A 72,089-nucleotide genomic window follows, 5' to 3' on the forward strand; every position below is an offset into this window, starting at 1 on the left:
TTATTTAGCTCATTCTGTAAGGAAGGTAGTTGTCACGGGTCCGCGTCACAATTCTGCAACAGGAGTGTTAGGAACTGGGACCAGCCGGAAACAAATACAACTCCCAGTAAGGCGCGGAGTCTTAACAAGGAGGAGGTATTGACCAGGGACCAGCCGCAAGGCGGTTTGGACTTAGCTGCACCTCCTTGCAGGTCGCGGCCCTTACTGGAAGCGACCAGTCGAGATAATAGTGAGACAAGCCAAAAGAGTAAGTAAGTTACTCATGAATAGAAGTGATGTGTTGCAGAGTGTAGCCAGCAGGTTATGCAGGAACAAAGAAGTGCTGAAGTGTGTCAGTTCTGCGGACGACTGGTTACCACTAGGATGGCGGCTGGAATACAGTTCAGCAGTCAGCAGGTTCACTGGAATTGAAGAGAAGCAATACAGCGAGTAGAGAGTCAGCTCTTTGGACGAGGAATAGAACAGGAGCTAGGAACCCATGGAAGGTACATGAAGATCAGGCACTGAGAACAGGGAGGAGGTGGCTTTTAAACTTTGGAGCCAAAACTCCAACCAATAGGGAGAGGGACAGAGGACTTGACAGATCCCGCAGACCCAGAGAGATGGCGGCGCCCAGCCCGGGCCGACCGGACAGCAGGAGAAGGTAAGTAAGCCGGGATCGGGTATATGGCCCGATCCCCCAGCGCGTGATAGTAGTGAAGTGAGAGGATTGGTAATTGTAAGTAGAATATCGTCCGCATACATGGAAATTTTCTAGTCAGTTTTCAAGCGCTTGAATCCCTTTGATCGTTGGGTTATTGTGAATTTGAGATGCCAGTGGTTCTGTTGTTAGTGCAAACCACAAAAGGGAGAGTGAGCAGCTTTGTTGAGTGCCATTCGTTATTTGGAATGAGGGCGAAGCAGCGCCATTAACCCAAACAGTAGCCAATGGGTTTTAACATAGAGAGGCTAGTCCACTCAAAAATTGAGCTTCAAATCCCATTGCTTTAAGGGTAGCTCTCATAAATGGCCATGAGACACTATCGAAAGCCTTTTCTGCATCAAGAGACACCACCAGAGCAGAGGTCTGAGCCCAGTTAGCCGCTTCGATTAGGTCGATTGCTCGCCTTGTGTTATCTGTCCCTTGGCGGACAGGGATGAAGCCCACTTGGTCAGGGTGGACCAGGGCAGGAATCACTCGGGCTAGTCTGTTCGCTAGCAATTTAGCAAATAGTTTTAAATCTACGTTCAGTAGTGAGATAGGTCTGTAGCTCTCACAGATACTAGGTTTTCGCCCCCTCCTTGGCGAGAAACATCTTTTCTGGTAGTGTCCCTTTCGAATTTTTTCCGTTCAGACTCTCTTTAAAGACTTAAAAGAGCATAAGTGCATATAGTACAGTGCTGTAAGGCCATCTGGGCCCGGTGATGCTGAATTTCTGAGGGTCTTAATGGTCACGTTAATCTCCTTTAACGTAACCTCAGCATTCAGAATTGATAGTTGTGTTTCTGTGAGGCAAAAAAAAGAGAACACGTTTGGAGGTATTCATATATTTTGGTGTGCATGACACCTGGGAGGTCTGGAGGGGGGAAAAGGTTATATAATGAATTGTAGTAAGTTAGAAATCTATTTGCTATAGCCTGTGGGTCGTATAGTAATTGTTGTCTGATCTCTGATGGCCACAATGCAGTTGTGGGCGCGTTTGTTTTGAAGCCTACATGCCAGTAGCATGTCAGCTTTGTCCTCTTTTTCATAGTAGCGCTGTTGTAGCCACTGGAGGGTCTTAGCTGCCTTTGGGGAGAGGAGCTTACCGAGTTGACCTCTTAGGTCTAGTAATTTAAGATAGGTTGTGCGTTTAAGGCATTTCGGTGTCGGGCAGTAAGGGTTTGTATTTGGGATTCTAAATTGGTAATTGCCTGTTTGGGTATTTTTTTCTCGTGTGAGGCAAGGCTGATCAAACGGCCTCTAATAGTTGCTTTATGGGCTTCCCATCTAATAGTGGGAGTGGTTTCATCTTGACCATTGTCTATCTGAAAATCAAGTATGTCTTGTCGTATTGTGCTGATATTTTCCTGTTTTAGGAACAAATGGTAATTTAATCTCCATCTATAATGGTGGTGTGCAAGATGTCAAGTCGCAAAGTCATAGCCAAGTGGTCAGACCAAGGAACTGGTGCTATGGTAGCTGATTTCAGGTTCTGTGTCATCTGAGCGTTTACAAAGAGCATATCTATTCTAGCATAGGTGACATGTGGCATTGAGTAGTGTGTATAGGTTCTATCATTGGAGTATAATACTCTCCATGTATCATATAGATTAGCATGAGTGAGCAGGGATTGTAATATAGAACCTTCACAAGTAGTTCGACTGCCACCAAGTGTTGGCTGTGATCGGTTTAGTTGTGCATTTAAGATGGTATTAAATTCCCCTCTTAGCATTACTCTCGCAACCAAAAATTGTGAGAGTCTGGCAAAGAAATGAGAGAAGAAACTATTTTGGGAGGCACTGGGAGCATATAGCGTGGCCAGGGTGATGGGTGGGTGCGAAAGGGAGCCTGTTAGGATAATGAATCATCCCTGGGGATCCGTATAAGTTGATTCAACTGTCAGTGGGAGAGTATGAAGAATACCTTTGCCTTTGACCTTCTGGTAAGAGGTTGAGTAGAATACCTGGGGGTATTGCTTACAGTGTAAGTTTGGGTGAGTATGCTTAAAATGTGTTTCTTGAAGCATTACAAGTGTTGTTTCAGATCCTGTATCAATATTGTACATTTTTGCAGAGTATTGAGACCATTAACATTAATGGTCATAACCAAAAATGTCATGGTTGATACCAGTGGTAGTCAGACCAAAATCGGTAACAATGTGTGAGTTGGAGGGACAGGACGCCAGGCTGAGGCCTAAAAGTTAGAAGGTAAGAGGTAAGGAAGAGAGGGAATTTGGGAGTGTGGTCAAAGTAGAGAAGAGAGCTTAACTTGCAAGATCTGTCTTTCAAGAATCGAAACCAGTACATCCTGCGAATTAGGTAGGTATAACCATGTGCATTTTGAAAAACATTCTAATGTTCAAATGGGAGAGAGTAATATGTAAGGGGAACGGTTTTTTTTTACAGAAAAATAAAACATTAAGTCAGGTAAAGACTTGAATTCAACATGCAAAATTAACTGACAACTATCAAATTATATTAATAACATTGCCAGACAAGGCACGTTCGACTTATGCGTTGTCAGACAATCATCTTATAGCTAGTCTAGAAGTCTGTTCACATCCTGCTCTGGAGAACGGCTCTTAAATTGCTAGTAGCTTCAAGTGATAAGTCATTCCCCAGAACACGAGGCCGAACTCTCCTACCAACTTGGTACATATCTTAGTCCACAATGACGCTCAATTATTCAATCAGTCTAGGATCTGAGACTATCTATCAGCATTGCTAACACTGAATCATATAAACAAATAAAGAGTACTTGTCTCCTGAGGCATTTTCGAAATTGAAGCGGGACATGGTTGCCTGCATCTGTGAAACTAAGAATGCTTTTCCTGGTGTCATTTATTGATGTCCTGGTTGGCTTTCTCTAATTGTTTCAAATGATTTGCATACATTTGTTGGTAGTAGTCAGTATAGATATGATCTTGTATCAGACTTCTTTATGCTTTTGTCTGCTGTGCTGTACTGTCGGAATAGAGGATGTCGCTATTCCTAGGAATGCAGTTCCTTGATCCAGCGTCTTAATTTTGTGAGACTGGCCCTCATGTCCTATCAAGATCTGGAATGGGAAACCCCATCGGTAATGGATTTTGTGGTCATGCAGGAGTTTGGAAATTGGAGCAAGAGCCCGTCGTTTTTGTAGTGTGGTGGGGGCCAAGTCTTGATATACTTGGAGGTCCACTCCTTCGAAGGTAAGCGATGTGGCAGCTCGGGTGGCCATGACAAATTGCTCTTTATATTTATAGTAGTGGAATAGTACAAACTCCTGGAAGTGACAGACCTAATCTACTTTTTGCTCTAAATCCGTCGTTATATATGGAATATATACTTGACTGTATTAACTGGCATTGGATAGGCGATATATTAATAAGATCTGAATGAGGGGATGGTGCAGTTTAGAAAATGTCGCTCTGTGTACAATTTTTTACCTGAAAATGGAATATGTATTAGATGATAGGCTAATATATCTATCAATCAGAAATTAACTCCTAGATTGGCTGATCCTATTCAAGAGTGTGATTGGCGGCTGTGACTTTCAATCTCATTGGAAATTTGTTTATATATTATATATGCGCAACATTGTTGCATAGGATCGGCTTCCATTGATGAAGCTGTTATTGCTGAAACGTACATCCAGTAACTGACATCGCTCTTGACATCAAAACATGGAAGTGGGGCTGGCGGACGGGGGTGTCACAGAGCTCCCATATTTAGTACATAAAGGAAATATATTTACAAGGAATTATTTATTTAAATGCAAACAAAGATGTGAAAGATGTTTCACATCTTAATACTAATACACATCTTTATACTCTGAGATATATGAATGTGTAGTGAAGAAAATAAGGAATACACACAAATATTGGATCATTTCAACACTTTATTATTCCAATTTGCTGTCCGTAAAATAAAGGAAATAATTATTACAATTTAACACTGCTGAAGCTGGCTCCACCTAAGGGTCGAAAAAATTATTTTAATTCACTTATTTCTCGCTATTTATCCCTTGTCTATATATTTTAACAATATTTCACCACTGCAAAAATAAATATTCAAAATGGTCACAGATATCCGTCCCGATATTTTATACTTTTAATTGACATTTAATAAAGATTACGTTTTTAATATTATTTCCCTCATACAGAACTGGATTGCTTTCCCATGGTACTATTTCTTTTTTTCCTGTTATTCTAGCGACAGGATTGGGCAAGAGATTGAATGCGAGGGGTGAGGGGTGAAGGAGAAGGAGGATTCAAGAATGACACCCAGGCAGTGGAGTTGAGAAACAGAGGAGATAGTGGTTTTGTCAAGAGTGAGAAAGGTCAGGAAGGAAGGAGATTCTTGATTGAGGGAGGACAAGGAGTTCAGTTCTGGTCACATTAAGTTTGAGAAAGCATAAAGACATCTAGGAGGAGATGGTGGAGAAGCAACTGGACATCCGAGAGAGGAGAGAAGGGGAGAAATCAGGAAATGAGCATTAGAGTTGAGAGACATCTGCATTGAGGTGGTACTGGAGGCCAAAGGAACTGATGAGTTCACACAGTGAGGAGGTGTAAAGAGAAAAAAAAAAGCTGAGGGCCAAGGATAGAACCTTGTGGGATGGTAAGGATGAATGGGGGATAGCAGGAATCAAAGGTAGAAACATAGAAAGAGCAGTTGTCAAGGTAGGACGTGAACTTCGAAAGGACGGTGAAAGAAAGGCCAATGGTGTGAAGGATGTGGAGGGTGATCCAGTGTGTCAAAGGCTGCAGAGAGGTTGATTTATTAGGCTGTTCTTAATGTCTACTGTACATAAAATACCTGATTACAGTTGATCCAGATTGCCAACATGTTCTAGCATGCATACACAACTGTCATCACTAGTAATCGGCAGTTAGACTAGATTGTAGCTGCATCAAGAGCTATGGCTGAGAAACAAATAATTTTAAGATGCCCAGAGCTTGAATCGGACACTGTGCTAATTTTGACCACACGCAGCACTCTTACTGTACATTGACTACGGGGAAACACCCCTTCTGGCCTTTCCCTCCCTGAAATTGTAGTAAGTGTCCTTTGTGCTCGGCGATGAATTGAACGTTGCTGCATTCTGTGGTGTAGTAGCCAGTTATGGGTATGTGCAGAGTAATTTTGCAGATTCTATGCATAAAATCACTGTTTACATCCCTTAATGAATCAAGCCCTACATGTTCTGAATGGAGTGCAAGGAGGGGGGGGGGGGGATTACCCACATTGTATAAACAAAGAAAGAGACACTCTGCATTCACCTAATGCACAATTAATGCTGTACTAACTGCTTTTCTATATTAAAAAATAAGGAATATTAATTCCACATATTGCAATATATGTTAAGCGGACCAACTCACACCAAAATCTTCCCATTCTGTCTAGTCCTAACATGATCACTTTTTATCAGGATTAAAGCTTACCTGCAGTTGCCCGATATAGTGACTTTGGTTGAAAAGCTTAGTCAGGAATTTGGGGAGTGGCATACTGTAAAAGGACCTGTATTTACGCCATCATTGCGCATGCTATCTTCTATTTCTGGATACACTCGTTACATTACCACACGCATTTACGCTTTCCCTCGTATGACATGCCTACTTCAGACCTTTAAATCTAATTTACTGTATCACACAAATTTATATATATAATATATCCTGTATCAAGACATTATAAATTCATAACCACAACGCAGATATATATGTATGAAATAGAATCTTTACTTGTATAATAATGTAATAATATAATTTCAATAATCTTACACACGGTACACATAATAGATAGTGATTAAGAGTACATAAATAATCTATTATTTATGTTTCATTTTATAATATATGAACATAATATACGGACAGATTCAGCCACAATGGAATTAGATAAGTGACTGTGCACATGGAAATCCTCCCCCATTGCAAACATTTGGGTTGTAAATACTTGTAAAACCAGTCATTTGGTCAGTAATTAACATATGAAAGACTGTAGACAGGTTCTAAACTCCGCCCACAAGAAAGGTTTTATCATACAGCTACACAAGGAAAGACCTTCTCTTTTGGAAGCTGCTGCTAGACTGTCCAGACATGCCGTGATACAGGGAATTGATATGCAGGTCATGGCCTACATAGGCCCTGACTAGTATGGAGTTTGAATGGAATGAAAAGTGAGTGAGTGAGTCTGAATACATGAGAATGAATGATTATTTGTTGTAAGTGAGAATGAAAGTTTGAATACAGATGGTAAATGTGATGGAAAGATTTTGGTTTGGTATAGACAGTATTACATAAATGCATGCCTTGTTGGGATAGATTGTTGGTTTAAATGAAAGCATTTATGTTTGGAATTCCTGTTGTGTTTGGGATAGATTGTTGATATAAATGGAGACGTTTGTGTTATACATGGTTCTTTGTTGGTTAAGTTTTGGTCATGGAAACATTGGTGCTTTATGTGAAATACCATGTGTTAAAATTGACCAGTGGACATTGTGTGATAACTGCTAAATAGAGAGATATTTGTGGTGGACTGGCTAATACTGCTTGTAATGAGTTTTGGGTCTGTCCTGACTTTACATTGTTAGTAAGTGAGGCCTTGTGAGCCAACATGAGTTTGTAACAAAGCATGGCAAGTCAGACATTTTGAATGGTGACTACATTATAAGAAGAAGTTTCATTATGGACTTTAAGTGAGATGAATGGAGTGAGTATCTGTGTAGATTCCCTTCTCCTTCACTACACAATGCATTCACATACATATAGCTTAATACATACACACACTACACCTTTAGATAAGAGTTAAGTCAACACACACACAATTACATATATATGTATATTACAGGCAATAAGTGTGATATATATATCACTAAAAACTATTTTGTGTAAAATATTGTTAAGCTGTTTATTGTTCTATAATATAATACAACACACTTTAAAGGAAGTTATATCTTGTTGTGGTTATTCTTGAAGCTTGTCGATTTAAGGGAAAGAATGATGTTTCTTGGGTTAATTTAGAAATACCTTTGTGAGGAGTTGGTTGACGGTAAGACATATATAAAACGGTATTAAATGGTCATACATACATTTGTTATTAATATTAAGGAGATTGAAACCCATAAGGAGGTAAAATCCTTTAACAGATAGCATTCTGTGTGTAGGTACAATATCTTATTAATTTCTTGGTAATTATGCATGTGTGTATGTGACTGTGTGTATGTATCTCAGACCATAATGAAACTTCTTCTTACAATGTAAAGTCACCATCCAAAATGGCTGACTTGCAATGCTTTGTTACAAATACATGTTGGCTCACAAAGCCTCACACTTACAATATAAAGTCAGGACAGACCCTTAACTCTTTACAAGCAGTATTAGCCAGTCCACCACAAATAGCTCTCTATTCAGCAGTTCAATGTCCACTAGTATTTCTTGTCTAACAGGGGAGGAGATATCTACAAACTTCCCAGCAACATCCAAAGAAGTCTTTCCATCTTATCACACATCTGTTTAACTAAGAGCAATTTTACACATAGGGAGGAGGGGATGAGTGCACACACCAGTTAGACAAGCTACCAAATACAGTCAGTATCAAAATCAACAAGCAGAACTTCAATATATATTTAGTGTACACAATACAGTATGAATCTTTATCTAGTAGACATTCACAGAGAAGCCACACTATTGCTAGGGATGTGCACCGGCCACTTTTGGTGTCTCGTGTTTTGTGTTTTGGGTTCGGATTTGTTTCACAAAACACCTGACGAAAGGTTTTGGATTCGGATTTATTTTGAAAAAAGCATAAAAAAAGTGTTAAAATCAAGTTTTTTGGGTTTATTTTCACTCCTACACTATTATTAACCTTAATAACATTCAATAACAATCATTTCCACTAATTTCCAGTCTATTCTGAACACCTCACAATATTGTTTTTAGTCCAAAACGTTTCACCGAGGTAGCTTTCTGGACTGCATAGTGGAGTGGTCCCGGTACCCAATTTGGTACCGGGGCCACAATACCTCCTCCGACTTTCAAGTGTAGTGTTTCTAAGTTATAAACCCTACAGTAGTTCGAGCACGTCAATACCTCTTGTTTTAGACGACCATGGTACTGAGCATTCATCATTGAGATCCCATCAAGTATGTGAAAGACAGACAGGGTCGAAGTGTTATTTGTTGACTTTGTTAACCAAAAAACTGTCCCTGTTGCAAATATTCGTGCAATGAAGAGTGACTTTTTCATTTAAAGGCTCAAGCTTTCAAGTGTAGTGTTTCTAAGTTATAAACAGTACAGTAGTTCAAGGACGTCAATACCTCTTTTTTTTTTTATTATGACTAGGCATTTAACTTTTGGTTTAATTTGTTTAATTGGTTTTAATTTTGTTTTACTTTGTGCTCATGGCAAACGACTGTTGAACGGTCACATAATGCCAAAAAATGAGTTGCAAGATGGAATTGTCCTTCATCCACAAGAGCTACATGCTTTGTGGAATCGCAATGGTGTACCAGCTCCTCCCTCACTTTCTCCAGCTGCTTCTGCAAAAGCCTGATCAGGGGAATCACCTGACTCAAGCTGGCAGTGTCGGAACTGACTTCTCGTGTGGCAAGTTCAAATGGCTGCAGAACCTTGCACAACACGGAAATCAGTCTCCAGTGCGCTTGACTCAGGTGCATCCCCACTCCTTTGCCTATGTCGTAGGTGGCTGTGTAGGCTTGAATGGCCTTTTGCTGCTCCTCCATCCTCTGCAGCATATAGAGGGTGGAGTTCCAGCGCGTTACAACCTCTTGTTTGAGATGATGGCAGGGCAGTTTCAGACTTTTTTGATGGTGCTCCAGTCTGCGGTAGGCACTGGCAGAATGCTGAAAGTGTCCAGCAATTTTGCGCGCCACCGCAAGCATCTCCTGCACACCCCTGTCACACTTGATGTAATGCTGCACCACCAAATTAAGTGTGTGCAAAACATGGGACGTGCTGGAAATTGCCCATATTTAATGCCCGCACAATGTTACTGGCATTGTCTGACACCACAAATCCCCATGAGAGTCTAAGTGGGGTAAGCCACTGGGAGATAATTTCCCTCAGTTTCTCTAGTATGTTGTCAGCGTTGTGCCTCTTATTAAAGCCTGTAATACACAATGTTGCCTGCCTTTGCACGAGCAGCCGTTGTGTAGATGCTGCTACTGATGCAGGATGCTGCTGCTGTTGCTGCGGAAGGTGATGCATCTACCCAGTGGGCTGTCACAGTCATATAGTCCTTAGTTTGCCCTGAACCACTTGTCCACATGTCCATGGTTAAGTGGACAGTGGGTACAACCGCATTTTTAAGAGCACTGAGGACACTTGCTCATACTTCTCTGTACATCTTTGGTATCGCCTGCCTAGTGAAGTGGAATCTCGACGGGATTTGGTACCGGGGACACAATACCTCCATCAACCCTCTAAATCCCACTCCACTGATGGCGCACACCGGGCGCACGTCTAACACCAACATTGCAGTTACAGCCGCAGTTATACGCTTTGCAATAGGGTGACTACTATCGTATTTTGTGGTCATGGCAAATGACTGTTGGACGGTCAATTGTTTTGTGAAAGACGTAGCGGTCTTACGACTTCCCCTCTTGGAAGATGACCGACTAACAGCAGCAACAGCAGCAGTGGCAGTAGTAGGCATACCGCTGCAGGATTCCTCGGATGAATCCCTTATTGAAGAGGACTCGGTCTGTCTGGTGACTTTGGCTGCAGGACTGAATCTGATGAAGATCGTGGAGGAAGTTGACGAGGAGGGTGTTGCTGGTGTGTATCCAACAGGACCAAGGGATTTAGGTGTCCCTGTACTGATGACGGTCCTAGCCCCAGTTCCTGAACTAACCACTGAACTATGAAGGTTATTCAGGTGTTGTATAAGGGAGGATGTCCCTAGGTGGGCAAGATCCTTACCCTTGATTTGAGCTTTACATAAGCTACATATGGCCATACATTGGTTGGCCGGATTTGGATAAAAATAACTCCAGACCGAAGAGGTGCATTTTTTGGTCTTTTGACCAGGCATGACAATGGGCTTTTTAATCCCATGGACATCAGCTGTTTCCCCCCCTGGTGCCTCATTTACAATAACCACATCAGCATCCTCATCATCAAGTTCCTCCACAGCGCCAGCTACATCAATAGCCTCCTCCCGAGCCACCTCTTCCCGTACAGTGATGGGAAGGTCAGGCTTGACAACCACCAACACCCTTGGACTCGCCTTGGGGATTTGTGATAATTTCTCTTTAGAAGGCAGAGTTGTTTGCGGTTTTGTTGCTGACAGCATAATTCTCTTCAATTTTTTGTAGGGGGGGGAGGAGGAGGAGGAGGAGGAGGGCTAAGATCCTTGGGTGAAGATGAACCACTAGTCATGAACACGGGCCAGGGCCTAAGCCGTTCCTTGCCACTACGTGTCGTAAATGGCATATTGGCAACTTTACGTTTCTCCTCAGATGATTTTAAGTTTCTCTTTTTGCTACTTTTACTGAACTTGGGCTTTTTGGATTTTACATGCCCTGTACTAGGAGATTGGGCATCGGGCTTGCCAGACGACGTTGATGGCATTTCATCGTCTATGTCATGACTAGTGGCAGCAGCTTCAGCATTAGGAGGAAGTGGGTCTTGATCTTTCCCTACTTTATCCTCCAAATTTTTGTTCTGCATTATATGTAGCACAAGAGAGTGTACCCCTAAGCCACACACACTCGGCAAAGCCTTTAAAAATTATATGCGGCACAGGAGAGTACCACTGGACTGGAGTTATACAGCAGTTCCACTGGGCTTATACTGCTGAATCAGTGAACTTTGTAATATTGCAGTACCACTGGACTTATACTGCAGAATCAGTGAAATTTTTAATATGGCAGTAACAATGGACTTATACTGCAAAATCCGTGAACTTTGTAATATTGCAGTACCACTGGACTTATACTGCAAAATGAGTGAACTTTGTAATATTGCAGTACCAATGGACTTATACTGCAGAATGAGTGAACTTTGTAATATAGCAGTACCAATGGACTTATACTGCAGGATTGTTTTGGGATATTTTTTTTTTTTTTTTTATAATTTTTTTTGTAATTTTTTTTAATTTGGGAATAATGGGGAAATAACAATGCCCTTAGAAGGACAGAGCACAGGACACAGCACCACTGGACTGAACAGGACACAGCACAGGACCCAGCAGCACCACTGAACTCAGAAGGACAGAGCACAGGACACAGCAACACTGGACTGAGCAGAACACAGAGCACAGCACAGAACTGAACAGCACGAGATATAGCAGTACAGAGGACCACCTAACACACCCTCCCTCTACCCTGATCAATGCCTGAGTGAAGATGGCGGCGACTAACGGGGAATTTATAGGATCCGAGTATCGCGAGATCCGACAGCGGGATTATGACTCAGAGCCTCGCTTTCAGTTTTGCAATTGGTGGGAATACCCGGATCTGTCTCGGATCCGCAACGTTCGGGTGGGCTCGGATTTCTGAAATCCGAGTGCGCTCATCTCTAACTATTGCTACATCAAATCAGAGCTGTAACTAGGGAGGTGCGGGCGGTGCCGTCGCCCAGGGCGCAAGGCCAAGGGGGCGCAGCAGCCGGCCGCTACCTGCCTCTATGTACAGGCTTTTACTTACCCACAGTGGAACGCATCGTTCCACTAACAGGAAGTTCGGCATTTGGAATGCAAACTTGCGTTCCAAATGCCAAACTTCCTGTTGGTGGAACGCATGTGCGTTCCACTGCGGGTAAGTAAAAGAGTCTCTCTCCCCCTCTCTCCCATATATCAATAGCTGCATAAAAGTGGCCACCACAGACCTGTAAAAATGTGTTAAAATACCAGGTTTACATCTCTCCACCCACAGGTACCTTAAATGCCACATGCTGCAATCCCTAAAAGTGACTGTGTATTATCTCACTCAGGCAACAACAGTTAGAAAGTATATTTGTTGTGCAAAATAACACTGGAAATACAGTACTACATAAATGCCAGGCATTAAAAAGAGTGAACACATCAGGAGTATATTTACTAAAACTTAAAAAAAAAAAAAAAAAAAGGAATAGTGGAAGCGTTACCCATAGCAACAAGATTCTACCTATTTTCTAACATGTACTAAATAAATGATAGTTATAATCTGAGGGGAGGTGTCTCTCTCGTAAAATTAATGACACTTAATGGAACAAACCCCTTCTTTAGGAATATTTATTCAATGCTAGTTATTTAAATTAGATTTTACTGCTCTCTATTGCCCAAAGCACCTTTTTACATATCGCAGTGTTTTGAAGGGCAAAGGAAGCTGCTTCGCAGTATTTTCAGGGGCAAAGGAAGGCTACACGGTACAGTGTGATGAAGAGAGCCATTACTATGGCATAATATGAACTGGGGACAGTTTAAATGTTTAATGTATTTGCAAATATGTGTAACAGAATTCTTTCAATAAAGTGCTAGCCACACCCACACATTAGGTTGGCCACATCCACTTGACAAATGTCACTCCCACTTAGATGGGGGGCGCCGGTGCCCTGTCTCGCCCAGGGCACTAAAATGTCTAGTTATGGCACTGCATCAAATAGAATACTATTCAAGTATGAGGTCTATTGTATTGGTACAATCAAACTCCTAAGGTATTACTAATTTCAAAACCTTAAACTGCATCACTTCTTAAGCACACTAACATTTACTACAATAACAACATCTAATTCTATGACTCTCCAGTGCAACTTCACTTTCTATGCTTACAGTGTTACCTTAAACAAAACCCTTCTTAACAGTTACACCACATGGTCTCTGACTTTATAACAAAGTTTACTACACAGCCTATTGTAGCTCCTATAGTCTATAGATAAACCATTTAAAGCACTATCAATACACAGTGTACATTTTACTCATATTTAAGTCTATTTAAGTCTATTTACTCATGTTCACAATGTTAGCAGAGCCCTATTAAAGGGCACATATATACTTTACTATTTTTCAATCCAAACAGGGTGAGAAATCCTTGGTGTGTGTCTGCGTAATCCGTCTGATCCCAAAAGACACTTTTGTCTTCAGAAGGTAATTACAAAACTTATGTGGGATGGGCTGATGTATCTGATTAGAGGTCAATTCTTTTGATATGTAAATATACCTAGCCTCACCGTTCTCTTCAGACAAAAGCTATGTACTTTGATATAGTGGGAGATGAGACAATAGTTATTTAAGGAATGAAAATGAGTGTGTGTATATATATATATATATATATATATATATATATATATCTATCTCTTCTATTCATACTGTTAGAGGGAGTGTGATCAGTCATGGAGGACATGGCTAGCACTATAATATAGTATAGTATACTATATAAAGAATTCAGTGTGTTCAGAGGGTGGCAGGTTTGCATTTTTTTCTCCACCAAGGGACATGATGGTCATTTAATACTGCCAAGATCTCAATAACATTGATTTAAAATGGTGGATGATTACATCCGGCCGAGTACTATCAACCTTGGTTGCTATGGTGCAACCAAGGAAGCTGTCATTAGAAGGGAGGGCTCTCCACTTTAAAAAGCTCCTCAGCCCTATTCTCGGCTTGCCTAAGTGAAAGCTAATAGCGAAACGCGCGTCGGCGGACGCTGCGCTCGCTGCTCTGAATTTGTTATCCCCTAATAATCATTCAATAGCCAGGAAATTAGAACCTAGAGCGGTTCATTCCGCTATAGATAGATAGAGTGTTACTAGGAGGAGATAGTGGGGCACGAAGTGCAGACAGTCTTGCACCTCACAGTCAAAGAGGTCTGGTTTAGCAGACAGGATTGGTTTAACAATACAAATATATACACATGCCTGCCACTGAATTTACAGCCTAAGAGGACCTATTGAGGGTAAATATTTTCCCTGTGGATGTATGAGGGAATGCCCTAACTGTAGCCAGACAATTACAACCTAGAGCGGTCCATTCCGCCATAGATAGGTAGTGGAGTGTTACAAGGAGGAGATAGTGGGGCACGAAGTGCAGATAGTCTTGCACCTCACAGTTACAGAGGTCAGTTTTAGCAGACAGGATTGGTTAATCAATATAAATATATACACATGTCTGCCACGGAGTTCACAGCTTAAGAGGACCTATTGAGGGTTAACATTTTTCCTGTGGCTCTATGAGGGAATGCCCTAAACTGTAGCAAAATTACAATAGATACATTGTAATTATTGGAAGGTAACACTGAATCTGCCACCTACAAGGAGATATACCTTTGGCTGAGAGCAAGGGAGAAAATAAGTTAAAACAAGGGCTGGTGATACAATTAAATATATTTGCTAATAATTAATAAACCAGTTAATCAGAGCAGGATTGCAGCAGGACAAGGGTTACTTGTCTTCTTAACAGTTTATGTTTCAATTCACATGATATGTCATTACAAGTTTTAATATTACGCTACTAGGACAATTTTATCAATGTACTAATAAAGATTTATCTAAAGATTTTAACTTCGAAATCAATATACATTTATATTTCTCTATACTCATTTCAGAGTGCCCCATAAGATCATCCTTTTCTTTCCCCTCAATTTGTATAAATGATCTTGGAGGTGGTGGAAATCAGGCATTATCCTATACCAATGTGGTGCTATTTGCATTTTCCAGCTATACTTTATGAACACATTTAACAACATCACAAATACATTCAAACACACACATAAAGTACATGTTATACAGTCCTAATGTCTCCTTGTTTAATTTCAAGTTTAAATCTGTATTTTATGAGGAAAACAGCAAAGTTTTGCTTTGGACAAGGCCAAATAGATAATATGTATACACAATAAGCTAGGATCCATACAACTCATCCTGGATGTTACTGTTAGAGGACATTCATGTCCTAGTGTTTGTGAGAAATTGGACTGAACAAAGGGGAGAGAAAATAGCAATGCAGCCCAGCTGAAAGTACACCCCATTAGAAAAACATTTTTTTGTACACCCCATTAGAAAAACATTTTTTTGTACACCCCATTAGAAAAACATTTATTTGTACGCATATACAGCCTTCAGACATCTGGAAAACAGCAAGAGACTACCAAAGACTGTGAGAACTGACCTACCAATTGCTGGGTGGGCCAGAAATAAAGGACTGACGACATGTACCAGTGTAGCACAAAAACAGACTCTTATAACATGGAAGTGGTACTTACAAGAGAGGACAAGACCCTCAAACAGTATCAAAGCAATTTGCAGTACTCGTTACATTTGAATCAATATTACCAGAGGTACCAATACTGATTGAGTCTGAGACCCCTGTAAGTGAAGCTCCATTGTGGGAGGTCTTATCTGATCAAAAATAGCAGTAGTAAGTTTACCGATGGTTCCGCCACACTAATATCTAAAGGATGAGTTTGCGCTACTGCAGTTATTCATCCAGTTTTACATACAGCAAGCAGAAGTGGGGAGATCCAGTGAATTCGCTGAACTTACGGCAGTTTTCTAAGTTATTGAAGCAACAGATCCTCTAATTCTCTAAACTGATATTTGGGCCTTGTTTTAATTTCTGACTGTATGCCCTCCTGGAAACATGACAACTGGATAAACATCAAAACTATTTAGGGAATGCCAGCATGTGAGAAAAAATATGGACTGACGCCTATAAATTGAAAGATTCATATGGGACATGTCAATGCACACATTGTCAATTTGTATAATGACCAAGCAAATTAACTAAAGTACACATTCTGCAAATTAATTCAAATGAGGAAGCACTGATGGTGGAAGGACGCTGAAAATATTGGAGTACAGGCCACAGAGGAGCTGAAGCTACATTCCAACATGCACAGAAAAAAAGAAATTCCTATGACCCAAATTATAGGCAGAGAAATTGTAAAAAATTGCATACCATGTCAACAACTGAAATCAGAAGAGTGCAATATTGTTCAACTGCAGTGGACAGTTACTCAGGAGATATGCTAGTACAACCAGGAATTCATGCAAGCCAAAAGACTACTTTGAAGTTGCTACAAAAACTTGTATTACATAATGGGATGCCTAATGAAATTCAAACAGACCATGCCACCCACTTTGAGCATTTGAATGGTTGGTTTATAGAGCAGATACGTAAGCTCACTCCTGCACAGACACACTGAAGGGATGGCATGAGGTACTTAAACAGGCTCTGATATTACGGGACAATAGGCTATTAGCTGGTAGCCCTCAATCACAGAAAGTAACAACAGCAATAAGTTGAAAAATCCAGTCATAACTCTCATAAATCCCTTTATGAATATTGGAATATAAAAGAGAAGAGCTTCCCCTGTATATCAGGTGGTGAAAGAACTTATTCTTAAGGAATGGGCACAGGTGGAGAAGTATTAGTCTAATTTAAAGAGATTGGAATGTATGTATCCGTTCAGTGATGAAGAAGTTCAGAAGTGGAGCTTGGTCCCAAAAGTGGATGCATCTGTTGCTAGAGGTCATCCACACCTACTATCCCTGTTGAAGATGGAGGTCCCCTGATGGATCCTATAGATAGGAAGATGGAGAGTTGTTTTAAGAATCTTTAGAATTCATCTGGAATCACTTTGACATCAAGCGTGTCTATGGCCTCAGTGGTCAGGGCACTTAGAATTTAGGGAGACTTTATACAGATGTCCAAGAAAATGTGAGGTGAAAAGCAATGAGCTTATGCAGAGAGGCATAGAGTTTTTATGTGAAGCATCTTTAGATACTTGTCAGGTTGCTGGTATCTCCCAGGAAAGAACCACTTGGCTGGGCTAGCTATCAGAGACACACCTTGTCCCACCAAACTGCTTCGTCTTGAGAGGAGTGGTAGTGAAGTATAAGCTGAAGTCAAAGGACTGTAGCAGTTAGAATGGTGATGTACAAAGTCAAGGGATTGGAGAAGGTAGAATCATGATGTATAGGGCAAAAAAAAGTCTTCTTTAAAGCACAGAGAAATGCAAAACAAAACTTTCCTACTGCAAAGGTGTAGTAGAAGTGGCTACAAACAGGTGAGATGAATTCTCCTGATTTACTTGACCTTTTCAGCAAAGGGCTGATTGCTGTTACAGCTACCATCAATTACTATAAGCTTGCAGAACTATAGCAGAGGTCTTCACCTATAGCAGTCGCCTTTCCCATAGAGCTTGATATGCTCACAGGTACTCAGATGTCCCCAAGTCTTTAACTCAATGTAGTGCAAACTTATGATTAATGCCACAGCATGGAATTAGGAGGTGATGACAGAAGTTAGGAACAGGCCAGGGTCCAAGAGCAAAAGAAGTCAGCGGGGTCAGGTTCAGTCAAAGATCAGGGCCTGTAGCACATGAAAGTATCCGAGTCACAAGCAAAGGTCAGGGTACAACCAAATATCTGAAGTCCAGGAAACAAGCCTAAGGTCAAACACAAAAAACAATCCAGGGATAAGCACAACAGGACAGTAGCAGATCAGAACCAGGGACTGAACACTATAACTGGCAGGGAGGCTAAGCCCTCCCTACCTTATATACATCAATGGGCAAATCAGGAATAGAGAAACACAGCAGGGTAAATCAGCTCATAAGGCTGTTAATTAATAGTAGTTGCGCACGTGCCTGGCTGCCCCTATTACTGGGACACGGCATCTGAGCACAGAGGCGTTGCGACCGTTGCCCTAGCAACGGCTGGGCGAAAACTGGAAATTACATGCTTATCATCATCGAGACGGCCAGGACGCGTCAGCCAGGCAGGAGTCGTGGCAGCTTGAGCACCACGGCTCGTGACAATTGTAAAGAAAGTTGTGCAGTAGTCCAGATTAGGTTAGGTAAGTAGCTAAATTGGTGTTCTTAGCAGAGTGCTAATTAAAGGAATTGAGAGGCACTTGTATCAGTTATTGTGCATAGTTATCGGACAGCTGTCATCTAGAGCTCATGTGTGAATCCTCAGTTATTGTTTTCCCAACTGCTGTCATCTGGAGCTAGTGTTGTGAAGGTTGGTTAATTCTGATTATAATCTTTCTGTCTTCTTGTCTTGCATTCTATGTACTAGGAAATATGTGCGTCTCTACGCACCTGGGAGGCTGGGCTGCGACTCAAATTAATGTTGAGGGTCCCCTAATAAGTTTGCTATTTCACAATTAAATTACATAATGCCTGGGGCCAATACAAATTTGGGGTGATATTTCTTTCATCTGTTGGAATGTCTGATGTTTAAATGATAACATTCAAACGGGTCTGAATCTTAGATAATTTAAGAAGTTTATTATGGATGTGGCATGCCTGGTAGAGACGCATTTGCTGGAAAACAAAACTTTTGCCCTTAAAATCCATAGGTCGGGTGGACTTATTATGCACATTCATCAAATTCAGAGGAATATCAATTTGAATAGGTAATCAACTCTGTTAAGTACTGGAACCAGTGCAGATTGATCCCATGGGCATATTTGTGGGTGGATAGATTCCTCTGGTAATATTAGCAGTTTATATTCCTCCCCCCTAAGAACAGTGAGTGATGTTTTGAAGCAATGTAATGCTCTGGCTCTGAAGTCACCTGTTATTGCATGGGTGACTTTAATAATGTAATGGATAAGTATTTGGGTAGACGGCACACATTTTCCCAAGCTTCATCCTTTGATGGTATGTATTCTGTATGTATTCTGTGCAGCTGGATATAGAAATAGGACTAGTAGAAGTATGGCTTTCAAGCATTGAGCCATTTTCATGTTTTTTCGCAATGTATCTTTCCTTTTCTTGTATAGTTCTGGCATTTTTAAAAGAGAAAAGCGCAGACATACCAAATATGTACTGTGACAAGAGAAACGTTTTTTTTCGGCATAACTAGCAAAAGAAGAAAATGCAAGTATGTCTATAAAAGAAATGCTGGATTAAAAGGAAACGAGAAATTGTAACTAAACATAGCCTCTGCTTTTTTTTTTTTTTTTTTTATTATAAAATTGTACTTTTAACAGTTCAATATGCTGACAGTGTGTTGTTAACCTACTTGGATTGTGGGGTACCGCTGACTGTCTCCTGGCTACAGAGATATTCTTGATGTTCCAATTACACTAGAGGTGACAGACTAGGAGATGGCCTCCTTTGCATATGGCAAAGCTTCAGGCCTGGATGGCTTACTGATTGAGCTCTATGCACGAAAAACGTGTGATGTTTTTTACAAACGCCTTGAAATGTATGACGTGCTGCACAAGGTATGGAGGCTTTTTCCATCCACGTCTGTTGTACTTCGTACCGTAATTCCAAAGCCAGGTTAAGGTTTAGCCGATCCGGATTCCTCCAGGCCTATATCCTTGATATCTACAACTGTCCACATTCTGGCTTTACAGCTTCACAAACTCATATTGCAAATTATCCACCCAAATCAGATATGTTTTATGCCAGGTAAATTCACCACCACAAATCTTTTGGTTACATACCTACATACCTACAATCTGCCACTGTGATTCAGGCCTCCCATCACCCACAGTACACACAGAGCAGGGGTTATACACTTCTATGTGGCATAGTCCAGTTTAGTTTACCAAGTTTGTGTTAAGGCTAAAGGCTATGAGAAAAGCTTTTAGAACCAAACTGATAGGAGGTCTTCACCTATAAGAGCCGCCTTTCCCGTAGAACGGAACTTGTTCGCAGGTACTTGGATGCCCTAGGACTTAACTCTATGGTAGTAAAAGCTTATCAAAATTAACAGCAACAAAGGGTGGAGGTTAACCGGAATACAGGATGCAGATTTCAAAGACAGGCCAAAAGTAAAGTAATAGGTCAGCAGCAAGCAGGGTAAACAAAGATAGGCCAGAGGTCAGGGGAGGTTGCAGACAGGGTTAATCCAGGAAACAGGCAGAGGTAAGGGGCAAGTAGCGTTAAGGGGGGGGGGGGTTGATCGAAATTCTGGGTTAGATATAGGATAACTATGATGGGGCAATTTCTGCTATTCATGCCTTTTTGATAAGGGATGTGATCCGAGTAGTTTCTCGGACAGGGAGTGGTACTAGTGCATTCCAACAAGGCTACATAATGTGCCAAATGTTATCAGGTACAGCTATACATAATGCATAGGTTCTACCTTACCCATTACACTAATGAAGTTTGGGAGAAGGTGTGGGACGATCGATCCCAAGTGTGGGTAGGGGATAGGCATATATTGTGAAAATACAGCTTTTTTTGGATTGCTGTAGTAAACTGTATATGTATAACTGAAGTCCCAGTACCCTTGCAGGCTCCTGGAGTACCTATATTTGGGTTGCCAAGTAGACAATGTGTTTAAATTACTTTCTTTGGGCAGGGCTGGCAAAAGACTCGACGCAGCAACCTATTAGGAGAGAAAAGGAACACTAATACAAGCATTTTCAATACTTGTCTGTTACCAAATGTCTGTGGTGAAGTTGCTTAACGGTATAATACACACATAAGAAATGAGGTGACTGTCCGGGTGAGATAGCCGACACACAACAGTGCACAGCCTTCTGCATAACTCAATATGTTGTTTTGCTCATTGGGTATGCCCGTTTCTAATTTAGCGAACCCCTCAGCCTCTACAATTAACCTGTTTAGATTATGTTAACAATAAGGGCAGATTCAATTAGCCGCAAGATTCTTTAGTAACCTTTCAGATATGTTTCTGCACACATTACTGCCAATGAAAACCTAACTCAAATTTGCTCACACCTAAGAGGTAAGCAAAGATCATTACCTACATAATCAAACTGAACCTCGCTGCTAATTGAATCAGCAACTGTGTGAATCAAAGTTTTATACTTTTGTACTATAGCAATGTCCAATTCTGAGAGAATCGTTTGAATTCGTGTTTAATAAACCTGTGTGGCCAGAGCACACATCTCTGTAATGATTCTACAGGGTGATTCAAAAGTCGCAGTACACCCTTTTATTTCAAAAACTCTACAGGAAATTGGGAAACCTGAATACTCCAGTAAGGTATGGATGACGTGGTCTATCTTTTACGGTATGTACCAAACATGGGCGACATCTTGAAATCGGCCAATCGGCCCAATTCCTGTAGAGTTTTTGAAATAAAAGGGTGTACTGCGACTTTAGAATCACCCTGTATTTTGGAATATATAACAGCCAAATTGTGGACAAATGTACAGGGTCCTTAATACTTGAAAATTACATAAGATTTACACAGACTTATTAAAATACCCTGTAACTGAATGCAGAAAGTTTAATTGTTTGATATGTGTAGTCTGTACGCTTTCTCTCTCTGTTTTCCCTGCAAATCAGCTTAATAACATTCATAAGTGTGAGGTTAAATAAATAGATAATTACTTCATCAATTGTACAGATTATATTGTTGGAGAAAAACATGGGCAACTTTTTTGTGGCTTTTTTTTTATTTACGGAAAAAGGGTAACACAAATGGCAAACACAAAGTTGGTCGCAAAGAGGTTTCATTTACAATTTAGTGACCCATTTGCTGATAACACAAAATAGTTAGATATAAACTTAGTTTAATCTATACTAATAGTTAAATATGGAGTAGTAGGAAACAAAATGCTGCAAAAGTAAAGACAGTTTGTGATACTATCCCATTATTTTAATAGTTTGCAAATCAACAAAAGAAAAACAGATCAATATTCAGAGACTGTACATCAGTTAGTCATACAAAGCTTTCTTTTGTATGATTATCTCTTTCAAGCAATTGAACATTACCAGTGGTACAATACACTCACTATACTATATGCAATATAGAAAGTAACGCCACGCAATGCCATCAAAATAGTAGAAAACCTGAATATAGAAAGATTAAGAGAAGTTTGAACAGGCATAATCATTAGTTTTAGAAAAACAAAAAATATAAAAATTGGCTGCATTTATATTTTTATTGCTACAAGTTAATGATACAAGTTTTTACTCCCAAATGTTTAAACTATTGGCTCTGTCTAGTTTAGTGCTTAACATGGCAGATGCTTTCAACACATTAAAATATACTCTTAACCAAGAACATCGACCTCTATGTCGGAGTCTGAGGACAAGTCAGGCAACACACTCTCTCCCATGAAAGTCACTGGACTGCACCCGCCCACATCCACAACTGGAGACATGGGAGATGGCATATTTAGTATCTGTTCAAGAAGCTGCTCAAACTCATTCAACTGATTGTCTTTCCCATCATAGCACTCAATGTGTGGGGGATCCACTTCTCTCACAACTTCCCAGCTAAGCCCAGTGCTGACTTTCCTCAGTTTCACCTTCTGCACTTCGTTCACATGAGACTTATTAATACCCAGTTGTCTCTTTCCTGATTCATTCATATTCTTGTCCTGGAGACATACCATACCAGTGTCAGATTTACAATGGGTAACTGATGCTAAACTCTTCTGGGTTACGGTTTCATTTTGCACCTCTGTCATTAAAGCTGACCATGCCTCCTTTACACCTTCCAGACCTATACATGCCGTAGAATAACTTTCAGTTGCTGAATGTACTGAAGGATTTGTCATTTCACAGCCAGTATACTGACCTTTATCAGTACCGTCCTTTAGATGTAAAGTTTTTATTTTCTTTGACCTCAATCCACAGTCCACCAAACCTCCCAAATACTCTGCATGTTCCTCACTTGTTGTTTCATCAGGTAAATGGTGTCCTCTTAACTCTTCTACAAATTGCAAGTCATTATGCACATGATCATGGGGCAAATGAGCCATATCACTTTGTAGATATAATTCAGGGTCATTTGAGATTGATATGTTAATGTTTCTGCTACCCATTCTTCGACTCTTAGTCTTAGAAGTCTTAATATCAGGTGGAATAGTTTGTATTTTTGCTCTGTCCAGACATATCCTTTTCAACAATCCTTTTCTTGATTTAATGTCATATCTTGCTTGTTTTTCCCCTGCGAGTAGTTCTCCCTCTTGGTCTGGTAATATTTTAGAACTGCCTATATTTTGTTTACCTGATTTTTCCCCAGACTTATTGCAGTAGTATGAAATACTAGATGAACTATTTGGTTCCTCTGCTAGATACTGGCTAAATGGCCCTTTCTCCATCATGCTTTCTTGCGGGCAATTCAACCCCACCTCCAGCTCGCTCTTGCAGCTTGGCTCCACCACCACCTGTGCGCTCTGATACCTCGGCTCAATCTTCACTATATCTGGGCTGCTTGGCTCATTCTTTACCATATCTGGGCTGCTTGGCTCATTCTTTATTGCTCCCAGGCTTTTTGGCTCATTATTCTTTGTATGCATTTCCTGAAATCTTAGTCCGCTATTCTGCACATCAAACACTGTATATGGAGTGTGTTTCTTGCTACTAAGACAATCTCTGTTTAGCTTTCTTCCAGATTCGAGCCTTACTAACCTGCCTCCCTCCAGCTTCAACATCTCCAGCTCTGGTATCCGTAACCTCTTTGCTGCTTTGAGAACACCATGGACATCTGCTGGTGCAACCTCCAGTTCTGATGTATACATGTAACGCACAAGAGGAAGTAAATAGTGGCTAGAAATTTCATGAATGCCTAATACACGTCTATTGAATAATACTGGTTTTGATGGATCAACAACAGTTGACATTTCACCAGGATGTGTTAGAAGTTTGGCTAAATATGGACTGCAGGCTGCAATTACACAAGAGTGAACATGGAGACCTTCGCCTATGGAAAAATAAAGAAAGACAAAACAATTATATAGCAGAAAAAAAGAAAACAATGATCAGTCCATCTAGGTCTACCCATACCAATTCTTTTTAAGATAAAGTGTTTTTATGTAGTTTAAGACAATACAACAAAGAGAAATATATTACAAAACAAAAACAGACACAAAAATAATAGTAATAGTATTAGAAATTACAAAGAACTTCCAACCTATTCTTTCTACTCACTATTGTCACTTTTAACATGTTACAAAAATAGAGGCGACCAACTGTAAACAGCAGTGCCGTAACTAGACATTTTGGTGCCCTGGGCGAGACAGGGCACCGGCGCCCCCCATCTAAGTGGGAGTGACATTTGTCAAGTGGGTGTGGCCAACCTAATGTGTGGGTGTGGCTAGCACTTTACAGAGAGAGAGAGACTATCATAACTGGGCGGCACAGTGGTTAGCATTGCAGAATAACAGCAATTGTACTGTAAATTTGGCCAATGTTTGCTGCTTAAGGGACAATCTTTTTCAAGATCTGGAATTGTCTCTGTAAATTAGGGATAGTACTTTGAACCTAGGTAAGTTAGTGCAGCAAATTTTAAAGGATAGTCAACTTTTGGGGAAGTCACAACATTCACCTCTCTTTAACTAGTGCTTTTGGCATCAAATCAAATGTTAGCTTTAGTTTAGTAAGTTAGACATTCAGGCAGCCTAAAATCTCTCCATGTGGTACTAGCCGAGCAAAGAACTAACATGTACACAATGAGCAGATTGACTTTTATGTGATTATGGGGGAAATCAAGCTCATTTTGAGGAGTTGTGATGTTTTACGGCACACTTCTGCTTATCTGGGCTCTATATATTTTGGTCAAATCAAAAGTGAATCTGTAAACTAAGACCAATTGCCATTTTGTTAAAATTAACTATGCCATCAAAAAGATACTGAAATAATCCTGTAGGTGTCATATAAAAAATTTGCCAATAGTCAGTAATTTAATTCTACTATAATGTATTTATAGGGTTTAACTAAATAATTTAAAGCGGGTCATTATGTCTCAGCCAATGAGGCTCCTGTATCTCTGGACCACAGTGAAATATAACTACCTCTGGGGTAGGAGAGATACAAAGGAGGGCTAAATACAACTGTAATACATATTATATTCTCCAGAGGGGGGGGGGGGGGGGGGGACACATCACACAGGGGGTTGCTACGTGTTTATCTGGGCACAAGACATGGCACAAGTCGTTATATTAACAGATGTTACTGACAATCGATTCCTCAATACCTGGAATAGCTTGGCGCTTCTGCCCTCAGTGGAACAAGCAGGAAGTCCGGCATTTGAATGCCGAACTTCCTGCTTTCGGTGCGTTCCACTGCGGGCAGAAGCGCCAAGCTATTCCAGGTATTGAGGAATCGATTGTTGCTTGGGTATCGGGCGGCTGCGCCCACTTGGGCTTGTGCCCGGGGCGGTCGCACCGCCGTCGTTACGGCTCTGGTAAACAGGAGAGCATGAGGAGTTTGACTGGGGCAGTACACCTGTCAAACCGTAATGCAGGTGTCCAAAGGCGAGCTCAGGGAGGACAGAAACCTCCTGTGGAGCAGAAGGGCAACAAGGATGTACTTAAATCAGCATAATCATTTTAACATTTAGGTGACCCTTCTCAGATTAAGTATTGTCATTCTTGTAAATGTACGAGGAACTAAACTCCAAATCCCAAAATCAATCCTAAGTGAAATTAAAGCTAAACATGAAGCTGCGCAGGGCTGTATCTAACATTTTAACCTTTGGCTCCCCATTCACATCAAATCATATCATCCTGGTAGGGCTGGACAACGAATTGAAACTTGTACCAATGGTGCCAGACCTTATACTTGTGAATTGCCTTTCTACTTTCGTACATGAACCGCTCATGCCTCAGTTCATGCCTCCATACCTCAGTAACTAAATTAGTCCAATGGACAACACTGGATGCCTCCGGCACTATTCACTTCCTAGCAAGAACAACCTTTGCCAGGGAGGCCAAAGTAAACATATAAAGAGCGGCTTGTTTAGGCTTTCCTCTAATGTGATACCGAGCAAACATACCTTGGGAAGGGGGGGGGGGGGCGGTGTGAGAGGCAGTGTGGAGGAGATACAATCCCATATTTCAATCCAAAAGAATTGAACTGAGCATGCCCACAACAAGTGCCAGAATGTGCATCGCACTTAGGACATTCTGAGAAGGTGCGTTGTTCAATTTTGTGCTTTCTGGAAGAGGCTAAACACACTATGCGCCATATAGAAATTTACCTGCTGGAACATAAGACAGGAGGTGGCATCTCTAGTACCTCCTATCACCAAGCTCCACTTCTCATCTGATAGGACACCCAGGTCAGTCTCCAACCTATTTCTCAGCAGATCCAATCCTCTCAGAGACAGCTGAGGCAGCAGTGTGGCATATAACACAGATATTGATTTACAGGAACCCAAAGAGCGCGTCACATTTTTTAAAGGAGAATCTAGAATCTGCGACTGGTCCCCAGGAAACCGAGCGTTAACGGCATGTCTCAGTTGCAGATATCGGAAGTTAGGTAACCGGTAGATGGTCTTCAATTGCTCAAATGTTCCGAAGTGTCTATATAAATATAAATATATATTTGTCCAATAGTATGCAACCCATACCAATTCTTTAGGAGATTCAAAATAATATTAAAATTTTACAGTACAATTTATACAATTTTTAGATTTAGGTCTTTACAGACATCTAGGGCCCGATTCATCAAGGCAGGCATACTGAGCGCAACCTGCATTTGTTTTAAAATGCACGGAATTCTGGCATACACACGTCTGAATTCAACAATGAGCAGATCTGAAGATACGTGTATATGCTAATTAACTCGGGATTAGGTCTCCTCAGCTCTACTACACAAGACACTGACGGACATGTCCAATATCTATGTGGAATATAAATTCGTAAAGTGCACAAAAAACAAAAAAAACAAAACAATGTCACGCTTTTAATAATATAGGCATTAGTGATAAAACCGTAAAAAATAAAAAAATACATTAGGATGTTATTAACATCTACTAAACATAAAAATGGGATTTTTATACTTACATAAAATCCGTTTCTCTTAATCCATTAGGGGACACCGGGACCTTGGGGTATAGAGTAGGGACAGGCGAACACTGGCACTTTAACTTTAGTTAAACAAAGCTCTGGCTCTATCCCCTCTATACCCCACCTCCTGCTAGAGGCCAGTCTATGTTTAACCAAGCCCGCAGAAAGGAATATAGAGAGGAAACCAAAGAAAAAAGAATAAACCGAACAACACATCACTGTCTTAACAACCAGATAACATGTCAAACAGAAGGAGAAAACAGAGCGTTAAGGATGGGCGTCCGGTGTCCCCCAATGGATTAAGAGAAACGGATTTTACATAAGTATAAAAATTCCATTTTCTCTGACATCCTTGGGGGACACCGGGACCTTGGGGACAGCCCAAAGCTGTCTCACGGGAGGGAACGCTCAGAAGAAACGGCCCGAAGCACCTTTCTCCCAAAACTTGCATCCCTAGAGGCAAACACATTAAATCTGTAAAACTTTGTGAAAGTGTGTACAGAAGACCACGTGGCCGCTTTACACAATTGTTCACTGGAGGCACCATGACGGGCCGCCCAGGAAGCACTTACAGATATTGTAGAATGCGCCCGTAGATTATCTGGGACAGGCTCCCCAGCCCCATTGTAAGCCTGACGGATAACAGCTGTAATCCTTCTAGCAATGGTCACTTTAGAAGCTGGCCAGCCTCTTTTGTGAGCATCATAAAGAATGAAAAGATCCTCAGTTTTGCGTAATTTCTGAGATCTTTTAACATAAATTCGCAAGGCACGAAGAACATCAAGAGTACGAATAGACTCATCGTTATCGGAAGACGAGTAATCAGTTAGAGCCGGAATGACAATATCCTGATTCAAATGAAACTTAGATACAACTTTAGGAAGCAGAGGAGGCTTGCAAGACAAAGCAGCAAGCTCTGAAACTCTGCGTGCCGTAGAAATGTCCAAAAGAAAAACCGTTTTCAACATTAGAAATTTGAAATTCACCATATTCAAGGACTCAAACGGTGGCTGCTGTAAAGCCCTCAACACCAAATTCAAATCCCATGGTGGAACCGGAGGAATATAAGGTTGAACAAGGAGAACACCTTGAATGAAAGTTTGCACATCAGGTATAACAGCAAGTTTTCTTTGAAAGAAGATCGAAAGAGCTGACACCTGACCCTTAAGAGAACTAAGACGCAAACCTGTATTCAAGCCATCCTGCAAGAACCTCAGTAACCTGGCCAGACGAAAAGACGACATAGGATATCCCTTCTTTTCGCACCAACCAATATATGTCCTCCAGACACGATGATATATTTTTGACGAAGCCGGTTTTCGAGCACGTGGCATGGTCTGCACCACCTAATCCAAAAATCCCTTAGGATCCTGGCCTCAACAGCCACGCCGTTAAAGCCAGATATTGCAAACTTTGATGACAAAAGGGACCCTGGGTTAGCAGATCTGGGCGTATTGGCAACCGCCACGACAGACCTCCTGCCATGAAGAGTACGTCAGTGTACCAGGCCCTGTGCGGCCAATCCGGCGCCACTAGAAGCACTGGAACACCCTCTCTCCACCTTTTTCAGTACTCGTGAAAGCATAGCTATCGGAAGAAAAAGGTACACTAAGCGGTACCTCCAAGGGACGGACATAGCGTCTACCGCGACTTCCCCGGGATCTCTTGCACGGGAACAGTAGCGGGAAACCCTGTGATTCAACCGAGATGCCATCATGTCGACATCTGGTTGACCCCATTTCACCACTAACTGTTGAAACACCTCCGGATGGAGAGACCATTCTCTTGGATGCAGAGTCTGCCTGCTTAGGAAGTCTGCTTCCCAATTTTCTATTCCGAGAATGAAGATGGCCACGAGTGCCGAAACGCAAGCTTCGGCCCACAGAAATATCCTGTGAGTCTCCCTCATGGCCAAGGGACGCCTGGTGCCGCCCTGATGGTTGAGATATGCTGTGACATTGTCCAATTGAATCTTTACTGGCTTTCCCTGCAGCAAGTGTTGCGCACTTCTTAGAGCATGAAACACTGCGCGCAGTTCGAAGACATTTATTGGAAGTTTGGATTCCTCTGAGTCCAAAGCCCCTGAAATCGAGCCTGAAGACAGACAGCCCCCCAACCCCAAAGGCTGACATCTGTTATCAGAATCCAATTCCAAATTGAGAACAAGCGTCCCCTGGTGAGATTCTGCCTGTGTAGCCACCAGATCAGCGACTGACGCGTCTGCGGAGACAGGCGAAAAACCTGACTCGCCAGATTCCGATGGGATTTGTTCCATTGGGACAGGAGATCCAATTGAAACTGTCGTGCATGGAACTGAGCAAACTTGAACTCTTCGAATGACGATACCATCTTACCCAGAAGCCTTATTGCAAAATGAATGGAAGGTCTCCTTGCCACCAACAGGGATTTCACCATCCTCAGCAAGGCTAGGATCTTGTCCTGAGGAAAGAACACCCGTCTCAGACGGGTATCGAGTAAGAGACCCAGAAACACCATCCGCTGGGATGGGATCAACTTGGATTTTTTTAAGTTGATAATCCATCCGTGCTACTCCAGGGTCTGGATTACTACCTGAATATGCAACAGAAGCTTCTCTGAAGAATCTGCCTTTAAAAAAAGATCATCCAGGGAAGGGATGATTGTAATTCCCTTGGCCCTTAGCAGAGCAGCCATAACCGCCATGATCTTGGTGAAGATACGTGGAGCTGTGGCGAGACCAAAGGGAAGAGCCTGAAACTGGAAGTGCTCTGACCGAACTGCAAACCTCAACAGGGACTAATGGTCCTTCCAAATAGGCACATGGAGATATGCATCCTTGATGTCTAGAGCCACCATAAATTCTCCCTGTTCCATGCCGACAATGTCCGAGCGTAAAGACTCCATCTTGAAGCTGGGCACTCTGACCTGTGTATTCAAATACTTTAGATTGAGAATCGGTCTGAAGGAGCCGTCTGGTTTTGTCACAAGAAAAAGATTGGAATAAAACCCCAAACCTCTTTGAGAATGAGGAACCAGAATAATCACTCCTGCCGAAAGAAAGATTGAATCGCTTCCATTAAAGAAATGTTTCATCGGACACCACCGATCCCTGAACCGCAGAAGACGGGCTCCTACCACCGACGACAGCGGATGAACAAAAAACCCGTCACGCAGGCTTTGTCTGCAGGCTTTGCAGCTGGACGTCGCCCAGACCAGGCTTGACGTCCCCGCTGCAAACCACCTCCAGGGGCAGATGACTGGCCTGTAGAAGATTGGCCTGAGGAATATTAACCCCGAAACCTTCCCGAGGACTGAAAGGACTGGAATTTGGATAATCTTTGTTTGGGAGCATTAACTGGGAGAAAAATGCCCTTTCCACCTGTAGCTTGACTGATAATGGAGTCAAGCTGAGGTCCAAACAAAAGACCCCCAGGAAACGTTATGGTCTCAAGAACCTTTTCAGACTCCCCATCAGCCTTCCAGGACTTAAGGCAGAGAATACGACAAGCTGCAAGTATTTCTGCAGAGGCAGAAATACGTGCACCAATCAGTCCCGCGTATGTAGCTGCCTCTCGTAAATAATCTATCACCCTCTGAATTTGCTCCACTAATGGAAGCAGTTCAGAGGAAGGCCTGCCTGCCAACAAACCCTGAAAACGGTGTTTTGACCAGTGTTCTACTGCTTTGTTAACCCACACAGATGCCAAAGCAGGCCTGAAAGAGGCACATGCTGCCACAAAAATGAATTTAAGGACGGCCTTAACCCAATGGTCTGTACCATCCTTAAGAGTGGCAATGTTAGGAAAAGGAATAGTAGTTAAATTGGCTAACATTGTAACTGCACCATCCACACGTGGAAGCGTTTACCATTTAGCAAAAACTTCAGTAGGAAAAGGATAAACCGACTGCAGTCACCGAAATACTTGGAACTTGCTATCTGGGAAAGTCCAAGGCTCTGACAACAAATCTTCCAATAGGAAAGAAGCCAGGAAAAAGAAAGAATCTTTTTTTTTTTTCTTCCCTGTGCAAAAAGAGGAGCTTGTGCAACATGAGATACCTCTTACTTAGGAAAGTGAAGTACCTGACACACAGCTTGTATTTATTTCTCCACACTCTGGCGAACCGAATGAATCTCCTCCACAACCGAAGGAGCATCCATGTCAGAATTCACAGCTAAATTACCTTCATTCTGGGAACTACAGTCAAAATCTGGCTTATTTTCCTGAAGTTGTGGCGCCATCCTACTACGCCTATGTGAGGAAGACGGTGCCGCAGATTGTAACATCCTCTCTAAGAGGAAGAAACCTAAACCATACCCTGTACAGAGGATGCAATTCCCTGTACCCAAGCAGGCTGTACAGACTCCGCCAGGGAAAAACAGTCAAACCTTGACTTCGCAAACTAGAACCCATATCAGTTGCTACAGTGCAAGCAGAATCAGAAGATGGAGCGACCACAGCCTGTGACAGCACCAACTGAGCAAGTTCAGCCACTGTATTGGAGAGAGACCAACCCAGGCATGTGTTGCCGTATGTAAAGCAGCAGCTGCTGTATTACACGGTATGCTCTTTGAAAGCCGGCAGGCTGCGCACAGTGCCTGCATGCCTGACTGACCTGATGGTAGCTTTACGTGACAGACAGCCCAGGTGAAACTCAACATTGATGTAACACCAGCTTTACCACGCATGGTTTTTCCCCTTCTGACATGTAAATAGATGGTACAAAACACAAACAAAACAGTAATAAACAGTGTAACAAAACACAATTTAAATAACAAGCAGCCCACAATACGGAACAGAAAGTGAGCCTGCAATACAGGCAATAAAAGCCCCACAGAGTACAAATAAACTTTTGAAAATAACAATCCCCAAACCTTTCTATCAGGACTCAGGACAGAAAAGGGGAGCTATAAAATGGCTGTTTATTCTGGTGTCTGCACACATAATAGTGAGAGACTACCATGGAGGAAGAGTAATAGATTCCCCCAGGGCCCAGCACTGAATTGGTAACAATCAACAACCCAGTGCCTAGCAAGGCTTCACTATCTTAGTGACCCTTATCTGACCCTGTCTCCTGAGTTAAAAATAGAATCTCTTGTTTTTTTTTCATAGAATGACTTGCTTCTAGTAAAAAGTAGTCTGCTCAGGAACAAACTGCGATTTTCTATCCCTCTCACTCAGCATTGTGCTGGGAGAGGGTTCACTTACCTTCTGCCACCCCTCCTCACGCAGTGTCTGCAGTCTGACTGTCAGATCAGGAGGACGGACACAGCCTGCGTCGACTGTGCCCGGCTCCTAGGAGGGTATGAAAACGTTGGGAGAGGGAGGCTGGCAACAGAGGCACCTCTCACAGCACCTCCAATCCCCCCCCCCTCCATACAGCGCTTGCCGCACGCTGCATACTGCATATTCCTGCCATAAAATAATAAAAGTAACAGAAGAGGGCTGCAGCCCAGACACAGCCTTTTCGCCGGGCACTTAAACTAGACTGGCCTCTAGCAGGAGGTGGGGTATAGGGGGGTGGAGCCAGAGCTTTGTTTAACTAAAGTTAAAGTGCCAGTGTTCGCCTGGCCCTACTCTATACCCCAAGGTCGCAGTGTCCCCCAAGGATGTCAGACAAATACATTTTTACAGTTGTTCCTGACTGCAAACACACTCTATAGAATGCATACACGACTGTTGTCACTAGTAATCAGGACTTAGACTAGCTCTGTAGCTTGAGCAAGAGATAAAGCAGAAAATCCTGTACATTTAGATGTCCAAAGCTTGAATCGGAGATGATTGTGTGCGCTTGAATCTGGCATGCCCTTACTGTAACAACCAAACTAAGTCTGGGGCGCTAAATCGAAGATATTATGTAATCGGTTGATAGGTAAATCTCTTTGAAAAAATACCAGGTGCAGCTGTTCAAATGAGTGTCCCCACTCTATTATATTAAAAAAAAAAAAAAAAAAAAAGTAAAGAAACCAATTAACTGTGCAGATAGTATTATGTATAATCAATCAATAATAAAAATCTATGTCAAAAATCCATTGCCAAGTAATACAAAAAATATAATATTAACCAGGAAAAGCAATATTATCTAAAAATAGACAAACAAAAATATACCCACATTGATATAACTCCCACAATAAGAAATATCAATTTCAGAACAGCAATTGTTTCATAGAACCAAGATAAAACCACAGTGTGTCCACTGCGGATATAAGATCTGACAGCCCATAAGTGACTCTTAGTGGGTAAACAATAATTGCTTATTCTGTAAAATGTCTTTGCTTCTTTAAAATTTAAATATGCTGATAAGTAGTGTTCATATGCTCCTTTTTAAATCGCAATCAATTAGGGCGCTCATGTAAACATCCAATAGTTAAGATGTCTATTTTCCGCACCAATTAGCGAAAGACTCAGGAATGAGTTAAGATGCAGTTAATGAACTCCTTCTGAAACTGTATCGCCCTTGAATAATGTCCATCAAATGCTCGGTATTGAAACTCACCCAAAGCGATGCAAGCAGGACTAAATTAAAGAGTACTTACGAGCCGTAGTGTCTACACTTCACCGATAATTTCTCTCCAAAGAGAATAGCTGTGGTGCGCACCTGTGAATACTGTCCGGACAGAATTAAAATAAGCCAATCGGTTCCTCAGGTTACGGTAAATGCTCGCACTAAATCCAAGGCAAAAATATTACAACCACTTGGTCAATATATCTGATCCTCTTTAGGTGGATCCAATGTTGATTTGTTACTTAGAAAGCATAATATGAAAAACAAGCAACGTGTTTCGTCTACCACATGTAGACTTTCTCAAGCCAAGTAACTTACGTTCTAAAAGTCCATCCTTAAATAGAGCCAGAACCCTCTCGTTAAACACTCATCATCATCATTTATTTATATAGCGCCAGCAAATTCCGTAGCGCTTTTCAATTGGGAACAAACATTAATAAGACAATACTGGGTAATATATACAGACAGAGAGGTAAGAAAACCCTGCTCGCAAGCTTATAATCTATAGGACAATGGGAGTTTGAAACACAAGGGCATGTGCTACATCATACTGCACAATGGACCGGCTAGAATGCAAAGGTAAAAGTACTGAGTGGGCTGTGTGTGTGGCAATGTTAGTCAGAGGGTTGTTGTCTTGCGTTAGCTGTGTAGAGGGTGGTAGTAGGGTAATCTAGAGAGATTAAGATGGTAGTTGAGGAATATCATAAACTTGTCTGAAGAGGTGGGTATTCAGAGAACGCTTGAAGCTTTGAAGACAGGTGTGTTAATAAGCATAAAACAGTAACGATAGTGCCCCTAAATAGGCATTAAAAGATAACCAAAATACAATCTCCTAAAAAGGAAGCATACTTCACAAACCCAAAAATTAATTAATAATATTAAAAAAAAAAAAAAAAAAATATATATATATATATATATATATATATATATATATATATATATATATATATATAGATATATAGATATATATATAGATATAGATAGTGTAAAAAAAAAAGAAAGTAATAATAATAAAAATCCTAGTAGGAATCAACACATATAAAACTCCACACAATATAACATACATAAATTAACATAACAGCAATTCCTAATTGGGTCTAAATAATTTTACCCTTAAAAAATATTTTATGACACAAATATATATGCGCATACATGAAAAAATATATGCAATACATATCAAATATGATAAAGTCTAAATATATATATGATCTACAATGACCTTCAAAGATACCAGTCGTTAAATTCTATGGTCTCATTCTGACACTCTGGACTTAATGTCTGTAATTTAAACATCCAGGACACCTCTCCTCTACACCATCTTTTATATCTATCCCCCTCATGGAAGGGTCAAAACTCTCTACTCCTACAATAGTAAGACCTAAGGGGTCTCAATTATGACTCTTAGAGAAGTGTCTAGAGATACTATGTGTCTGCCAACCTTTATGTTTAACCTATGTTCCCTAAACCGCATTTTAAGTAAGCGGGTAGTCCTACCTACGTACTGGAGTCCACATGGGCACTCCAGTATGTAGATTACATGAGTTGTCTCGCAGTTTATAAATTGCATAATCTCATATTCTATTCCATAAACTGAAGACTTTATTCTACATATAGCATTCCTAATAAATTTGCATGTCAAACAGACATTTTTATTGCATCTGAAACACCCCAGTGGTGTAGATGGTAACCACGATGTATTCTGGATCTGATCTTTCTGTGTTTTCAATACACTCGGTGCAAGCAGACTTCTAAGGTTGTTATTCTTCTCAACCTATTCTTGGTTTGTGATCTAACATACCATTAAAAACAGGGTCCTGCTGTAACACCTTCTAATTATTAGAAACAGTTTTCCTGGGCTTGGCCTGGCAATCAAGATGGCCGGTTGAGTTTTCTGAGTGCTCTGCCTCTAGACAACTTTTGGCAACTTGAATCTTGATTTTTGTTGAATAAGTATGTTCCAGCACTACACCATTGGAAAGTGGTAACATCACTGCCTATATAGCCGAATCCATTTTTGAGCTTACTACCCTTGGAGACCTGTGTTTTATCCTTCTGTGTTGTCCTGCTGTTTTAGCACGGGTGGCTCCTGTCAGCTATTGGTGTACTATTTCCGATTGGGACTGCTAATTGCACCGCCATTCCCTTCCCTGTGTTTGCTTACATCTGGCTTAATCTACAGACACGGACATTAGTGTACAGAACCGATACTTTTTTGTAGACTCCCTGCTTGCCTTATTTAGAGTGAAGGAGATGTATGCACTGTCGGCAGTTGGAACCATTACCTGCGCCACCATTCCCCTCACAGCACCAGTTTTTGTCTCTAGCTCAGTATACAGAAGCTGATATCGGAGTGCTCATATGCTATAATATTTCACCCTAAAACTACTGCTTTATTCAGGGAAAACCTAGGGAAAAAAAGAAAGATTATAGAGGGGCAGAAAATTTAGATTGGGTCCTGTACCCGCGCCACCATTTTTCCTACAGCACCTGTCTCTGCCAATCTGAATATTTGGCTATTACCATCGGGCCATAAAAACAATACTCATCTGCAAGTTTGTACTCACTTCATCGATTAGACGCGAGATCACGATTTCTTGCAGCACATTACGAATCTCTTGCATAGACGGCTCACCTGGCAGCATTGCTTACAGCTGGACTCTATAATTCTCAGAAACCCTGTGTCCCGTTTCTGGTATATATAACACACCTCTTAAATAGTCTGCTGTGCAACGAGGATTCGCCAAACATAGAGACCGGTGTCACTACTACTGCACACGGAGACCACTGCTGCTGAGGTGGGTTGCCCTGGAGGATCTAGTTGCAGCTCATCAAACTACCTTGAACATACGATCTCCAAATAAGATCAACTTGTATATATATATATCTATATATATCTATATATATATCTACATATATATCTATATATATATATATATATCTACATATATATATATATATCTACATATATATATATATATATATCTACATATATATATATATATCTACATATATATATATATATATATATCTACATATATATATATATATCTACATATATATATATATCTACATATATATATATCTACATATATATATATCTATATATATATATATATATATATATCTGCATATATATATATATATATATATATATCTACATATATATATATATCTACATATATATATATCTGCATATATATATATCTATATATCTATATATATATATACATATATATATATATATATATATATATATATATATATATCTACATATATATCTATATATGTATATATATATATATATATATATATATATATATATATCTACATATATATCTATATATGTATATATATATCTATATATATATATATCTACATATATATCTATATATGTATATATATATCTATATATATATCTATATATATATCTATATATATATATATATATATATATATCTATATATCTATATATATATCTATATATATATATATCTACATATCTATCTACACACATATATATATATCTATCTACACACATATATATATATATATATATATATATATATATATATATATATATATATATATATATATATATCTATCTACACACACATATATATATATATATATATATATATATATATATATTCACCTACTTCAAAAACTAGGTTCCTAATCAAGAGGATCTAAAGGTCACTAGTTATGTGGTCATTCATCTAACCTAACCCTAAACTACAGAGACTCTTAAATAACCAACCCTGATTGTCAGTTGACCCTCAAACTACTCCTATAGTCTCCTTGTAGGCTGTTGCCACATTATACACATACAACATACATTTGTTTGTTGGAACCTCTAAAGATCACAGTCTTCCTCCAGAACTGCACACCTGTCCTATAAACAAGATACATACTATATATACTCATTTATTCAGATCTTTTGTTAGAGCTATCATTTTGATTGAATAGACTAAATTGTTTAGAACATCTTTTAAATTGGATCTCTGTTACTACCATTTGGCCAACTTCTAAAATAACACCCTTTTAATATCTTTTATATTGCTCCAAGTCCTATAATCTCAAAGAAGACAGGTACATTTAAATCTTCCTGTCTTATTTATCTTTAGCTATTTGACAAACCATGATGTGATACCTCTCTTGGTCTGGTGCGTGGACCAATTTCTACTGGAACATCTTCTATTTGCCTATCTGGTTGTGTATATTCCTGATCTCTTTTTAATTTGTATGAGAATGCCCAAAAATAAAAATTCAACCTCTCAAATCAATTGTGAAATATCTCACCCCAAGCCATAACAATTCGCCTAGACAAATGTCCTCATCATCTCTACCTGGTAGTGACTCTGAAATGGACTCTTTAGGTGAAGACCCTACAGCTCATTCCACTAAAGCGGATATTGCTGCCCTTCTCTCCGAAATGAGAAATATTAAACAAATTATTAAAGATGAAGTGACTAAAGCAATGTCTAACCTCTCTTCCGAGGTCGCTGAAATGGGCAATAGGGTTGATGCCTTGGAACGATCTCACGATGAAACTATACAATACCAAAAATCCTTTGAACAAGAATTTGCTTCTATTCAAGAGAGTCTTCAGATCCTTGCTGATAAACAAAAGGACGCCGAGAACAGAAGTAGACAAAATAGTAATAGAATTCGTAATATTCCAGAGTCCGTGGAGGGGTCGCAACTAGAGGACTATCTTCTGCGATTATTTCGTATATTAGCCCCCTCTATCTGACGAATTCCTCCTGCTTGATAGAGTTCATAGGGCGCTTCGTCCTCGTTCACAAGATACTGACTCTCCGAGAAATGTTATTCTTCGATTACACTATTACAAAGCAAAAGAACAGATGCTTAGAAGTGTTAGAGGACGCCAGGAGATTCTCATGGATGGAGTTAAAATTATGCTGTTCCAAGATCTAAAACCCTCTACACTGATCAAACGGAGAGAGATGAAAGATCTCTTGGAGACCACAACAAAAAATATAGATGGGGCTTTCCATTTGCTCTCATAGTCCAGAGAGAGGGTAGAATACTATCCGCTAAATCTATGGAAGAATCTATATCTTTACTTAAGAAACTAAACCTTCCTGTACCAGATCAGTCCTCTATACACAACGCTAATCCTCTACCACAGAGAGCTCCAAGACAAACATGGCATACCGTTTCCTCTAAGAAGACTAACCATCCAATCACCTGAATGGTTATCATCTATCAAAATTGAGCTCTACGAATTCCTAATTGGATTTCCTGTTCCTGTTAATTCTCGAAGATTGTTCTTTGAGTACACATGGATCCAGGACTGATTTGTTTATAACTGTTATATTTGCTTGTTTGTCCTTTTTTTGTCCTTTTCTTTTCAGGTTTAGCAATCATCTTAGATTTATGCAATTCTTCATCAAGCTTACCTACTACATCGCTCCCTATTTTGGACCCTGAATTCTTCAGGACTTCCTTTCAAATGCCGTTTTCTCATAATCATCTATAGACAAGTCTAATATTTTAGTATGTTTGCTAACACCATACACTATATTAATATAGTTAAGTACTATTGTTTTTGGTATTATCGCAAATTACATTGTTGTTCCACTATGTTATTGCATTACTATTCTGTCTATTTTATGATTTTGTCCTTCCACGCACCTTGGACCTGTAAGGTTTTCACACTTCTGTAACCCATCTGGCATATGCCAGAGCCACATTACCCCCCTCTGGTCATTAGGACCAGTTTCGGACACTTTTGGCTATTATGCCATCTCTTTCCCCATGTCCATCCTCTCAGGCTAATCATTTTTTATGACACTAGCCTTCATTTCCTTACCTTTTTCTTTACTTTCCGTACCCTATTTTATCCCTTCACTTGGAGTCGTTACTCTGGATTCCCGGTGGCTTAAACACTATTTTTTATTTTGAGCTTTAATAGTTTATTTCTACACTTATGGTTATCAAAATTATAACGCTTAAGGGGCTGAACTGTCCAAAGAAGAGATCTACTCTATTCCGTACTGACAACTAAAGGGCGACATAGTGTTTTTATAAGAAACCCACTTTCTGGCCCCCACCACCCTGAACTCAAATCTAGATTAGAACCTTGTTCTTTTCATGCTTGCGATCCTGCTAAAAAGAAAAAGGGGGTTGCTATTCTTATAGCTAAACATCTCACATTCACAGTATCTAAGGAAATTAAGGATCCAGAGGGGCGTTATATTATCCTAACAGGTGACCTTAATAACATCCATTACACATTATTAAATGTTTATGCTCTCAATACGAACCAAGATCAATTTTTCAGTTCTATAAGTGACCTTCTTTCACTGCACCGGGTGGGTAAGGTAATCTTGGCGGGAGACTTTAACACTATTGTGGATAGCCATTTGGACAGATCCACTCGTCCCCCTCAGTCAACTCGCCATACCATTGATACTAACTCTAAGTCCTTAAGATCTCTTTTGTCCCAACATTTTTTATTTGATGCATGGAGAGTTAGGGAACCTACTGCAAAAAATTTTTACTTTCTTTTCGCCGGTTCATGGCGTATATACACGCCTTGACATGATCTTCCTATGTGTAGATTTAACTCAAAATATACTTAACGTGAATATTCTCCTTAGCACGTGGTTGGACCATGGCCCGGTGACTATGGAAATTATGGGTCCACAGATAGCACAAAAACAATTTCTATGGCGCCTTAATGAGAGGGTTTTACTCAACCCCATTCTTAAATTGCAAATATATACAGAAATCTGCCAATATTATGAGACAAATATTGATTTCTCTATATCCCCCATGCTCCTCTGGGATGCACATAAGGCTGTAATTCGGGGTAGTTTGATTAGAGCAGCTGTATATGCCAAAAAAATAAGAACTCAGAAATTTCTAGAGGTTACCAGACGTGTCAACAGCCCTGATAGATTCCATAAAAACTCGGGCCTATCAGAGGATTATACTAAACTTGTAGCAGCTAGAGGAGAGCTAAATTTTCTGCTTTCCACCAAAGCAGAGAATTCTCTTAAATGTTTAATACAATCCTTTTATAAAAAAAGAGATAAAGCAGATAGATTATTGGCTTCTAGGCTTAGATCTAAACTTTCCCAAAATAATGTATCCCGTATTAAAACTCATTCAGGGGATAGTACTCCAGTTCCAAATCAAATAACAGACGAGTTTAAAAAAATTCTATAGCAAACTCTATAACATCTCATTAACACATGACCCCTCTTTAACTCCAACAGAGGCCTCTAGACATTTTCTTTCCCAATGTCACTTGCCTAGACTTCTACCTGAAACAATTCAACAATTGGGGGCTGACCTTACAATATAATACATTTTTGATGTTATTAAAAACTTGAAATCTAATAAAGCACCAGGTCCTGATGGTTTTACAGCTATTATAAAACCTATAATAAACTTATTTCGCCTTATCTTCCTGACATGTTTAATAGTATATTAAAAAAGGTGGCTCATTTTCAAAGGAAGCTCTTGAAGCATGTATTATAGTCATTCCAAAGGCGGGTAAGGACCCGTCTGATTGTGCCAATTACAGACCCATTTCACTTTTGAACACAGACATTAAGATCTATGCAAAAATACTTGCTAACCGTCTTAACGCGGTACTACATCTTCTGATACATATTGATCAGGTAGGTTTTATACCATGCCGTCAGGCCCGTGATAATACTAGAAGAATCATTAGTCTCATTCACTACATTAATTCTACTAAAACCCCGGCTGTAGTGCTTTATTTGGACGCAGAGAAAGCCTTCGACCGAATTATTTGGCCCTTTATGTTGGAGACTCTTAGAGCATTTGGCTTTGAAAGTACCTTTCTCCAGGGTGTTCAAGATTTATATTCAAACCCCTCTGCTAGGATTTCAGTAAATGGGGCGATTTCCTCCCCAATCTCAATTACCAATGGCACTCGTCAAGGGTGTCCTCTTTCCCCTTTGATTTTTGCTCTTGTGATTGAACCTCTAGCAGCCATGATTCGCCTTTCCCCAGATACTAAAGCAGTTAGTTTATATTCCTTGGGATCGATTCTTAGTCTATTTGCAGATGACATTCTTATTACATTAACGTCTCCTCACACCTCGCTCCCAAATCTGTTTTCCATCCTTACAGCTAACGGTTTGATCTCTGGCTATATGATCAATCTTTCCAAAACGGAGTCCATGGCTCTTCATGTATCATCTTCCACTTTGGGTCTTCTTAAAAATAATTTAAAATTTTCTTGGCGGCATAAAAATCTAAAATACCTTGGGGTTTATATTACTGCCCAATATGAATCTTTATATGCTGATAACTTCCCCTCCATAATTAAAACAATTAAACTAGACCTACTTAGATGGCAAAAATTATTTCATGGTTGGGTCGAATAGTTGTCCTTAACATGAATATCCCTCCACGCTTGCTTTATCTTTTCCAGACCCTCCTGGTACAGGTACCTAGATCTATTCTATCTCAACTACATTGTTGCTTTTCTCAATTCGTGTGGTTGCATAAACCCGCACATTACTTTACGTAGAACAATAGTTAGTGGTGGCAGAGGTTTCCCGGACATCCGCTTATATTATATGGCTACCCACTTCAGCCAGGCTGTGGCATGTTTTGCAGGATACCGGGGTCCCCAATGAATTGATCTAGAGGCCTCCTGCTGTCGTGTATAATGCCTAGGCTCAACTCTAGGGATTCCAATGGGCGCAAGATCTTTCCGGTTGAAATCTCATCCTGTTTCTCTCTTCACATGTCAAATTTGGAATTCTTGCAAACTTCACTTAAAGCTTACTTCCACTCACTCCCCTATAACACCTCTCTTGCACAACCCCGCTTTTACTCAAGGACATTGTCCTTCCCGTTTCAAGGCTTGGCAAGACAGAGAAATTAGGATGGTGGGGGACGTTATACAAGTAAATGTATTTCTTTACAGTTGCTACGAGAAAAACTAAACTTCCCTAATTAAGCCCATTTGCATTTCTCCAAGCAAAACACTATGTTGACTCTCTACCTAAAATTGATATAACAAGACCATTAACTTCCCTGGAATCTTTATGTACACATTCACAAATTATTATGATTATTGCCACACTTTATGACCTCCTGATTTCCTACAAACAAACTAATTCCCCCATTCATGAGCTCAGGTGGGAAGCGGACTTAGGTAAACCACCTGATGAGGATGCTTGGGTAACAATTAGAAAGAGAGTCTCTAAAACATCCATTTCATCTTTAGTCAAGGAAAATGCATACAAAATTTATTATCATTGGTACCTGGTCCCCACTAGACTGAAAAGAATATATGGTTCCACCTCTGATCTATGCTGGAGAGGTTGTGGAGAGCAGGGGTCCTTTCTCCACGTCTGGTGGTCTTGCCCACAAACTACCTTTTTTTGGGATGATGTTGCCACTTTGATTAGTAATGTTACTTCCATCCAGGTTTCCAAGTGTCCTTGATCGTTTCTTCTAGGCTACCCTATCAAGGTTTTAGATAAATACGCAGATAAATTGTCCGTTCAAATCCTCAATGCTGCTAGATGTCTAGTTGTAAAGCATTGGAAAAACCCTGATCCTCCATCTAGACAAAAACTAATAAATACAATTTGGTACCTGGCATCTATGGAAAAAATGTCTGCATATCTAAATAAGAAAACTCAAATTCTCTCAAATCTGGAGTGATTGGTTCAATTACAATGGTTCCTCTGGAATCACACAATCAACTGACCTTCCCCAAAGTATATCTGCCCTTTTTTAATAAATAATATTTTGTAGATAATGTACTACATCAGGGGTGTCCAACCTTTTAGCTTCCCTGGGCCACATTGGAAGACGACGAGTTGGTTTGGGCCGCACATAAGATACACAAACAATAACTGGTCATCCAAAAAAACCATAGAAAACATAGTTAACATTATATATATATATATATTCACTTTTTTTTCAAATCACCCTATACTTACCTTTCAATCGCCCTGTTCAAAAAATCCTCTCTAGTTATTATACTATAATCACTTTTTGTATTGTTTCGATGCAATATCAATAAAGTGCATTTAAGCCAGGCATTGTATATCAGGGTGCCCTGACCAAGCCTGCGGTACCTGACATATACATCACTGTGACCCCAAATTGTGACCTGTTTTGCTAATTACACCACTATGTTAGTTAAGGGATAACAACTTATAATGGGCCAAAGAGAATAATATATAATGCCCCATTAGTATTAGAAGTAGAAGTATGTAGCAGGGAGATAAGGTCCATGATGCTCCAGGACCAGGTGACTTTTATTCACTGGTCAGCGTCCCTTGAAATAAAAAAAATCCCCCTTAACTTACCTTTTAATCGGCTTGTTCTCCTGTCCTCTTCTCTTCTCCAATTCTGTGCTGCTGATTGTTCTTCTCGCGCGGGTGACTCCTCTGTGCTGCGCTCCGCAATGGATGTTGGGCGTGATGACATCACGCCCGACATTCACTGCGAGCACCGCACAGAGGAGGAGGAGACAAGGGAGGGAGCTGGAGTACCAGCTGATGTGACCGCAAGGTAAGTATTTTCTTTTCTTTGCAGGATTTTTTTTTTTCCATCAACAGTGCTGCCCCCTTGCCACAACCAAAACTCCTTCTGGGCCACATTTGCAGACGTGCTGGGGCGCACGTGGCCCGCGGGCCGCGGGTTGGACAACCCTGTACTACATTATCTTTCCACCTCCGGAGTCCAGGTTTCGACCTCACTATTTCCCTCCCCGTTTAATCCCCCCTCTTTTTCCCTTTATTTAAAACATCACATTGTCAGACTTCATATTGTTAAATATGATTTTTTTGTTAAGGTCTCATAAGGCCATTGTTCAGCCATTTTATTGTAACTTGCATAGAAATATTTGCTAAAAAAGATTATTCATTTTTCTGCTGATGTGAGCCTATGCCCTTGAAGTTAAGCTGACAGAGAACACCAAAATAAATGTATCAAGATATGAAACAATGAGCATTTTCATATCCAGCTGGTAGTATGGGAGCTGTGCCCTTGATGTTGCATACCCCCAGCTCCCCTTGAGATAAAAGCAATAGGCTCATCTGTCCTTAGAAGGGGGAGAAAAATAAACACCTCAAGAATACGTGAGAAAGTTAATCAGTAGCGCTTCTCATAAACTAATGGTATAAACTATTGTATGCATATGACGTAGGATTAATTTATTCAGTAGGCTATAAAAACTTGTATCTTTGTATCAATAAACTAGAGAATATTCCTTGTATACAGAACTTGGTCTGTGTCAATTCACTCCAGCTGATTGAAGCGCTTCCAGATATACTTGAAACCACAGGCAGACTTGGGTCAGAATTTTAGATCTTACAGTATATAGGTCTATTCCTAGTTTTATGTTACTGCATTTGTGAATCTTAGACTCTCACTTCAATTATACTTGGTCATCTCAACTTGCCTTTATCATAAAGTTAGTATATATCTATTGTATCACTTGCAGAAACTTGTAGGCTTAAGTAAATACACAGTGATGACGGTCATTAACACTAGCTAGACACTTTTGCGGTTTGTGAATTGACCTCTAAAGATAATAGTTTTCTTCTCCTCATGCCTATATTATATGGTTTTATGGGTGTATTCTACAATTAAATTCCTACAACTTTCATACATACACAAGAAGGAATCATATCTGCTGTATTATAATGTATAATAATTAATATTAAATATTGTATTTATAATAATGATATGTAATATACATTTGTAAACAATAGTAAGTAATTAATTTATAATAAATAATATATACTATAACGAGATATTTATTTAAACCATACCCAATAATCTATACATGTTTTACCATCAAAACAAATGTTAAAAAAATATTGTATCTTTTATCCTTGTTCATTGTAATTACTTCTTGTGACGAACTTTAATAAAGTCTTTAAAAAAAAAAAAAAAACAATTTTCCTTATCAAATGAGATTTATTATTACATTTGAAGATGAAGATAAGAAAACCCATAGGAGTTTTAACCAGCTTTTTTCCTCCCCTTTGGGACTAACATATCTTCTCTCTCTTGTTTGGATGCAGAACCTCTATTTTCATCCAATAGTAGGTTAGGGTATCCTCTACTGAGAAAATCATACATCACACAACTTGTAAATCAAAATTCTCTTTCAAAGCACAATTACGTTTAATCTTACACATTTGTCCTTTTGGAACATTCCTAATCCATGGTTTATAATGCCCACTATTATAATGCAAATATGTACATGAATCAACAGACTTGTTATAATTAGTAGATATTAGCATCATTCACAGAGAGTGAGATCCAGGTAATTAATAGATTTGTAACTCAATTGGTGTGCAAACGTCAAATTATAAGTGTTAGAGTTCAAAAAAGAAACAAATTCAGCCCTTATTGTACATTGACTACAGAGGAACACCCCTTCCCCGCCCTGTTCCCTCCCTGAATTTGTAGGCTGTAGTAAGTGTCTTTTGCGTACAAAGATGAATTGAACGTTGTTGCGTCTAGTGGAGTATGGTCCGGCTCTGGGAATCCACAGATCAAATTTGCGAATTATATGCATAAAATTAGCATTTACATTCCTTGATGAATCAGGCCCCTTATGTTTGGTCCATGTTTTTTTTTTTAAATAATTCTTTAAGGTGTAAGTGCCTGTACGGCTGCTGGAGCCTCATTTCATCATCACCAACATTTATTTATACAGTGCCAGCAAATTCTGTGGCGCTTTACAATTGTGAACAAACGGTAATAAAACAATATTGGGTAATACACACAGACAAAAGTAAGAGGGCCCTGCTCGCAAGCGTACAATCTATAGGACAATGGGAGTTTGATGCACAAGAGCACGTCCTACACCATATTGCATATTGGTTCAGCTAGAATGCAAAGGTAAAAGCTATTGAATGGGCCATATGATCAGTCACACAGCAATGTTGGTCAGAGGGTTGTTGCCTTGTCTTAGCTGTGTAGAGGGTGGTAATAGGGTAACCGATGAAGATTTAAGTGGTGGTTGAGGAATATTATAAGCTTGTTTGAAGAGGTGGGTTTTCAGAGATAACTTGAAGGTTTTAAAACTAGAGGAAAGTTTTATTGTGCGAGGGAGGGGATTCCACGGAGTGGGTGCAGCCTGAAAAAAGTCCTGTAACCGGGAATGGGAGGATGTGATGAGAGTGGGAGAGAGACGCAAATCTTGTGCAGAACGGAGGTGTTGAGCTGGGAAATATTTTGAGACAAGTTAGGCATGTATGTTGGTGCATTTTTTTTTATGGCCTTGCATGTTAGTAGAAGAATTTTATATTGTATTTGTTGAAAAACAGGCAACCAATGTAGAGACTGAGAGTGGCTCAGCAGAGGAAAATTTTGATCTGCTAGGAGCAACTCTTGCAAACAAAATGAGAAATAGAGAGATGCAAACAGAGATGGAACATTTGGCGTATGACTTCATTTGTAGGTCAGCAAGGGGGGGTGGATCTCTCACCAGACACTGTATTAACACAATATCAACTATGCATCATCCCGCCATGAGAGGATAATCTTTTACCCCAGCAGCCTACAGGACTTCTACATTTATGGGTAGCACAAGTGTGCTATAGTATAGAGCAGGCCTGTCCAACCTGCGGCCCTCCAGGTGTTGTGAAACTACAAGCCCCAGCATGCTTTGCCAGTAGACAACCTGTTGATAGCTGGAAGGGCATGCTGGGACTTGTAGTTTCACAACATCTGGAGGGCCGCAGGTTGGACAGGCCTGGTATAGAGGGAGTCTATCACCACTGGAAAACAGTGAACATTTCCACTATGAACAACTATGAACAACTATGATCCACTTCCATTTTTTTTGGTTTTATTTACATAATTTTTATGTTTTAATTGTTTAAGTAATCTGCTTAGTTTCTATTTGAATAAAAAAAAAATATTTAACAAAAAAAACAAGCATTTCTTTTACCAGTATATACGGTCCATGCAGAACTTGAACTATAGCATCACAGGTCTCAAACCCAGAGCTTGGGGTGAAATTCTGTGCTGTGTTTGAGATCAGCCAATGTCCTTCCTGTAGTCAAAAATCTAGGGGTAGAAACCAGTCTCTGCTCTGCAGATATGGGACTCCTTAAATGGGTATCCTTCTTCTGAATGAGGGGGTTGACAAGCTGAGCAGCTCCTGGAATGTGGGTTCATTCATTCTCAGAAAATTTCTTAAAGTCATCAGGGTTGTCCCATATCTCCTATAGCAGCGGCATATGAGAAAATTAGTCTCTCCTCTGGAACCACTCTTTGGTCCAACAGGTCCGCTTCTTTCTCTCCGGGTCTGTGCTTGCAATGTGTCTTGCCATAGCGAGTAGCAAAAGACTCAAGCTTGCTGTAGTTCAACTGTGTACATTATATTAAAATAAATCGTAAACATGCATTTGCGAATGTGCACTGTACACAAAGATGTGTTATAGAATGAATGGCAATGACTCATTTCCTATTTATCCTTGTGCGAGTTTATTTTGCAGGTGATGTTCAGCCCTTTATTTTAGGCTGTGACAGGATGGACCGTCTATGCCACCCTGTGTTGTTGCTGGGAACCGGCTGGGCTTACTTTGCCACCGTTTCCTTACGTTATCCCAAATGCGCCCTCTTGCCGCAGTAGGAGGGGTTTACAATGCTGCCACCACTGAGCTCCTTTATGGCGTTCAGAACCATGTTCCTTCTGGATAACTGTCACTGCTAGTGTACTCCTGTGCTAGTACACTTGGGCTGGTAACTCTGAACCTCTTACTATGGATCAGGGTTGCTGTGGATGGATCCCCCCCTGGCCTATCACACTGACCAGAGCTGCATGGGTAGCAGGCAGACCGGTGGTACTGGAAAAGCTTGGGTCCAAACCTCAGAGAACGGATTATATTTAGGGTGTAATCTGCAGGTCACAGGATTACAGCAATATTGAAGAAGTTGTCAAGCAGGGTCTTGAAGCAAAGAGAGATGTTTTATTTCGCTTAGGTGCCGTGACAAGGACAGTTCCACTGGTTAAAGGCATCAGTGGTCAGGTCAAATGGAACATCAGAATGATACATTTCAGTGTACAGGACAGTGCTTTTTATACAGATTTGGACACAGGCTATTTTTAGAATCAGGAAGTAACCTGTTTACCAAAACATAGATTTACATGCATTGCAAAGCTAACACTATTTACACTTATCTGTGATGCCTTACAAATTCAGTGATGTCCTGCATCTTGTTTTTAGACGCAGGAAATCTAGCAGCACGTTTTAAATTAAACCTTCCTATCTCCAAGTGAAACCTTACACATCAAAAGACCCAATTAACATATGTGCCTTTCTTCAGAATACACATTCCCACAGAACATCACAGACCAAAACAAGACATTTTCCCACTTCACAATACACAAAAGGCTTCCATCCACAAGGGCTCATTGTTTCAGATATATACATCAGAAATAGGCATTTGCTTTAGAAAGGTTAAAACAGAAAAAAACTAATTTTCTACCCTGGTCTCAGAAATAACGATTTCCTATCTCAAAATATACACAATATCAAAAATAAGTGCATGTGCAATTATATAAATACCGTATATACTCGAGTATAAGTCGACCCGAATATAAGCCGAGGCACCTAATTTTACCACCAAAAACTGGGAAAACTTATTGACTCGAGTATAAGCCTAGGGTGGGAAATGCAGCAGCTACTGATAATGGTAAAGCAAAAATCAATGTAGGGTGCTGTCACCATAACAAGGAACCCACAGGCTCTTTATCTGGGCCAACTTTTGGAGTGTGTAACCAGGGTTAACCAGCAAACACACACTGCACCAGATCACATCTTACCAGGCTAACTGCAGCCTATCATTCACCTCCAGTACCATGGAAATGTAAAAATATTTTCACATTTAAGAAAGTAAAGAATACATAAGTTTATTAATGCAAAGCACCAAGAAAGATTTTAAGCAAGGATTAAGTTACACATGTAACATAACACATAGTACAGTACCATTCAGATGCGCTGGTAGCCAACCCTGGGGTATTCCTTTTTAATGCGTAATCCTTTGTGACAGAGGTGTCACCCCACAGATCCACAACAACATCCCCAGAGATTCAAGAAGAAGAATGAACTTACTGGTCCTCAAAGTCCTTCACTTTATGCTCTGATTCTTCAATCAGTTCAGCAGCAGCTGTATTCCCGCGTTAGTCCTGACATCTCTCTCTCTCTCAGCCCCGCAGTGGAACGCATGTGCGTTCCACATACAGGAAGTTCGGCATTTCTGTTACAAATGCAAAACTTCCTGTCAGTGGAACGCACATGCGTTCCACTGCGGGGGTGAGAGAGAGAGTTAACAGCTCAGGGACCGGACACCAGGTAAGTTCACCCGTGTATAAGCCGAGGGGCCTTTTTCAGCATACAAAAATGTGCTGAAAAACTCGGCTTATACACGAGTATATACGGTAAGCGCCCTGCGCTATTTCCTTTAAATAAATTTATACCATAAGTTATTTATACGTGATCCAGTCACAGAGGCCATATATCGTTTCAGTGTGTGTGAGATCACAATCTTCTGAGACGACGTTATGCCTGACAAAAATCACTGGTCGGACGTTTAGTCATGCAAAAATCTTTTAAAATGTATATAGTGTGTACACATGAATCCACTGACCGATCAGACTTTCAGTCGTAGGTACAATCGTTGTAGATAACACTTTGGTTGGAAAATTCTGTAGTGTTTACCCAACCTAAGTAGCAAAAGTTGAAAAGAAACAAATACCTCTCAACTCTAGGGCGGGTTTTAAGTTTAGAAATTTTTGTTGGCTAGTAGCGAAGTGTGTTGCAAGTCTGATTGCCTATTTGGCAGACCTAGTTAGTGTCTAAATCTAGTCACTCTGCAAGGCCAGGACACAAACACACAAAAATAAAAAGCAAACAACTAGATTACAAAAAACACCCTATATTTAAATAACATAGATACAACACAGAACATTTTTCAGATAAGTAAACTTTTATATAACCAGTTTCTAATATGCCATCTTACCATCACCCTGTAGAGTAACATCGCAGAATAGACCAGCCTGTTGCTGTTGCTGTAGCTGAAGGAACATTGCACGCAAAAGTCGTGGGTTCCAGTAGGTAAGCCGCAAACCAGGAGCCATTTCATCAAGCTATAGTAAAATTACAAATGACATGTAAATGTACATAAATGCATAAAGACAACTTACTGATCTTTTACATATAGCACAAGACATTTTTTTCTGGCTAATACAACACAAACATGCAACCAGTATCATGGAAGTTTATATGGATAATATCAGCGAATTATGTTCAAATTCTTGTGCCTATCAAGTCTTTCATTTCACGCTGCCATATGTATACTTACATAAGTTTTTTATTTTTATTAGATTTATACATTATATGTAAAAACAAATTATGGTACAGGTAAAAATCAATATAAAAATGTACCATCTATACAAAAATGCAACATCTAAAAATGTATACTGTTGAAATGTATGGAACAGCAGAGCTAAATAACTTAACCTAATGTGCCTGATTCATTAAGAAAAAGTAAAGCAAAAAAATTGAGTAACTTTAAACCTTGGAAAAACCATATTGTTTTGGAAGAGGAGGTGGTAAATTTAAAATGTGAAGAGATTTATAATTGGGGTAGAGCATATCCTAGATCAACTTTAAATATCAGTGTACAAATAAACTATCAAGTATTTGTGTGCTACATGAAAAAACTGACAGTATGGGGCATATTCAATTGTTGGCGTTACAGCCAGAATTAACGCGCCCCGCGCACTATTACCATCATTACGGAAATAGTGCACGTAAATACCGGTATTACGGTACTATTCAACAATATGCCCCTATATATCTTATGTGCAAAATAATAAACTAATTTGCACCCCTTGCATTGTAACATGGTTTTGTCCAGGAGAAAACTTACTCTTTTTTGCCTTACTTTCCTTAATGAATTAGGCCCAATGAGTATAAATGAATGTCAAGTAATTATGTCTGTAACTGTTTAACAATCCTTCTAGTTTTGCTATTTACTAACACAGTAAATTATTTTATTGAATAACTGTAGTATGAACAAAAACAAATGTATGCAAATATGGCAAAATATACAGATTGACTGCAATGCCATGCTGCTTTTGAACTGAATGGTAATGACAGGAAACCATGAAACTGATGCAAGAATCATTGTTCTCTTTAACCCTTTGTGTGCCAAGAACAAGTGGGATATCCTCTACATGACCCTCTTAAGCGCTAAGAACGATTCCAACTCGCCATTGAGTTAAGAAAATAAAGCTGGAGCGTAAGGACATTTTAAGCAATATGACTGTGAATGCCTACATTATGCACACATCCTATTAAAACCAGTTTGAAGAGATAGGGTGAAGTTTATTAAGAGCCTTTGGGGCCTATGCAGAGATGAACACAAACTGAATGTAATTTGTGCACACAAAAGTTTCAAATGGTACCCCTATTCATTGCCTGTATTTTTGATCAGCAGGCAGTAAATAAACATTTGAAGAGCCCAAATAGTTCCAAACAGCTTTAGCAGGAAAGGAGATCAACAACACAAACAGCATGAATAGAGATTAACAGATATCTACCTTACCCTATTTCACCAATGGTATTTTTGCTCCATATGGAAAGCAACAAGAGAAACCTTTTGTCTGGAGGAGTCCTTAAACTACCCTTTCATAATATCAGCGATAACCTTGAAGGTGCACATATAGTATATCAGGTTGAGAAACTGGGCTACAGTCACCTAAAGCACCAACACTGAGAGGTCATTGTGACCAAAACCACCTGCACCATAAAGCCAGCTTTGGGCAGTGCACTAAGTGGATATTAAAAAAAATGCACTGTATAAATCAAAATAAGTTGCCTCTGTCTAGTTAAGCCCCCAAATCCTCAAAGCAAGCGCCATGGTTACTCCCTGCTTGACCTATATAAGTCGAATTTCAATTTATTAAATGGCATCAATGTTGTTTTATTCAAAACCAGTACACAATTACCTGACCAGCAAAGCAACCTCAGTATTTAAAGACTTTTGTCATATGTGTGCAAAGTGTACGTTTCTGTACCTCTGTTTTACCGGCTTTGGGGAAGAAGTCTATGACAAGGCCGCACAATCCTTGTGCCCACTTTGCAGGGGAAATACACAGCTCGTTTGTCGTCACGTTTCTCCTCGCTGTGATTTGCTGTTTGCGGCAATTATCACACTAGCGCTACAGGTAAATAGAAGAAGCGGCTCTGTGCGTAACGCTTCTCACTGTAGCCTTCAATATGGCGGCGGCTGTCGTTACATGATGGTGACAGAGTGATGTCCGATTCCAAACGTGGTATAAAATTTGTGTTTATAAATATAGCCTGCGCACTGATTTAGCTCTGAAGTTCGTCCTAAGGGAGATATTTATAATAGATACAAACTGTTGTAAATAGGGATGATCACAGAAAAAGTTGATTGCCTGCCATTCATCTTTATGTTGTAACTACCCCCCCCCCCTCTCCCCTTCTCAATAGAGGTAAAGCAACTCACCATAAAAAAATATGTTTTTATATTATTACAGTTTAATGCATTACAAATAATTTACATACATTGATTTCTGCCAGCAATAATGCTCTGTCATTTTTATTTATGTAGGATGATGGCAATTTAATCATAGCCCTATATCTCTTTTGTGGGAATTTGACTCTGTCGTCTGTATTTATGTGGTATAATGGATAAGTCGACCAACCGGCGTCCCACGAAAAACTATGTATAATAAACTTCCTTCCCCCTCTCCTTTAACTACCCTCACCTTGTCCTTCCTCCTGTCTCGCCCTCTCCTTTCCCTGAGTGGCTACCTGCACTGCTCAGGTGTAACAAAATAGGACGGACTCTGTTGTCTGCACCTCCCTTTCTTCAGGTCACTTGCATCGGGCTGCCTAGCGACCATCCTCCCTTATCCCTCTTCGGCACTATTGCTGCGCCTGCGATTCCTTATAGATAGTTCCCAACTTTGCAGGCCCTTAAATTAGGACAGATAGTGAATGGGGGTTACAGAGCCGTAACATAAAATTTTAGCACCTGGGGCAAGAAAGAAAAATGACCCCCCACCCCAAGCCTCAATTTTAACCGAGGAAACCTAAAATATTCATAAACTGCGTTGCACCCTGGGTGGTCGCCCCTATTACACAGCCCTAGCCCTAGAGGGGGGGGGGGGCTTAGTGCTTCTGAAGCCTAGTCTGCCCCTTACCCCCCTCTTCTCCAAACAACCATTCATGTGCACCAATGGCACATGCTTACAGCACTTGTTTACCATTGTTCTGCCAAGAAAAGCAGCAAATGTGTCCTACCTCTCAAATGTGTGAGCAGTGGGGCAAAGATGCCCATTTTTGGGACAGGAGGACATAGCCTTCAAATGTGGACTGTCCCACCTAAATCTGGAAAGTTTGGAGTTATGTACTGTTACGAAAGCACAGCCTGTCCCAGATACAACAATCTGAACAACTGTCTGTGACTGAGGTCACCTTGGTCATTTACCAATGAATACACCATTTCTGCCACCTTGCCACCACAAAGAAATTACTATGGCATCCTTGCGTTCACCAAAACCACTTATTAATGTTTCACACTTAAATCACATACACATGTAGCATGAGCCACACTTGATTTCGTAAATTCACAAAGAATCACACAGAATGTGTGTCACGCCGAGACCCGGCTCACTTATCTCTCCGACGCTTCGACCAATCACCGCTGGCGGCCGCCATCGCGCAGACCCGATTTCTGTATTAAAGGCTTTCTCAGCCTCCTATTGGACAATAGGATTTCCCTCCACTATTTAAACCTGCCTCTTCTTCTCTTCTGAGCCTGTTCTTAGGTTCAGTTTGGATTCTCCTAGTGGATGTCTCCTCCAGTCTGAGCTTCCCTGTAATCCGCAGATCTTCAGGCTTCACAGCTGCTCTGCTATCCCAGCGGTCATCCCTGTGGTCATCCTCCAATCCGCAGATCTCCAGGCTTCACAGCTGCTTCGCTATCCCAGCGGTCATCCTGCAATCCGCAGATCTCCAGGCTTCACAGCTGCTCCGCTATCCCTGCGGTCATCCTGCAATCCGCAGATCTCCAGGCTTCACAGCTGCTCCGCTATCCCAGTGGTCATCCCTGCGGTCATCCTGCAATCCGCAGATCTCCAGGCTTCACAGCTGCTCCGCTATCCCAACGGTCATCCTGCAATCCGCAGATCTCCAGGCGTCAAGCTGCTCCGCTATCCCTGCGGTCATCCTGCAATCCGCAGATCTCCAGGCTTCACAGCTGCTCCGTTATCCCAGCGATCATCCCGGAAACCCGCAGATCTCAAGGCTTCACAGCTGCTCCACTATCCCTGCGGTCATTCTGCAATCCTTCCAGGCTTCACAACTCCACGCTGCTCCGCTGTTCCTGCGGTCATTCCTGGAACCCACAGATCTCTAACTCATTTACTCCATGGATCCTGCTCCACCCCCAGAGGACCGCGACCTGCATGGCGGTTGCCGCAAAGTCCATACCACCTTGCGGGGGTTCTTGGTGAAGGCCAGCCGCTGCGTTAGACTCCGCGCCTCTGGTGAGTGTTAGTATTGGCAGGTCAGGGGCCTGTATCCCAGTTAACCGTGACAATGTGCTAGATTAAATTTATTTAATCCGAAAAATGTTTCTATGGCTTAATTACAAAACATACAAAATAAGTTGCACAAATAAGTTTCAGAAATAGAACCAGAGTCACTAACTTACTAGATTTAAGACTTGGCGTGAGAGAACACTTTGAGAAGGATGGCACACTTCAACCTAGATACTGTAGGTCTCCTCTTCAGAAATGTGCACTTTTACTAGATGAGGCAGCTGATTCTCATATAGCTCTCACCCCCACCTTTAGAGGCCAGCTGTCAATCTGGGCAGATTGATTCCCCAAATCACACAGGGCTTCATAATCAACATTTATTTTTATAGCGCCAGCAAATTCCATAGCGCTTTACAATTGGGAACAAACATTACTAAAACAATACTGGGTAATACATACAGACAGAGAGCTATGAGAACCCTGCTCGCAAGCTTACAATCTATGGCTTTCAAAGTGAGTTATCTATCCCTGAGATATGTCTGGCATCTCAGAGGGCATGATTCTCACCTCTGCTCATTTTGCCCGGCTGGTCAGGTCCACATCCTCTGTATACACAAACTCCTCAGAGATGCTTATTGGTCCCTGGGCCTGGCTAATTTCAAAAGACTCTTTGGCAATTGCACAGGTCACTTAGGTCAGTCAGCAAAGCACACTTTGAAAGGTTACATACAATATACACATTGCCATACATGAATATTAAGGGGAAAAAACAATAATACATAAACGTCACATGTACATATGCACACTTTTATGCACTGCATTCTGTGGATTTCAAGTGTGAATATAGCTCTATCATTTTTAGGTTTCATATTTATGTGGGATGTAATTAGAACTCTGCGGGCCCCCTAAGATTTTAGGTTGGGACACCCTACCTCCTCACATTGACTTTACCAAGTCACTATGCACCTGCTCTTTCTCCTCTTTGTGCTGCACTGCATTTCACTTCAGAGAAGTAGGAAACATCAATGTTCCTTGACCCTATTATGGGTATATCCAGGGCCGCCGAGAGGGGGGGGGGGGGCGGGTACTAATTACCCGGGCCCGGGCATGTTAGGGGGCCCGGCCCGGGCATGTTAGGGGCCCTTGCGTTGCTGATTTTTTTTTTTTTTTTTTCAAACGTTTTTTTTTCCTTTTTTTTTTTGGGAAGGGGCTCGGTCGTTGGTGGGGGGAGCAGGCTAGTTTAAAAAAAAAAAACATACTCACCTGATCGCGGAGCCGGCATCCCTCCTCTCTGCTGCTCTTTGCTCCATTCAGACTGTCTGAACTCCGGGTGTGATGTCATCATGTCATGCCCAGCATTCAGTCAGTCTGGAGAAATGGAGCACAGAGCAGCAGAGAAGACCAAGAAAGGGGAAAAGGTAAGTGAAGGGAGGAAAACGAGGGGGGGCACAGAGGGGTTAAAAAAACAGGGGGGGGGCAGCATGACAGAGGGGTTAAAAATGAGGGGGGGCAGCATGACAGAGGGGTTAAAAAATGAGGGGGGGGCACAGAGTAGTTAAAAAACGGGAGGCAGCATGACAGAGGGGTTAAAAAACGAGGGGGGCATAGAGGGGTTAAAAACGGGAGGGGGGAGCATGACGGAGGAGTTAAACAATGAGGGGGGCACAGAGGGGTTAAAAAACGGGGGGGGGGGGGGCAGCATGACTGAGGGGTTAAAAAACGGGGGGGGGGGCAGCATGACAGAGGGGTTAAAAAATGAGGGGGGCACAAAGGGGTTAAAAAACGGGGGGGCAGCATGACAGAGGAGTTTAAAAATGGGGAAGCAGCATGACAGGGGTTAAAAAACGAGGGGGGGGCAGCATGACAGAGGGGTTAAAAAACGAGGGGGCATAGAGGGGTTAAAAACGGGGGGGGGCAGCATGACAGAGGGGTTAAAAAATGAGAGGGGGCACAGAGGGGTTAAAAAATGGGGGGGGGGGCGGCAGCATGACAGAGGGGTTAAAAAACAGGGGGGGCAGCATGACAGAGGGGTTATAAAATGAGGGGGGGCACAGAGGGGTTAAAAACGGGGGGCAGCATGACAGGGGTTAAAAAATGAGGGGGGGCACAGAGGGATTAAAAAACGGGGAGGCAGCATGACAGGGGTAAAAAACGGGAGGGCAGCATGACGGGTTAAAAAATAAGGGGGGCACAGAGGGGTTAAAAAAGGGGGGGCAGCATGACAGAGGGGTTAAAAAATGAGTTGGGCACAGAGGGGTTAAAAACGGGGGGGGGGGCAGCATGACAGAGGGGTTAAAAAATGAGGGGGGGCAGCATGACAGAGGGGTTAAAAAATTAGGGGGGGCACAGAGGGGTTAAAAAAGGGGAGGCAGCATGACAGAGGGGTTAAATACGGGGTGGGGGGGCAGCATGACAGAGGGGTTAAAAAATTAGGGGGGCACAGAGGGGTTAAAAAACAGGGAAGCAGCATGACAGAGGGGTTAAAAAACGAGGGGGAGCACAGAGGGGTTAAAAACGGGAGGGGGGGCAGCATGACAGAGGGGTTAAAAAATGAGGGGGGCACAGAGGGATTAAAAAACGAGGAGGCAGCATGACAGAGGGGTTAAAAATGGGGGGGGGGGCAGCATGACAGAGGGGTTAAAAAATGAGGGGGGCACAGAGGGGTTAAAAAATGGGGGAGGGACAGCATGACAGAGGGGTTAAAAAATGAGAGGGGGCACAGAGGGGTTAAAAAACGGGGCAGCATGGCACAGTGGGGTTAAAAAGTGGTGGGCAGCATGGCACAGTGGGGTTAAAAAGGGGGGGAGGCATGGCACAGTGGGATTGAAAAAGGGGGGGGAGCAGCATAGTATAGTGTGATGAAGGGGAGCCAGATGAAGGGGGCAAAAGGAGCATGGAGGGCGCAGTGTGATCATAAGGCATGGCGATGATGAAGGGGCATATTATTGTAATATTGGAGCTGGAGGAAGGCCTAATTATTAATCGTGGATGGTATTGATTTAACGCCAGGGTTGTTTGGAACTATCTAAATGTAGCTATTTTTTTCCAAATAGGGCCTCCAGCATTCCAGGATCCAGACAAGCCGCAACTAAAGAAACACGCAGCAACAGGTGGTGAAAGTGAGAAGAACAGGTAGGAGAGAGCAGGACAGTACGTGAAATGTTGTGATTCTAGTAGGGACAATGTCAATTTTTGGGTGAGTGTTGTGCACAATGTAAGGTGGAGGCCAAGACTGAACTCTTTGGGTACACACTGCATTTATTCTATACTACCTCTTTGGTGCTAGATGTCCTGAAAGTCAGGAGTGCTTGGACATATGTGACGCTCAGGCGAATTGAGAGCCTAGTGATTTTGATGTGTTAGCCATGCCCCAATGGCGCATTTGCCATGCCCCCAAATGCATGAGGACACTCCCAAAAATTTTTGCGCTGCCTTGAGGTGGGCCCTGGGTATATCTATGTTTAATACTGCATTACCACCTAGTAACTTTTTTATTTATTTATTTTACTAAGATGCACTTTCCCCTAGCTGTAGCACCTGCATTTTTATAAGGCCCCAGCAGGGGCGGATCTAGAGAATACTGCTACCGGGGGCGATGTAGGGGGGGGATTTAGGCCCCACCCCCTTTTTGACATCTGAGGCTGCCGGCGGCTGCATACTATGTGCAGGTCCGTTCAGCAGTGACAGGCAGGGACAGTGTGCTGCCCGGATGCTCTGATTGTGTCTAAAACACAATCAGAGCGGCCGGGCAGCACGCTGGCCCTGCCTGTCACTGCTGAATGGACCTGCACATAATGTGCAGCCGCCGGCAGCAAGCCCCCCCTGGATCCGCCACTGGGCCCCAGCGAAAAACCAGGTTGGAGTTGAAGCCGGAGTACCTATCATTTGCAACCAATTAAAGCTGGTGCACAAAATTATTTTGCTGGTACTGTGTAAGTTGAGTTGAGTCCTTGTATCAGCTGGGGCTCTGGTTAGGGGGAGGAGCACCTTAGTGGAATCGTTTTCATAGGTGCCAGTGCTGCTTTAAAAATGTAAAACACAAATGTATTATCAAAAATATATAGAATACATGGTTAGATAGTAATATATATTTTAGGAATATGGTTTTATATGTTTCATTTTTAGTGTGGTGTATACTGTAAAATACAAGATTAAACAAATAAACACTATGTCGTACAGGCGCAACTAATAGTAAAATAGGAGAGGCAGCTCCTAGCAGAATCAAAATAGGTCACACCAATAACCTGCAATCAAAAGAAACAATTGATTGCTGCATGTATTTTGTTCGAGGATACTTATTGGTGCATATGACATGATTAAGGATTATCTTCTTGCATACTTATGCTGATTCTGTTATATGTAGCTTATTTTTTATAGAATTTTATTTGTACATCTACCTCAATAGAGGGAACAGATTATCTACCATTCCAATTTCATTGGTTCACTATAGATATATGTTCTACCTATTATTGTTACCATTTGGATTGGTGCTTGTCAGCATATCTTTTATTTATTAATTGTTACTGTAAAATACAAAACTCCATGGGTGATTTTCAATCTCTGCAAACTTGATACCTCATAGCATACACCAAAGTTGAACTATATGCCCACTGTAAAAAAACAAAACAGTCAATTTGTAAAAATGTAACAATTTTCATTCTATTTTTCTTCATAAATTACTACTTGCCCTAGCCTCACCACCAAACCCACTTTTGACAAGAAAGAATTTGACCTCACTGATCCAGGACAGTTTTCATTCACATTGGAACTTAGGGCAAAGCTTGAAAATGTATGTTAAAATGAATAACCATATGAAAAATACAAGCTGATCCATATGTGCTTATTTTTCCAGCTACTGTACTAAGTTTGTATAGGGCAGAACAATAACTGCTGACATATAGACAGAGGGGAAAATGCCTTAACCTTTGAGTATTCCTCTATGCAGCACAAAGGCAAATACATAGACTAATCTTAAAAAATAAATTTAACTAAGCTTTTTAAAATTGCCATATGGGCTATCAGGTATTTAATATTCAACTCTGGATTGTCCATTATGTCTTGCTTTTTGAAATGGAGAGAGATAGAACATCCTGTAGCCAATCGGATCATCATAATGTCAGAATGTATACAGCATCAGGTGATGAGTATACAGGGGACAGTGACCTTTCCACTAATAATTAAGTTATTACTACATATTAAGGGAGAATGGGGATGCGTGTAACGAGGAGAGTCATCGTGTGTATGTTTGTGAATAGAGACTAGAGGGAATTGATAGACTCTTCATCATTTATTTATTTAAAAAGGACCAAGCACCTCAGCACCAAACAATTGGTATTGCAAATTATGCAAAAAAACAGCACAAGGACAATATGGGGTTGATAGAGAAGGTGCAGACATGAAACAGTATGGGAGCTGGTAATGCACAGAAGTAGTAGTATTAATTGGGAATAGGATAGGCTATATTGAAGAGGTGGGTTTTAGAGAACACTTGTAAGATTAATAGTTGGTGGAGAGTCTGGTCAGGCAAGATAGGGACTTTCATAATAGGTGAACCGCCCAGTAGAAGTATTGGAGGCAGTAGTGAGAGGTGATAATCACTTGCATGCACTGGATGTGGTGAAAGCACTCTCCATATACAGTATATTTTCAGAGAACCAAACAATTGAGAAACATTGACTAAAATCTTGTTCTACCTGTGAAACACACTCCACCGAAACTTACATTTGCAAGATTGATCCATGAAGTCATCATGCAGGCATACAAGGGGAAAAGCCTTTAAGTACGTACACTTCTTCAGTGTATTCAGTGAGCAATGGGTGGTCCTCACTACACATCTCCACAAAACATTATCTGCTGGATGTCACACCAGGGGTGATGTTTAGTTTGAAAAGAAGATCCTTCAGACTGTAGAACAATAAAAAAAAAATTGTTGTATTATAGTGTCATTTAATTTTAACGTTCTTAATGCTTGGGTATATCCCATTTGTGAGGGCTGCAAGGGAGTAAGATAAGAAAATATTGTACATTATGTTTACCTACTAATTTTATTACCTCAAAGGACTCCATAGCAGCCCCAATGTTCCCACTCTTATTATTATAGCTTGGGAAGTTACTCAGAAACCCAGGGAGAGGAGGAGCTACACTATATACTTTGAGGTGACTCCTTTTCCTGTCTCTGCGTAACTGAATATGGAGTTAACCCATTATTTAGGACTCCATAGTGGCCCTTGAAGGAAGCAAAATTAACAGACATTTATTTCCACTTATTGCTGGCTCCTATCATTTCAGTTTTAGGCTGGGTACACACTACAGAAAATTTCTTCTCATGCAACATCATTAACGAGTCCCATTTCATGCTTACGTACTATAGACGTTTGATACGATTTTTTGTCAGATCTGTGATTTTCGTCTGTCATAAACATCGGCTCAAAGTATCGTGACTCTGTGCACACTCTACATATATCTGCCATGCCTGCTGCAATATGCAAAATTAATTTAAATAACTGTCTGAACCTCATAGAAAATACCATCATCGCCATTCATTCCATTTTTCAGCATTATGTATAGTGTACATTCAGCAACTCCGTTCACAACTGTACACTTCTTATGATTTATTGTATTATAATAAATAAATGGGCAGCACAGTGGCTTAGTGGTTAGCTCTTCTGCCTCACAGCACTGGGTGCTGTGAGGCAGAAGAGGCTCATGAGTTTGATTCTCGACCATGGCCTTATCTGTATGGAGTTTGTATGTTCTCCCCGTGTTTGCGTGGGTTTCCTCCGGGTGCTCCGGTTTCCTCCCACACTCCAAAAACATACTGGTAGGTTAATTGGCTGGCTGCTATTAAATTGCCCTTAGTCTCTCTCGGTCTGTGTGTGTGTGTGTGTGTGTGTGTGTATGTTAGGTGATTTAGATTGTAAGCTCCAATGGGGCAGGGACTGATGTGAATGAGTTCTCTGTACAGCACTGCGTAATACCACTTTCATACTGCCGCCCCTGCAATATCCCGGGTTTTTGAAGCCGGGTTTTTGCAGGGTCTCGGAGCGTCCCAGCTCAGAAACACCATTCATACTGCACCTCGGACCCGGGAATTTCCCGGGTTGACCCCATTCATACTGCACAAGTCTGTGCCCTGGCAATTTGTGGGAGTCATCACCAGAGCAGTTTTCATTGGCTAAAAAACAGTGATGTCATTGAAAGGTGACTGGTTTGTTGACGCATAAAGATGATGCAAAAGTGGGTGGTGATTGTTTACCACATTACTTTTCATTATGGCCGACGACTCACTTTTGTGTAGCCCAGAGTTCATGTTTACTAGTATTTTTTTGCTGTTTTATGCAGCAAATGAGAGTTTGCTGCAGCTGCTGACACTGTGCACTCTTGCACAGTCCCAGTTCGGGAGGAGGAAGGCGAAGTTTATGGCACAACAGAAGAAAACTCGGTGTCTGTATATGCGCAGGAGGAGAGCGTTTCTCAGGGCCAGCATTGCCTCAATTTTGAGATTCAGTGCTGCCAGTAACCGAACCATGCGTGCCAGAGAGCTTAGCCACAGAGAAGCTTTCTGGTCTACTGTGGAAGCGTTTGAGGAACAGCAGTGGATGCAACACTTCAGAATGTCACGTGGGACATTTAACTATGTGCTGGACCTTATTACCCCAGCACTTTCCAGGAAGGCCACTAACTTTGGGAAACCTATTCCACCATGTAGGCGCCTTTCTATTGTGTTGTGGTGGTATGCTACCCCTGGAGAATACAGGACAATCTACTGCTTGTTTGGAGTGGGGATATCCACGGTGTGCACTCTAGTGCATGAAGTCACCACGGCATTGCTGGAAGCCCTGTATCATCGCTTCATCTCCTTACCGCAAGGTCAGCGCCTGGATGATACAATTGCAGGATTCCTGAAGCGTGGGTATCCACAGTGTGCTGGAGCCATAGACGGGACACATATCCCCATCATTACCCCCACAGACAATCATGTGGATTACTACAACCACAAAGGCTGGCATTCCATCATTCTGCAGGCTGTGGTTGACCACAACTATTGGTAAGCATTTTTTATGGTTTTTTTTATGTGACTGTGCCATGTGTAATGCGTATTGTAAAACATATTTATATATGGTTTTTTTATGTTAGTTTCACAGATGTTTTCATCGGGTGGCCTGGACGTTCCCATGACGCCAGAGTTCTAGCAAATTCGGACCTTTACCAAATTGCTGAGGAAAGACAAGTTGGCTGGCTGTTCCCTAGAGAGGTAAATATTGGTGTAATGTTGTATGATGTTTTTGTAATTGAAGCTTATATACTATTGTTTGCTATCAATATTGTATGTATTTACTGCCCCTTTTTATATACAGATGTAACACTTGCAAAATGCATTTTCACCATATAGTACCAAGTGTACTGCGTTATTTGACCAATATTTTAAACATGGTGACGTGAAACTGCATGTTTTTATTTACAGAAATCTACGTTTGTTGATGGTGTGGAGATACCGGTACACATCATTGGGGATGCTGCTTACCCTTTGAGGCGCTGGCTGATGAAGGGGTTCACTCAGCAACATCACCTGTCTCAGGAACAGATCCGGTTTACACATACCCTCAGCTCTGCTCGGATGGTGGTGGAAAATGCTTTTGGGCGCTTGAAAGGACGTTGGCGCTGTCTATTGAAGCGCATTGACATTGACACCAAGCTTGTGCCCCACGTGGTTGCTGCTTGCTGTATTTTACATAACATTTGTAAAATTCAAAAAGAGCAATTTCTACCTGAGTGGAATGTGCAGGAATCTGAAATGCCAGTGCTGTCAGTGGACTCCAGTACTTTTGAAGGAGAGCGCAACAATACCTCTGCTGAACTTATTAGGACCACCCTCACTGCCAATTTGACCTCACTTGTTTGAATGTACCACACAAATGTAAAAATAAAAAATATATGTTTATTTCACATATTGTATTTTGTTTTGTACATATTTCCTCATATGTCTCTTCACCAAAAAATATAAAATGACACAATATAAAAGTGCTTACTTGCATGTAGAAAAAATAAAATATATACATAAGTAGTAAACCGAAGACACAAATGTGCCCAAACAGTAAGTGCAAATTTGCTTTTCACGTTATATATATATATGAGAAGCTAACGGTGTGATTCCAGATCACACGTAACATACATGATAACAATTAACAGTGAAACATTTGACCATAAAACATGATTATTACAATTGCCTATATTGTGGCATTTCTGGTGGTGGAGTGGTTTGGAGTGGAAAACCCGGTGGGTATTCTATGTTGGGGTTACCCATAGGTTGAGCATGTTGTGTATTCTGTACCGGGTTTGGAGGGTTATTGTTGCCTAACATGGGTTGCCCCCGCTGGTACATAGGATAATGTCCGTCATAATAGTAAGGACTTGGAGGACTTGGAGGAGGTGCCTTCACCCGTGAGAGGAGTCTGTCCATGAATCCCATAATACACCCACGATTTACGCGTTCCTGCATGTTCATGATTTGCATGAGGAAAGAGTCCTGCAGTTCCCGCTCACTACCTTAAACACTATCCCTGAGGAAGCCCCTATTGGGGTGAAACGCGTAGGATACCATACTTACTACTATTTTTCACATACATCTTACTGCAGTGGAAAAGACCATTCAGTTTATGCGCATGCGCCTACTGTTTCCCTGTTACAGCGGGCCTCGAGGAGAAGCTACTGGCCGAGGCAGGCTGACAGTGATCTATACAGACTGTCAGCGTGAAACTCTTTCAGATTCGGCTGACCCTGCAGCAGCAATATCCGGACGGAGAACTTGCGACAGGCAGAGAGCGGCAGCGAGCGGGACTCTGACTCACTCAGTTGACTGGAGAACAGGAGATTCGGCTGGATCATCTGGGGAGGAAGGTAAGTGCACTACCTACCCTTCCCAGTCTTGAAAACGGATTTGCACTGTGGATTTAACCTTTGTTTATCTATTTTTCCTGGCACAAGATCTCCTCATGCCAGGTATAGGAGTTTTTTGGCATTAAGATACTTTTGTTTTAGTTTTAGGACACATTTTCATGCGATACTGTGAGCCTATTTTATCTTATTTGTTTATCAGCCACTTACATTATATGTCATATGTTTAACTTTGTGACCATTTATTAATACACAATATTTTCACAATCAAAACCCAGCTTATATTTCTTCTCATCCATTTTTTCCTTTCTTTCCTCTTCTTGCGCTGGGGATAAAATTATACAACTTTCTAATTAGGAGACTTAGACCATCTCCAGTTTCTCTCCCCTTGGCTGCCTTACTATCCTTTTCTTTAGGAAAGCGCAGACCCCCTTTTACTTTGTTATAGTTCCCGCTCATTGTCCATGAAACGCTGCAGTTGTGTATTCTCATGTTCCCTCATGGCGCTGTCCATCTCCCGCAGTTGATCCATCATGACAGTTGTCATTGTTTTAGTTGCTTGGTCCATTTTGTTGGGCCTTTTGCGTTTTTTAGGAACGTTGTAAACTGTACGTAGAAAAAAACACAGTAAAACATACATTAGAATATATAATGTGGCAGAACAAAAAAGCAGTGTTGTAAGCTGATATGTGCTTGAGGCCTCCGCCCTCTTGCCCAGTAGTTTTGCACTGCAACATATGCGTAGAGATGTTTTAATACTTTGGAGTGTATTATATTTGTCTTTTGGGCTTTTTGTTGATATAGTTCTCTTTTTAAAGTTATGTAGAAACATTAGTGTTTGGTTTGCATTTATGTTGATATACTTCTCTTTTTTTTAGTTATGTTCAAACATTTTTTTATTTTTTTAAAGTTATGTAGATATATTTTTTGGTATTTGGCTTGCATTTCGGTTGATATAGTTCTCTGTTTTTGTGACTTTTGTTTATGCAGTTCTTTTTTTTACCAATTATGTAGATATAAATGTATGTATATATGGTTGGTTATTATGTGAGATTATTAAAGATACTTACTGTTGGAGCGTAAACTGGGACCTGGCATAGACTTTAACACCGGCACTGGTTCTGGCTGCGTTTCTTGCAAAGTCTCTGTAACGACTTGCGCAGCAGGGAATGGCTGTGAATCGTTCAATTCCTCCCAAGACATGTTGATGTCATCTGTTGTGGCAGAGCACTCCAGTTCTGGGGTGTCTTCAATAGAATCTTCTATTATTATCGTTGCGGTCTCGCTTGTCTGTGTGCTCTCTGGTGGTGTTGGTATAGCCGCATCCACATTGCTAGAAGATGACAGTGCAATTGGATTTGTCAGAGGAGAATGTCCAAAGACCATATTGCACTGGTCATAAAAGGGCCATTCTTTCAGCACCACTTTTGCGCCTGTTGTGGTCATGGACTTTAGTGTACTGCTTCTTCAGGGACTTCAATTTGTTCAGGACTTGTTGCTGTGTCCTCTTTATGCCACGTTGTGTGAGTATTTTGGCAATGTTGTAGTACACTGTGGCTTCCTTCACAGTCCCAGTCACTTGCCTTCTAATTTCTTCCTCCCCTCTGACATTCAGCAGCTCACGCACCTCTTCCTCCATCCAGTGTGTCATAACTGCTGTAAATAAACACTGTTTTTGTAAACTATTAAAAGCAATTTTTTCAGTAAAAAAACGCATCTGCTTCAGCTTTAGCTTGTGAACACCATTTCTCCTAAAAAGCTTCTACAATGTTCCACGGGCTTCCAATGATGACATCATCCTCCAGAGACAGGCAGACAGCCAATCAGCATGTTTTCTGTGCAAGCCAGGTTGAAAAACCCGGGTTGCACCATTCATAGTGCAGGCGACCCGGGTCCGACCCGGGAATTACCCCTCGATAAATCCCGGGTTGAAGACCCGGGTTTTTAGACCCGGGATTTTGGACTTGTACCATTCATACTGCACCAAGACCCGGGTCATTTGAGCTCGCCCCGGCAAAAACCCGGGATTTTGGTGCAGCATGGATGGGGTATAATTAGTGGCGCTATATAAATAAATAGATGATGATGATGATGATGATGATAAATGAAAAGCTTGTGCTTCTCTGCTTCTTGCCATAGCAAGAACGCTGCAATTACTCAGCCGGAGGGAAAGAAGAAGAAAGAATCAGACTTGTTGGGCCAAGCATTGGTTCCAGAGGTGACACTCCTTTTCACATATGCCCCTGCTACAGGAGATACGGAACAATAATCCAGATGACTTCAAGAATTTCCTGCAGATGAATGATCTCACATTTCAGGAGCTACTCCAGTTTGTCACCCCACTCATCCAGAAGTAGGACACCCATTTAAGGAGATCTATATCTGCAGAGCAAAAACTGGTAGCAACCCTATGAATTTTGGCCACTGGAAGAATCTCAAATACAGCACAGCAAGTTTACCACAAGCTTTGATCATACCTGAGACCTATGAGGTTATCGTTTAAGATCTCCAGGGACAATATATAAAGGTAGGTGAAAGAAATATAGCAGGTGATTGTGGAAATAATAATTCACAATAATCCATATTATCACAATATGTATTCTTTATATGTATTAACAAGCACAGAATTATTATGTTTTAATACTTGCACTTTAATAAATAATTTACTTATCTTAGCAAAGTCTACGTGACCTAGTCTGATAGAAAACAAAACAATAAATAATGTGGTCAATGTCATAAAATGAGTAGCAGGATGAGGGCCGAATTTCAGCAATGGGAGATGCGGAATAAGGAGTATGGAGAGAATAAGGTATAAAAATAAAAAATGGCAGCATAATAAGTCTGATAAAGCCAGATAAAGTTGCGCTTTTTCAACATCTGTAATTTCTAGATCTCTGCCTATATCTAATGTACAAGGTACAAGGATCTTTGCAATCAGGGACATATGATTCAGACATAGTAATCACAGTATCACATTTGCTTAAGCTAACTCTTCCTAATTTAATTATTTGCTCCTTAGGAGCAGCAGAGTATATTCCCGAGGCTGTCCAAATCTGAGGAGTAATATCCGTTACTTCAATCATTGTCTTATTAAAACAGAAAGGCATTTGTTCAGTTATGTGTGGTGTAAGTATTATGGTTGAAGGTTTAGTAGTGTTATACATGTGTTCAACAATCTGTCCACAATCACTAAGATCACAATTATCTTCTAGACATTTCCTATTAAGAGTGATGCCTGTCATTTCATCATAGGATACTGGAACTGGTGAGATTGGCATATTTTTAATCAATAAAGGACTTTTAGTATATACCCAACAATTTGTAGTGAGCATTCTTACTAGCATAGAATGTAATTGATCAATAGGATATTCTTTCTTGTAATACTCATTATTATCAGAACACCATCTAATACATCTCTCCTCTGGAGGAGTACTACAGTACTCACAAATACATTTTGGAATTGGTGGATGATCCTTACAATTTTTGAGTTCTCTGGTTTTCCTGCTTAGAGAAGAGACATTAACGGGTTCACAAAAATACTCCTCATCTATATTAGATGAGCCATGACTCACCAGACCTCTCTTTAAAATCTCTCCGTTATAAACAAGTCCAGTTAGGGCCACAACTGTCATAGCTGCTAAAAGGCAGGCTATGAAAACGATTGAGATTAGGAGTTTATCACACAGTTGATTATAGGTCAGTATCTCTATCTTGTTTGAAGTGTTCTTTCAGATGCAATTCAGTCTCTTTGTTTAAACACAGTTCAGAGTCTTTAGGTTCCTTTACGCTTTGACCTGTTTCCAATGGGAACTTTGGACCCAGGTGTCTTTCTCTGCAACCTTAATAGCCGTATCTGTAGTAAGCAGAACGAGCCACGGACCGTCCCAACGATCTGAAAGGGAACCAGAGCGTAAGAAATTTCTTACCATTTTTAAGGGCCGCGGCTGTACTCACAGCTGCCGCGGCTCGCTTCTAGTGCCCTCTGGCGTCCCGGCCGTCACTTTGATGACCGGGACGTCATTTCCGGATACAGCCTGGCCATTGCCAAGGCAACAGTCGGACTCTGGCTGCGGTGGCGCCGCGTCCCGGCAGCAGAGAACAGCTGGGCGCGTGCGCAAGTATCAGTAATAGCCTGCAGGCTAATGAAAATTAATTAATTAATTAAGCATGGATCTCTGAGTGATTTCAGAGCTAGGCTCTGATTGGTTGGCACTAATATTTAAGGCAGTGAGGACTGAGCCTCACTGTCGGTTATAGCTTTACTGTCCAGTCTTGCTGACCTGCTGCTGCCTCTTTGTTCCTGTCCTGTGGATACTTTATTGGATTTCCCGTGTATGACCCCCTGCTTGGATTTTGACTCTGCCTGTTTTCTCATGACCCTGACCCTTTTGGCCTGTACCTCGAACCCTGCAACCTTGCCCGTGACCCCGACCTCTGGCATGTTAACTGACTATCCTGCTTGCCTGTGACCCTTGAATATGGCTATCGTTTTGACTACCCGCTGCTTTCTACCAGTCTCCTGGCCTGCCACTGTGGTCCTGCATTACCAACCCACACTACATCTGGAGCTAAGTCCTGGGGGCATCTGAGTACCGGTGAGCGCACCTAGCTCGAAGGCAAAGGCGGCTGCTAAAGGTGAAACCTCTGTCATCTAGTTCTGTGGGTTAATGATCAGGCCAGCAGCCTAACATTATAACTGGTTTAACAGAAATTCCGGAGACAAAATTGGAATGGATGAAAGCGAAACCAAATCGTCTCCATCTCAAGTTCTGGCTGGCCATGTTGACACCCTGTATCAAATGGTCCAGGGATTGGCCCAGCGTTTGTCTGCTCAAGAGGAGACCTCCAAGGCTACACAAGCTACATCAGGTCCCGCCAGTGAACCCAAGGTAAATTTGCCGGACCGGTTCTCCGGAATTAGAGCCCTGTTCCGGAACTTTAAGGAGAGCTGCAAGCTCTACTTTCCGCTGAGACCGCGGTCTTCCGGTTCAGAACAGCAGAGAGTTGGGATCATCATCTCCCTCCTTCAGGGTGACCCCCAGTCTTGGGCCTTCACCCTGCCTCAGATGAGTCCTGCCATGCAGTCTGTGGAAACCTTCTTCAATGCATTGGGTCTGCTTTATGATGACCCAGATCGAGTTGCCTCCGCTGAGGCTCATCTATGGGCATTAAAGCAAGGGAGGCGTTCTGCAGAGGAATACTGCGCTGAGTTCCGCAGATGGTCGTCTGACTGCGAATGGAATGATCCAGCGTTACGCAGCCAGTTTCGCCTAGGACTGTCAGAGCAGATCAAAGATTCACTGGTGCAGTATCCTTCCCCCACCTCGTTGGAGACTCGCTATTAAAATTGACAGGAGAATTAAGGAGAGGAAGACAGAGAAAGAGACATCTTCCTTTTCTTCTGCATATATTCCTGTTCCTACGGATATTAAGGAACCCATGCAGTTAGAGGCATATCGCCTCTCTCCTGAGGAAAGAGACAGAATGCAATCACAAGGTCTTTGTCTCTATTGTGGTAATAAAGGCCACTTCTCCCGCTCTTGTCCTAACAAACCTGGAAAAGGAGCATACCTAGAGAACGAGGGGAAGGTTCACTTAGGTTTGCAAATTGTTTCCCAAAAGAATGCTGTTCTGATTCCCGCACAACTCACTCTCGGTGCCAGTTCCGTGGCCCTGTCGGCCTTCATTGATAGTGGAGCCCCGGGCAACTTCCTTGACATCGGGTTTGCCCGCTCTGCTGGAATTCCGACTGAAGCTCAAGTCTGCTATTACTGTCTGTGGCTTAGATGGGAGTCCATTGCCTGGTGGCAAGATTATCTGAGAGACCCCGGTACTGCAATTAAACATAGGAGCTCTCCATTCAGAGTTCATGACCTTCTTCCTTATCGACTGTCCGTCGGTTCCGTTGATTCTGGGCCATCCCTGGCTTTCCCGTCATAACCCTGTTGTGGATTGGGTGAAAGGAGAAATTATCCAGTGGAGCTCTTATTGTACACAGTCTTGCTTAACTATGCCTCTGCGAATCATTCAGTCAATTCCTGAGCAGCTTCCCTCACAATATCATGAGTTCTGGGATGCGTTCTCTAAAAAGGCTGCTGACACTTTACCACCTCACCGTGACTTCGACTGTGCTATCGAGCTTATTCCTGGTTCCAAGTTACCCAAAGGACGTTTGTACTCTCTTTCTGGTCCGGAGTCCAAATCCATGCAGGAATATATTAACGAGAACTTAGAGAAAGGTCTCATCAGGCCATCTAAATCTCCAGTAGGAGCTGGATGCTTCTTCGTATCCAAAAAAGATGGAGGACTAAGACCCTGTATCGACTATCGAGGACTGAATCTCATTACAGTCAAGAACACCTATCCCCTTCCTCTCATCTCCGTATTATTTGATCATTTAAGAGGCGCTACAGTCTTCACTAAAATCGATCTTCGTGGAGCATATAACCTCATCCGTATCAAAGAAGGAGATGAATGGAAGAGGGCGTTCAATACACATTCTGGCCACTATGAATATCTGGTTATGCTGTTTGGTCTTAGCAACCTGCAGTGTTCCAGGATCTGATTAACGAAGTTCTTCGGGAGTTCCTTGACTATTTTGTGGTTTTCTATTTAGCTGATATCCTCATATATTCTAAGTCGTTATCTATACATCAGGGTCACATCAAACAGGTTCTACAGAAATTACGGGAACACCACCTTTATGCCAAACTAGAAAAATGTGAGTTTGAGGTGTAGAAGGTATCATTCTTGGGTTACGTAATCTCTTCTCCATGGATCCAACCAAGGTCCAAGCTATCCT

The 72,089-nt window shown here is 41.2% G+C and overlaps 1 protein-coding gene across 1 annotated transcript; it reads right to left on the reverse strand.

Annotated features, from left to right (window-relative positions):
• Positions 1 to 21,986: 21,986 nt before the first annotated feature.
• On the reverse strand, positions 21,987 to 53,024 carry BTBD18 (BTB domain containing 18). The gene is made up of 3 exons (XM_075217197.1): positions 52,898 to 53,024; positions 50,836 to 50,962; positions 21,987 to 24,245 (listed from the first exon to the last, which is right to left on the reverse strand). The coding sequence occupies exons 2-3, from the start codon at positions 50,951 to 50,953 to the stop codon at positions 22,588 to 22,590; spliced, it is 1,776 nt and encodes a 591-aa protein (XP_075073298.1). The 5' UTR covers positions 50,954 to 50,962; positions 52,898 to 53,024; the 3' UTR covers positions 21,987 to 22,587.
• Positions 53,025 to 72,089: the final 19,065 nt, after the last annotated feature.

The sequence above is a fragment of the Mixophyes fleayi genome, chromosome 6 (genome assembly GCF_038048845.1).
Source record: "Mixophyes fleayi isolate aMixFle1 chromosome 6, aMixFle1.hap1, whole genome shotgun sequence".
Lineage (NCBI taxonomy): Eukaryota > Metazoa > Chordata > Amphibia > Anura > Limnodynastidae > Mixophyes > Mixophyes fleayi.

Bases quoted from the DNA above. Each gene is read 5' to 3' on its own strand.
- BTBD18 (XM_075217197.1), bottom strand. From the start codon at position 50,953: ATGGCTCCTGGTTTGCGGCTTACCTACTGGAACCCACGACTTTTGCGT. The intron at 24,246-50,835 runs GTAAGATGGCAT...ATTTTTCCATAG, and splicing joins TGTTACTCTACAGGGTGATG to GCGAAGGTCTCCATGTTCAC.